General features: G+C 41.6%; 1 protein-coding gene across 2 annotated transcripts; it reads right to left on the reverse strand.

The window, feature by feature from the left end:
* Positions 1-254: 254 nt before the first annotated feature.
* On the reverse strand, positions 255-34280 carry Ccnyl1 (cyclin Y like 1). Of its 2 annotated transcripts, XM_057762704.1 has the most exons (10): positions 33893-34280; positions 22938-23012; positions 21492-21526; positions 16433-16533; positions 13979-14014; positions 12217-12268; positions 10613-10732; positions 6682-6848; positions 3489-3651; positions 255-2420 (listed from the first exon to the last, which is right to left on the reverse strand). In XM_057762704.1, exons 1-10 carry the CDS (start codon positions 34119-34121, stop codon positions 2304-2306), a joined length of 1095 nt encoding a protein of 364 aa, XP_057618687.1. In that variant the 5' UTR covers positions 34122-34280; the 3' UTR covers positions 255-2303. The 2 variants fall into 2 exon arrangements, with proteins under 2 accessions (XP_057618687.1, XP_057618688.1); XM_057762705.1 differs by lacking the exons at positions 12217-12268; positions 16433-16533 and having other exon boundaries at positions 33893-34208.
* Positions 34281-72089: the final 37809 nt, after the last annotated feature.

The raw sequence follows: 72089 nt of genomic DNA on the forward strand, positions 1-72089 counted from the left end.
TGCCAGTGCTGCGCGATGTCACTAGGTACCATGGCTAGACAGACTCCTGGTAGAGTGTCTTCAGGCAGAAAACAGTCTAAGCAGAGACCACCACTAGTCCTGAACTAGACTATGAATCAAAGCAGCTTGGTCAGTTGGAAACAATGTAAAAGTTTTCAGACCAAGGTAAAAAACACAAGTTCTAGAGATATATAATGCCCCGTGGACAGAGTGGTACAAACAACACTAGCCATATTTTAATTAAAATAGAATTTATTAGTTTCTCTTTTAATATAAACATGAGAAAGAAAAACCACATTAAGTTGTAGCATTCTTTTCAAAATAAAACTGCAATCAATACTTGAATCTCTATGCTCTGAACTCCATAAACAATGTTTTTTGAGGTGGTAGATTGTAATATTTCAAACATCTTTTCTTAACATGTATGTCTGTCCTTTCCAAACGAAGAACCTGGCAGCACTGAGCGTGTGAAGCGCTGCGGCCACAAGAGGAAGTATTCTGGCCCACAGAATGCTCGCAGGTAAGATTCCCAAGGTTACACATGAGAATAGAATGCGTGGGGTTGAAAAAACAAATATTTTGTTATTTCAAATTTAGGCGCTGCTGTCATCGTGTTCCTAACCATTTCCTCCCAACCTTTTAAAGCCTTGCTCAGGGCTCCTGGGTGCAGTTTAGAAGATGCTGCACCCAGGCAGGCAAGCGTGCAGGATAGAGGTGGTTTTGTTTATTTATTTTTTTTAATTTCTCATTTTATCTGCTGTTTGAGGATCTGATTCTTTTTCATGTATTATATGTGAGTTATCAGTGTTCTTCATAACCTCCCTTAAATGAATGTAAAGACACTTAGGTGATCAGAGCAGTTAGAACTACCTGAGGGGAGTACTTCCATGGAAATACACAGGAGCCCCCAAATCTCAATGTAGGTTTAAACTTTGATAGTGTAGAGTTATAAACACTACAAAATAATGAAACATTATTTAAAAGTTTTACTTTACCTTTTTTTATTCAACTTAATTCCCCAAATTTGGAATATCAAGCCTTTAGTTTTATTTATTTATTTATTTATTTATTTATTTATTTATTTATTTATTTATTTTTGGTTCATAGTTTGCAATTGCCAAGAGAAACAATAATTAGAAGCTTAATTATTTCAAATTGGTAAAATTAAAACTTTCAAATGATGTTTTTGTGAAAGCTTGTGGTTTTTCTATGTCTGCTGCAGTGTCCCAAGAGCCCAGGCACAGAACACTAAGTGTAAAAAAGCATCACTAATTTTGGGGACACCTTGTCTTTTAGGTATTTGCTCATGATCACTGGACCACTATGTTGTTTGGCATTATGAAAATATCTTTTAATACACTTGTTAACATGAGGAAAACCATGATAATGAGAAGCACCATTAATAGTTTACAGGAAATGCAGCGTGGACCCAACAGAAGCAGTCAACAACTGATACCTTCTCTCCATGGCTCCAAACATAACAAGAAGCTAGTGAGCAGAGCTGACAAGGAATACGAATGGTGACTGTTACCCAGGTAATTGAAACTGATTGCCAATAATGACTAGCAGCTTTGATGACACAGTAGGAAAACTTTTAATACCTAATGATGCTACATTCTGCTCCTAGGTGGCTTCATGAGTGTTAAGTATCCCATGCTTGGGGCTGAGAAGTGTAGCTCAATGGTCAAGTGCTCACCAAGCACATGCTAAGTCCTCAGTTTGATTCCCAGCACCACCAATGGGAAAAATTCTCATGTTTTAATGGTAACACTGAAATCAGCATATGCAGCAGTTGGACAGGGGTAGGGAGCAAGAAAAACAAGAAAAACCAAAGTTATATGGTTAGTGTCTTTAAAGTCTAAAAGTCTGAGCCAGGCATGGGAATCCCAGCATCTGGGAGGTAGAGGCAGGAAGATTAGGAGTTCAAAGCCAGCCTCAGTCATATATTGAGTTTGAGGCCAGCCCAGGCTACATAAGACCCTGTCTCAAATGAAAAGTCTAAAAGTTGAAACAATTTAAAAACCTCACATATTTCACAGCCATCAGCCTACATGGTAAGCAATATCTGTGTGTGGTCAGAGCTTTTGCTTTGGAGTGGTTTTTGTAACTGTTTACATTACAAAGGACAGAGAGTGGTTGCTTTGACAAGGTCCCATTCTTTCCTATGGAGTCAGCATTCACTGTCCAGACTTTGAGTTCTTTCCATTGGCTGGAGTCCCCCTGCCGGTCTCTGGCCAGGAGAGGGGCTCTTTCTACAGTCTTTGTCAATGAGGAGCCTGGTGCTCTCGCTCCTCACGGCTCTCTTACGAGAGGATGGCGTTAGAGCGTCGGATACCAATGAAATTATCAGCGCTTAAAGATCTTCTCACCGCGGCTCTACACAAGTCCTTGTACTTGTCTTCACACAATCTTGAAATGGCCTAGGAAAGGCGATCACACAGAACACAGAGATTTAAAAAAGGAATAGAACCTTAAGAAAAATAAAGCAAAAAAAGTAACACAAACTAGCTCCATGGAGTGGATGGAGACTTAACTGGTATACTCAGCCATCCTTTAGATTCTAACAAATGCAGCCACCTGTGCTCTCTGAGGACAAAGGTCTACAGTGCTATGCCTTGGGGATGCTACTTCCTGTTAGTTTCCTAATCTTTCCAGGGTCATGAAAACTCGGTTCCTTGGGCTCTGAAGGAAAAGTGCTGGCTGAGCATGCATGAGAACTGGAGTTTGGATACCTTGGCACGTGGGAATTACACGCCTATAATTCCCGTGCTCCTAACGAGTGAAAGGAGGAAGCCAGAGCCTCAGCAAGCCATTTAGCAACCTGGTAAGCTCCAGGTTCAACGAGACAGATGCCCTATTTCAAGATGTAAATAGAGAGTGACTGAGGAAGACACACGTCTATGGCAGCCTTTGGCCACCACACACATGCTCACACCACACACATCCAAACTGAGTTTTCAAAGATGTAGACAGGCTTATTACATCAATATCATGTTACTTATATTTGAACTCGGATGCACCCTCGAGAAGTCTCTGAGCCATCTCCCTAGCCCTTGTCACCACTTTTATGAAAACACTATATCCAGTATGAGAAATACACCTGCATTTTGCATCCTAAGCATAGGCCTCTTGTTTTAATCACTAATGTTGTCTAATACACTCATGATATTCTACTGACAAACTGTAACCGAGTGAAATGCAGCAGAGTTGTGATTTGTAGGTAGGAATAATTAAGAATATAATTTCACAAAGCTATCCACATATGATTATGTGGGAATGCAGAGCTTCAATGGGGAAACAATTATAACTACAAGACTGAACTGTGATCACAGGAGGCAAGATCTACCTCTCTATATAATGTAGATACTTGTGGAAACCATAAAAGGCCCAGGAAATATGATGGCAAAGAGATAATAGCATCTCCAATGTGTTAACTTAGAAGCTTCCCGCTGTCCTCACAGGTGCTGGGTGGGCGGCCCCAGCCTTACCTCTAGGTTCTGTGCTCTTTCTTTGCTGAGAGGAGCAAACAGAAAATTCAGGTTGTTGTCATCTGCTAAGGAGCGAAGGTCAAAGTAGTATTTGGCATAAACACTGGCAGGAACGTTAATATTGAACTGGAGTAGCTCCAAGAAATGCCTTTCCATCTCATTCCTGGAGGAGGAGGAACACAGCAAAACTCACACAGGACAATTGTAGTCAACTGGGCTATCTTCAAAATTATCATTCAGAGCTTCTAGAGTAGGTCTAAATTTTGTTTTGGAACACACGAAGGCTACCCAGCTGGCTTAACAGAATAATGCTTAACCAAGGTAGGACTCTCCGTGGTCCTTTCGGCATCCCGGCACTGAGTCTGGAGGGGAAAGGTTACAGCCCTCCTCTCATGCACTTGTGCTGCTGCCTGGCAGGCTCATTCTTCAGAGTTCCATTAGTGCAGCTGGACGACCCGTATTCCACGCTCACTTACAAGGCCCGCTATAGTGAGCAGATGAAAGGAATGATGTATGCTGTTTATTAGCTCTGAAGAACTTGCAGACATTTTCCCTGGGCTGATAACAGGAAGGGGCTTATTGAAGTAGAGAAGCGCCAACAAAAGGAGTGGGTACATCACCACGGCAACAAATGGATCCATCGAGAGCCACGCTATTATCTCTGAGGGGAAAAACTCTTGAGGCAACAAGGATTCATCTCAAATAAATAAATAAATAAATAAGCCGCACTGGACAGGAAAGGAAATCCCTTCCCCCGCCCCAGCACATGAGGCTATCTATGTCAAAGGGCACAATGCAAGTTTCTGCTCACCTTGATATTACGCTAAGGTGACAAACTGTCACTATGACAGTCGCAATACTCATTTTAAACTCTGGAAAGCAGAGAGATCAAAGGCAGATGTCTTGGCTACACTAAGCCCTTTTAGTACACCTCGTCTGGTAGGACACCGTACCAGCAAACCTGGTTCCTGTGCTGGGAACAACACCCCTCAAGATGCTCAGCATTTGCTGCCCTAGCCAGGACAGTGTGCACAGAGGGGTGAGCTCAATACGGTGGGACATGTGTGACCGCACTGACCTTGCTGAAGGTTTAAAAAACACAAAATGAGAGTAAACTTCACCAGTCATAACCCTGAAGAAACTATAACAAATTATAAATACTTAAGCAAACCCAACAGGGGCTTGTCTTAGAACAGATTTTTTTCTTGGTTCTAAATTTTTTTCACTGTCTCATTCTATATGGAAAGTAAGTAAAATAAGGTTTTCTCACTTGTTCAAATTAAAGCTAAACAGTCTACTTCCAAAATTAATTTCCTGTTCACATGGCAATAGGCCTATAGAAATGTAAATCAGATAATGTTTTGATAATCAGGTAATCAAGACTTAATTTGCTACAGGAACAAACGTACTTCACTCTCCTTTTATACTTTCCTCACTAATACATCTTAACTGTGGGGAAATACAGTCCTTCATGGGATTAACATGTCTATTAATAGAGGCTTCATCACTGAAGAAAAGCATTATGCCAACAGAATATGCACCTTCTGGGTTTTTGTTGTTGTTTTTCCCTTACATGGCTGAATACACACCATTTACCGGCACAGCACATTTTCTGAGCAGCAGCTGCCTAGTTAACTTGTTTTTTAAAACAGAAATATATCCTAATAAGACACATATGTGGTGGAAAGTTTTGAGGAAAATCTGATAGATACTGATTTTCAGCTTTTAATTTACACTAAAAAAAATAAAGGCACTACAAATAGCCAGCAGCAAGAGGAGACAAATGCGTATCAACCTCATTGTCTTGCTCTTCGGCTCTCTCGACCTAAACAAAAGGCGACTGTTAGCAGGGAGCTCCTGGTGCTTCTCTGCTCACAGCGTGCTGTGCTGCGTTCACGTCTGGGGAAACCCAAACGTTTGCCCGCATCTTTTCTGGTCTTACAACTGCAGCTAGAGCCCCTGGTAGCGGAGTTTAAGTTTAAGATGTTTTCAGCTCCATTCATAGTACATATTACATAGTACATATTACATAGTTTGCTTCTTCCCAGGGACCAGTTTGTAGACGACTGACACAGTGACTTGGTGACTTCCAAAAGTACGTCCATCTGTTTCAGATTTTGTTGTCACATCTTTTGGTAAAGATACCTACCAGTGCCACAACGAACGTGGCCATTTTCACCAGCTGCTGCCAACAGTGGCCCCTTAGTGACTTGAGTCTGGTAATTCTGAGTGACGCCCTAACTGCAGGAATACGTAACTTCTATCACTCTCAGGATATCCTGATCTTCCTGTGGTGGCCAATGTAATCAAGGAGTTTCTGCATCACTATGCTATTTCTTAAGTACTCCCCACAGAGACATTCTCACTGTCAGAGTTTGCAGGAAACCTCTCTGGTGCTCCTCTTGCTTGCAGACTGCACAGCCTTCCCTTCACTGCATGAGTACTGGACTGGAAGCCCATGGTGCACTCCAGCACCAGGCTAGTGGCCATCACTAAGGCCATGCTCTCAGCAATTCTGGGCCTGCAGAGGGCTGCTCTGACTGGACAAGGGCTGAGGATGCTCATTTTCTGGTGAAGGCCCTGAGCTGCTTCTAGGACTGCTTGCCTGAGAGGAATCCTAGAGCTTCCGAGCCCATCAAGACCAGTTTCTAAAATCAAACACTCCACATGGAGAAGAGGCAGGAGCATCTCCTGAAACTTTTACTTTTGTACCTCATAGTTTCTGTTATAGATGCTCAGATTTAAGAAAAAAAAAATAAGTTAGTGTAGGTCCAGCAGAAGTGACTACACAACGAAAAACTCAGGCTAAAGCTGCAGCCTTGCACAAGTCCAGAGGCTCTGAGACACGAACACTTGCAGACACATTTCAAAAGCTAGGCATGGCCCCCTTAAAATGGGAGAGAATAGTGGATTTTAAAAAAGCAAAAGTGTTATGTTGTCCTTGCAAAGGTCACCAAAGTCACAAGAAAAATACCTCTCAGTTTATCAAACACATTATAAATGCTACATCAGTTAATGAAAGAAAATATGGACTGTTACACAGCTGGACTGAAAGAATAATTTTATGTCTGTTTCCACTGACCGTTTAAAACAACTTTAAAAACATTCTTTAAGTTTTATGTAAAACTTTATGGGAGCAAATTAAGAGTACTAGAAGACGGTTAGGAAGCTCAGCGGAGCCTTGGGAACTCACATGTCCTCCACTGTGATGTCCTTGAGGATCTGGCAGTAGTCCACATTCCATACAGCCTGGTCATCCCACACCTTAGAGGCCAGAAGAATGGCTCCCAAAACAATTCTTTTCCAGTTAGTGGGACAAATGTCGATCTCAGCGTAAGTTAAGAGTCTCTCCAAGTAAACCTGCAAAAGTAGAGCACTGGTCTTCAGTTCAGAGCTGCGTTTATGAGTGATAGGCCTCCTCTGTGTTTTACTAGGCAGGGCTGCATAGACCTCAGCAGGTGGTCAGACTTCTCTGCTGCCTACCCTGTCCCTTAGGAACAGGCATCCTGAAGAGAGCTATAATCTTCATGCTGCAGAGCAGCCAGCAGGCCAGTGCAGACTCAGGCTGTCAGTAACCCCAAGTCTCTCCCATGGAACTGTACACGGTTTTAGCCCAGTCTTCAGTCCATAGTAACCCTGTGTGGAAGGAGGACAAGAGAGCCTCCCAGTGGCTACTGGGCAGACAGCACCACAGGCACAGTGCCTTCATAAGGAATCACCTGCACCCAAGGGCGGTCCTTTACACCTCGGTTCTCCCTCTCCACTATCACTTCCAAGAAGCCATTTTCTCTCTTATGTAATCTGCCGATTCTTGTGGCTTTAAGGTGATAGCGGAGCTGCCAGTTTATCCTCAGAACTCTTAAAGTGGCCAGCAGTTTGTGAACCATTCTCATGAGTGTTCCTAAACATATCTAAAGCCTTTGCTGTAACCAACTGGGTGAAGTTACTTGAGTTTAGTGAAGACTGTGGAGGAAGCTAGGAGTTGTTACTGCAAAAGTCTCTCTGAAAGGCATCAGTTGTTCCTTGGTATCCAAGGGAGATTGGTTTTAGGATCAAAAATGCTTAAGACCCATACATACATACATACATACATACATACATATGTACGTGTCAGTGCGTGTATATGGCATGTGTGTGTGTGTATATATACATACATACACACACACACACACACACACACACATATATGTGGCAGTGTTTGCATATAACACTTCCTTCCTTGCTTTGCGAGGCAGGGTATCACTGGCTCTGAACTTGTGATCCTTCTGCTTCAGTCTCCCAAATGCAACGATTACATACACGAGACACCCTGCTCAGCCCATATATGCTTTAAAAATCACCTTTAGATTGGTGACAATGGTAAAAACACTGTACATGTGTAAATGCTAATGCCAATCTGTTTGGAGAATGACAAAGATTTGTACCCTGCAGTTGGCAGAGACCAGGTGCTGAGCTTTGACGTGGAAGGCACCCCATAAATGGTATGTAAGCACTTTATATCAAGAGGAAAAGGGAAACAAATGTATTTTTAAGAGTCAGTCACTGTCATTAGACTAATGGCTCAGATTTTGGAAGGTTGCCCACCAAACATTGCATGTTCTCAGTGACATTACCTTCCAATCCACACACTCGGCACTGCCAAGCACCCATGGAATGAGTCTTTCTCAGAGCTCCCCGTTCTTCAGAGATAGTCAAGGAGCACTGGAGCACTGCACAGCTTGGCTGCCGTTTCCCAACAGGTATGTTAGGTGCTATCACACAGCTGAACACTTGCCCTCCTGTGTCTTTTCCCCAAACTGAAGCCAGCTCTTCTATGTGAAGGCTCGACTCCATCCCACCGTGAACACTTGCCCCCAAATGGCTTTCTTTTTTGAAGTCTTTCCCCCTGCCAGAGATCTAGTTCAACATAAATGTTTAGATCGCTCTGATGCCACTCACCATACTCCCAAGAGCTGCTTCTCAAGCTCCCCAGATCATGCACATAACAGCTCAGCTCCAGCCCACTACTTAGTGCACACACTTGGGTGTGCCTCTGGCTGTTATCACTATTCTAAAATAGCTCTAGCCATGCTCATCACTCCTTCACTTACAAACAAATATGTTTTTACTCCAACTCTCCAATGTCTAGTTGAAGAAGCCCAAACTATGTTACCCTATCCAATCTGCAAGCAATACGTGTTCTTGCTATCGTCAATGGAAACCTGATAACTTCCTATCCTGGGCCATTTTCCAATGCTAGCCTGTATGCATCCTAACACTCTGTTGGCCTCTATTCTGGCCTCCAATTACAGTCTACCCCTCCAAAAACAGTTAGGAAAGCCTCCTAAATTAAGATCATTTTCCCCCTGCTCAAGACTTACCAAAAGTTACTAGTCAACCTGGAACCGTTTCCCTGTGGAATTGTTCCTGGCATCTCCTCTCCTGATTCCCTTAGTCCACAGGCCCACCACATGGCCATCCTGCTTTCCTTGAGCACATAGAATGTTCTTGCATCAGTTCTGGCAGTGCTCCCAGCCTATCAAATATAAGCTTGCCTTCCTCTTTGCAGTTAGGCCATTGTTCAAATGCCAATTCTCTGAGGAGGTCTTTTACTTATCCTATCTAAACAGAAAGCTCTCTGGTCACCTAGCCTTCACCACGCTCAATTTTGATGGCATACAACAACTATCTGAGACTGCAAAAAACACCTGTGATCTTCCTCATTAGAATATGCACTCTGTTTTTATTTATTTATTTATTTTTTTATTTTATTTTTTTTTCGAGACAGGGTTTCTCTGTGGTTTTGGAGCCTGTCCTGGAACTAGCTCTTGTAAACCAGGCTGGTCTTGAACTCACAGAGATCTGCCTGCCTCTGCCTCCCAAGTGCTGGGATTAAAGGCAAGCGCCACCACCGCCCGGCTTATTTTTTGTTTTTTGAGACAGGGTTTCTCTGTGTAGCTTTGAAGCCTGTCTTGGCACTCACAGAGATCCACCTGCCTCTGCTTCTCAAGTGCTGGGATTAAAGGTGTGCACCACCACCGCCTGCCTAGAATATACACTCTTAGGGCAAGACTTTTGTCCCTTCTGCTCTCTACTCTGCCCCCGTGCTACAACAATAGTGTAGAGCAGCTGTCCAGGGTGCACAGTTCTGCCTCGTAGCATTTGCCATTGTGGGAACATACTTATCTTGGCTTCTGTTATTCATTCCTGGATTTCTTCCTGGTGTGCTTGGCCTCCTCCTTTACAGAATCATCTCCCAAATATTGATGGTAGATCTGTGAGGGCTGGCTGTCCATTTTATTGTAAACATTCTCTGCACTTCAACAAATACTTTAAAGTCTTTACCCCTGACTCAAATTCATTCTGAAGTCCTGTATATTTAAAATTTACAAGGACCCACCCTCCCCTCCCACCAGTCTCCACCCTGCATTCCCTACCTCCATGGCAGAAGTGCCCACTGGGCCTCTACTCAGGCACACATCAGAGTCAAGTGGATGCTAAAGCAGTAGGACCAACCTAAGGACTCTTTCTTCAGGTCCACACATTTGACTTTTCACTATGAATTTACTGCTGGGGCAGTAGAATTCCAACCACTTGAACAGCACCCATTATTCAAAATGATCTCTAGGCCTTCTGGATGGGTGCCACAAAGGTCAGGCCACAGCTGCAGCTCAGCAAGGTCACAAAGTCTCTCTAAGAACTGGTGCTACACACCTGGGAACTTCATAGGCAGACACAAGGAAGCGGAGGTGGGGGAGCACCCATCATCCAAGAACAAAGAACAGGGCATAGATCAATCACAGCACACAACAGAAGCACCTGGGGCTGCAGCCTGGCATGTGCCCTAAACCGCACTGATCCAGTTTCCACGAACCACCTGAGTCTGTGACTGCCCCATTAACGTGTCCCGTGTATGTGTACTGAGGTATGGAAGGGAACTCCCTCTTACTGCCTTTATCAGAAAATGCTTTGTGATAATAAAAGCAATGGCAACTTTTAAAACATAATGAAGGCTAAATTCAGATATGTGTCTTTGCATTCCTTGAGAAGGTTCCTCTTACTGAAGTTCTTATGATAATTCCAGGGATTAAACATGTCTGGGTACAAACTTTCTAATAAAGCTTGATCAGAAGGGAACAGCTTACCAACGTCACTATTGCACATTCCGCTGTCAGCTGTGCAGCGCTAAAAAGTGTACGGACAAATCTGTAAATAAATTTGTGTTCAGGGTCATGCTTAAAGTACTCCTCTGGAACTTTCTCTCTCTGAAAGAAAAACAATATAAATATTGACTGAAGGACATTTTAAGTATTCTTAAGATAGCAGTCTTTACATTGTGCCCACATGTTCTTCAAGATAACGTCAATTGGGTACTACGGCTGCTTTTTAAGCATTTACCATGTATATTTGTATATATGTGTGTGGACAGGCACAGCCATGGGGTCAGACATGTCCTCAGGCTTGGCAGCAAGTGCTTTTACCTGCAGAGCCATCTTGTTGGCCTAGGTGGTTTGACTTAGTATTTTTATTTCATTTTTTGTTGGTATGTTTGCTTTGAGGCAGGGTTCACTTTGTAGCCCTGGCTGTCTTGGAACTCACTATGTAGATTAGGCTGGCCTTGAATTTTAGAGGTCCACCTGCCTCTTCCTCCTGAGTTTGGAGACTGAAAGGTGTGTGTTCATCATGCCCAGTGACTTTCAGTTTTTTTTTTTTTAATATAAACACTGTAGATCTTACAGTCAATTGGCATGAGGACACTTCAGGCAATGACGGATCAAATATATAGTATCAGTTCCATAAAATATCAACAAGTAATACTGTAGCCATCTGAGATAAGTATTCTATGATGTTGGCAGAAGAATGAAATCACGTAACACATATGATGTACCCACAGTTAAGCAATATATGGCTGTACCATAATTATCCACATCCATTCATAATTTATTAAAAAGACACACAAGCATAAGCTCAAAAAATTTATACCCCTCTATTTTCCTCCTTAACTTTTTCAATTCTTTTTATTCTGAAATCTTACTAATCCTAACATGTCACAAGGGTCATACCTGTCTACAATGAACTTTGAAAAAAACCATTTTTTAAAAAGTTTCCTGTAACCATAGGCTCTTAACACTGAATTGTCCATATAACACTCACCAGCCACTCTTAAGTATCAAGAGTGGCCCCATATGCCCGAGGAAGTGATTTCTTAAGTTTTTATAGGTTCTTTGTTTGCTTTCTGATTGATTACTTTGGTTCTTTTTCAAGTCAGGGTCTTACTGTGTTGCACAGGCGATTCTCCAAATCACTGTCCTGCGCAGCCTTCAAGGTATGGAGATTACAGGTATACCCAACCACACCTGACTTATATCATTTTAACTGATTTAAAGTTTCCTAATTTTCTTGAGAGATTGTACATATTTGTTGAATTTATTTACAAATATTTATACTGTTTGATGTTATTGAAGAAGATCTGTTGAAAAGCTGGATTTTCTGATATTTAGACAATCCAGTCTTTCCCTTAGGTCACCACTTGACATAGCAGCAAGCCTGTTGTTCTCTATCACAGTCATGAAACAAGGCTCCTTACTCAATCTAGGAGCAACTTTCTCTTACTTATCAATCGCAAAAAAACAAAACAAAACAAAAACAAAAACAAAACAACAACAACAAAAAAAACCACCAAGCATGGAATAAACACAGCTCTAGGAAAGAAAAATACAACTTAAAATCAAAGCAAACAGGCACTTACTGTGAGTGGATGTGATCGCTCATCAAAAATGTCCAGGGATCTATTTGCATCCCTATAAAGTTCAACAGGTAACACAGGCTGTTAGCGTCTTAGTTAGTAACTGTGAACGTAGGGGGCTGAAATAGAAGCCCAGCCTTTAATAAAGCAGCAGTTTACAATTCCTCCTGATTCCATCTTTAAACCTCTTTCTAGTCAGTCCTGTAGCATCTCCACAGTTAGTGGTGTCAATAACCCAATCAGTCAACAGCTTACAACTTGGATGAAGATGGATGGAGTTTAAATTTCACAAGTTTCTGCATTATGTTTATTTTTAAATTATGCACTTGCTTCTTTAAATAGTTACAAATTAAAACTTAGATGCCCTTTTTATTTTAAAACATCACTTTTTTTTTTAAAGGTTGAACAGACAAATAGCCCATGTATTTAAGCACTGCATCTCTGCAGTTGTGGACTCATGAAGAGTCCCCCGAGCAGGAGGCACACGGCCCCGACTGTCCATCGTATTAAAGCACTGCCTGCTCCTCACTGCCGTGTGCTGTGCTGACTGTGAAAGCAATGTGCACACACTCCTTGTTACCTCTTCTCCACTGCCACTGGACTTGTGTTTTATAAGCCTGCTGCTGAGCTCTCCAGCCTGTGATGAAGCAGGACAACTAATGTCAATCACACGCAGTGTTTGTGATTTACCTGTGAACTCAACCAGCTCCTTATTACAGAATATCATTTTTATGAATAACCACAACTAGATGTAGTGGGCCTGTCACTTTGAGGAAAATATAATTTGTCATGATAAAATTCAAGCTGTCAAGCTTTTGGAAGACAAGACTGGGAACGTGTGCGTTGTGATACATGCCTGACAGCTTTCCAGTGCTCACAAAGGTGAATCATTACTTCCCCATGACAGGACATATCATGGAACTATGTACTAGCTAAAGAGTCAATGAGTGTAATGTGAAAGCTCACCGTGAAATAAACACTACTACCATAGAGCATTCTTATGGAGCTTTAGTGTAGTACTACAGAGTACCAGAAAAATCTGAAAGCTTTAAAAATAACTTCCTCTTAAATGTATGTGAATAAGGACTGGCTTCTAGTTTCTTTAAAACAGATGAAAGGGAAGAGAGAAACATGAAAATATACTTGTCTTTCTACTAAGTTATACGTTAAAGAGATTTGTAAGGATGCAAATGATGTATCTTCTCTCAATATTTTGATGCAGAAAAAGTTTTTTCTTTTTAAAAAAATTATGTTAAGTTCGAGACCAGCCTGGTCTACAGAGCTAGTTCCAGGACAGGCTCCAAAGCCACAGAGAAACCCTGTCTCGAAAAACCAAAAAAAAAAAAAAAAAAAAAAAAATTATGTTAAGGTGGTTCTTTGGTGTGATTTTTGATTGTCACAATGGGAGTGGACAATTTAACATCGTTAAACATCTTACAATGCATTCAGACACAACAAGAAATTGGTTTAAAAAAATTAGTAGGATCAAGCTTGAAAAGTACTGTGCTTGTTACAATGTATGTTTTTAATTTTAATATATATAAACCAGCAAGTATCGATATAAGAAAACCATACTTTTTAGAACCTTCAATAACTAGAGAGCCCTTAAAGGATCTTAAGAACAAGAAACTGTAATAAAAGATTCATTTCAATATTTAATAAAAGCACTCTACAAAGTCTGATATCCACATCACATCTTAGTACTATATTTGGTATTATGTGAGGTAATTAGGTAGACTAGTAAGACAAGTTTTAAGAAGCTCACCTGTTCTTTATGTGGTAATATATTGCTAAGGTCACACTGTGGAAGGAAAGAAAAATTATTTGAAATAACTCATTTTATCATTTTTTAAGCAGGGCTGACCTTCCCAGAAGCCCTGAAATCTTTGTTACAAAAGTACCATGAAGAACTCTTACACAACTGGACAATATGCTGTGAGAAGGCATGCTTCTGTTGATTATGATCGTGTGCACTCCTGTCATCTGTCCTGTACGAGGTGTACTATTTGTACATAGGTTTCAGTTCGTTATCCAGTTAGTCACCACAAATGATCAGCTCCCTACGGTAAGCAATGAAAAGCCCTGCATACGGGATAAGAGCAGTTAAGATCACCTCTGTGTGGTTATTAGTAGATGTGGCCGAGTGCCCAGCTGTGCTGAGATAAGCAGGGCCGACAGTACAGCACAGCAGCCGTAATGGCAGCTATTTCTAACGTAGTTGAAGTGAAATATCAATAGTAGACACACCCTTTAGACATGTATTACTCCTAAGCTTGCCACACATGATGGGGACTAGGGAACAGAGCTGTTTTTTTTTTTTTTCCATCTGCCCTTACCAGCTAAAACAAAACTCAAAATATTTGAGGGAAGGCAAATCTGAATTTTAGAATTATACATATTTTAAATTTAAAAATTTGGATTTTGTAACATTACTGACATCGAAGATGGATACTTCTACAGTGCTTCCGTTTTACCCTCAGACTGATTTTAAAATCACACACAAAATTGGTTCCGAGAAAGACCACTAAGATTTTAGATTTACATGACAGCTCACACAACAACCACGTTTACAGAAAAGGGAGAACTGATGCAGCTAAGGCCCCCGAGCAGACGGCCACAGTCCTGTATTCTCATTAAGCAGTGGCTCCCACGCTGCCTCCCACTGCAGTCCGAGCAATTGGCACGGGGCGAGACCTGGGTATCAACATTACTTCTCAGGTTCCCAGGGTGATTGCCAAGGTGCTATGGTTAAGTTCAAAGGACTTGCCTGGACACTTTTTGACAATGCAATTAGTGCCTCACATGCATCTCCCTCCTTAAAGACGCCTGAAAGGGACTAGGAATTGAGGGAAAGACAAAACGAGAAAAATGCATGTGCTCACAGACATGTATTTTTCTTTTCTTAGAGGCAAGGTCTCATGTAGCCGAGGCTGGCCCTTAGCTTGCTAAGTAGCAGAGGATGAGAGCTGGAACTCCTGAATCCTGCCACCTCAGCCTCCCAATTGCTGGGATTACAGATATGAGCTGCCACGTTCATTTGCAGGCATGTATACTGGAAAAAGTTGTGAGTCAAAATGGTTTCTTAATCTCCTTGAAAGCCATACATTATTGCCTATAATAAAACACTTTTCAAAATCTTTCCTAAAAGTCAATTTGCTCTAATTTTCTTGGTTGACTTCATCATGTAAATGTATCCATTTTTAGAATTTAATTAAAGACGACAAATTAAAACTATCCTTCAAAAGTAGCTTCCTAAAAATTAGATTACATTGGGTTGGGGGAGGGGCATGAAACCAATTAGTTTGACAGGGCTGCTGTTTGAAAATATGTACTGAATTACATATAGAAACAGCAGAATCATTTGAATTCGAAGTGATCTGAGGACTCTAATGAAACTTCAATGATCTTTTTGCTCACAGACTGAGTTTTTTGCAAATACCAACACTCAGTCTTGACTTAACAGAAGACTGAGAACTGGGGCTTGATTTTGCTAACACACAATTTAATCTCAACGGCTGTGGTGAGTATAAAAGGAGAGGCACATGATGATGAAGAACTTGCAGCTTTTAAATGAAGAAATTACTGACAATTGGCCAAAACAAATTTAAAATGCTAGTACATTAGAAACAAAATTAGGTTTATAAGTTGATTACTATTTGAGACTAAGGGGTAAAGGTAGGGAAAAAGGCATTAACACCCCAAACAAGCATTTCCCAAACTACATTAAAAAAAAAATCAAAATTTAACAAACCCAAGAAACATTGCCCGGAAAATTCCAATGCAGTGGAGAAGTTCTGCACTTTTTTTTTGGGGGGGGGGGGTGTTACTGTATCAATCTGAACTCATCTTAGGGTATTTCAAGTTATTTCCAACTATATCCTATATATGAGGCTGCTGTGTCCTGTGGCGCCAGGGAGAGGACAAACTATTCAAAGGACAGCTTTCAAAGCAGTGGGCATTGTGCAGGCCTGTGAGCAGTGAAGAGCTACCTGGTCTAGAACATCTGCTCTGTCCACAGTGCTGTCGTACTGTAGATGCGCCCAACAGCTGCAGACTTTCCCTGGGACTTCTCACTAACGGGCTCTCCTTTCCACCGTGCAGTTTAAATTGACCCCCATTTCTTGGAACGGGGTGCTTAATAGATAATCACCAAAAATGGCTGGGATGCTTTTAGCAGAGGGGTCTGTCGCTCAGTGCTTGGCAGCCTAGTTGTACTCACCATTTTATTGTGGTTCTAAGGTTAGGCTGGCTGACTGTGCTGTCATCTAGAAATATTGTTGAGCATGAGCTATACTTTTTAGTAAGGTGCCCTGGAGATACCTGAAGGGGAAGGGAAATAGAAGAGAATGTCACAGTAAGTTAAACCTATAAAATGTGCTCTTTTTCCTTGGTTAAAAGGTCAAATGATAAAGCATTAATGTATTTTTACAGTATATGAACTGGCTGGTCTAACAGCATGTGTGGCTCTGCAGGGAAACCACTGGAGGCTTTTAATGTCCCCAGATCACGTTTGAGGAATGGGCTGTAAAATGCAGCTCTTGGTATGATACCTATAAAACCAAACCTGCCAAGTATCTATTATCAATTTCCTTTATAAATGGTACAAAAAGTTTTAAGAAAGATTTCAGTGTTTTTTCTTAAACAACAGGCAGCTTTCTACTTCTATACCATCACTTTAATAAAATACAATGCCTTTAAGAGCATCATCATACTATAGTAAATACAAGGTAAACACTAAGTATCTTTGTGGTTGAAAGTGTTCTGAAGTCAGAGTTGGTGTGCCTGGCTGCTCACCTGCCAACAAGCCAGGGGCCACAAGTTTCTCTAAGCCCACTCCCTTAAGCGTTAGCATTTCCTCACATCTGAAAACAGAAGGCTTCATGTCATGTGTAAGCACAGTGCCACCATGGTACTTAACTGCAAACTCAAGTGTTGATTCTCCTCTAGCCATTTAGCACATATCACAACACCTTCCTGCTGTTCTCCGCTGCGGATGCCATTTTCTCCCTCTTTGTCCTTGGATCCCATCTACCTTCTAGCACATCTCTGCCAACAACCACACCACAGAATGTTTCTCTTTGGGTACTCCTAAACTGCCTGCAGGAAAACCCCCCTCATACAAATCTAAGCTTCTCCAGAGAAGGACTCTCAATGCCCCTACCACCAAATGCTGAGCACACAATCTTAACAGCTTCTGGAGTAAAAATATTTGAAGAATTATTAGTTAAGAATTATAGTGCTGGAGCTGTAAGCTTAAGGCCCTGGGTTCAACTCTAGAACTGAAAAATTAACTATAAATTGGGAGATGAACCTTGCCACAGACATAAACTAGTGAAGAACTGTCTACAGTGTCACTGGGAAGAAGGCGGCTCTTTGAGCCCTCTCAACACTTTAAACACTTTACAAGTATCTATTCACCTGCGAGAATACAGCCGTAACAGACAATGGGACAGCCTAAAGTACGCTAAGACCCGTATAGTCCATGGTCAAACAGTGTCACTGAATGAAGATCAACGGCAACATTCTTTAAAACAGAATACCAAAAACTTAGCATTCTTAAAAAAACAACAAAAAACACTAATTCAGATGCGCCTTCCTTTCCCCCTACAATTAATGATTCCTATCATACTATCACTTTGCCCATCAGTACTTTCTCATAAACACATGAAAAACGGGGCAGGCAAAAGGCACAGTTGAAAGCACAGAACATGGAAAACTACCAGAAGCTCACAATCAGTAATACCCACATGGTAGATAAAATGGGTTCTGTTTCTTTCTAAAAGCACTTACTCCCTATCAAAATGCCCCAGGTGTTGTTTTTGAAAAGTACTATTTTAAAGACTTTTTTTTCAAGCTAGAAATGTTTTTCTTTCTTTCATTTTTTTTTCAAGATTTTAAAAATTATATATACAGTGTTCTGCCTACAGGCTAGAAGAGGGCACCAGATCTCATTATAGATGTTTGTGAGCCACCATATGAATGGTGGGAATTGAACTCAGGACCTCTGGAAGAGCAGCCTGTGCTCTGAACCTGAGCCGTATCTCCAGCCCACCAGAAGTGTTTCAATTATACCTAAAGCTGTGATGTTTCTTTAGCTATTCAGCTACTATGTGCACTTTTATTACCTGTGTGTTAAAGTGCATACTTTTATAAGCCCAAAAGGTAAATACAACATGAAAAAGGAAACTGATTTTCACTGAAATGCTTTCATTCCAATGGAAGATACCTTTTAGGGTCACTATTATAGGCTAAAGATCTCAAATCAAAATTCCTTGGGACAGAAAATACTGTGTGTTGGCTAGTGTTTTTCTGTGAAATTGATACAAGCTCGTGTTGTTTTGGAAGAGGAAACCTCAGCTGAAGACTATCCCCATTAGACTGGCCTGTTGGCAAACCTGTGGTGCATTTTCTTGATTGATGATTGATGAGAAAGTGTCTGGCTCACTGTGGGTGGTGCCACATCTGGGCTGACAGTCCTGTGTGCTATAAGAAAGCAGGCTAAGCAAGCCATGGAGAGCTAGCAAGTAAGTAGCACTTCTCCATAGCTTCCTCCAACACTTTCTGCCCCCTGCCCCATTCCTGCCCTGAAGTCCCTTCCACGATGTCGGGCAAAACAATCCCTTTCCTTCCCAGGTTGCTTTTAGTCATAGTATTTCATCACAGCAAAAGAAACCCGAACTAAGATAGTGGGTTTTGGAAGACTGACACATATGTATGTAAATATGTACATATGCATTCACAGACGTGTGTACATATATGTACATATATATGTATGGATTTCCTGCGGATGGGACCCAAGTCTCAGCACAGACACTTCTGTCTGTGATCCTCACACACACAAGCAGTCTAAAGGTAACTTTGTCAGTTTTTGCTCTTTGTCTGCTACTTCATCTCATGAGGTCAGCTGTGGAATTTTCCACTTGAGGTTGGCACTCAAAACATTTCAGATTTCAAATAAGGAAGTGCAACTTGTGTTAAGGAATAACAGCATATACATGGTAACAATTAATTTTGACAAAAAACTTAGATGGGAATAAAAATGAAGTCAAAATAAAATATAGACCTTCTGGTAATGCTTCACCCATCCTCCTCCATACACATGGTTTCTAATCATGCATGTATGCTGGCTTGTCTTTGGAATATGAAAACATTTCATTAGATTCAGTCTAATCCTAGTCTCTTAGGGGCTCACTTAGCAAATCAGCAACTTACTGACTAGAAACACCAAACCTGCCCCCATCAGGTCAGACTCTGAACTCCAGATAAAGACAGACTCCTCTATTCAACTCAGAGCAGCCACTTCTGCTCCCTGCTGCTGCCCTCTTCAGGCCACACTCCCAGCTCCGACCAATACACAGCAAGGGGACATAGCACTCCTCTCCAGCTATTCAAACTTTTCCTTCTGGGAACTAGACAATAGCAGAAGTAAATCTAGGAGCAATGCCTGTAACACCACTGTAAAGGGAACTTTGTCTTGATGGTGACTGGAAACTTAATAATTGTAGTAACTACTTTTGCTGGCTTATAACCGCCATAAACTATACTAATAAATCTAAGCCTACAAAATGTTTTTTTAAAAAAAAAAAAGCAGCAAAAAGTACAACTAATAGGTGGTTCCTAAAATAGAGACAAAGAACAACATGCATTACTCAGTCAGCACACGTATGCATGTGCACATGTGCATGCTTACTGCCTGCAGAGGTCAGAAGAGGCCTCAGATCCCCTGAAACTGAAGTTGTGGATGGTTGTGAGCCACCATATTAGTGCTGGAAACCAAATTCTGGTCCTCAGAAAGAGAAGGAAGCACTCTTAACCAGTGAGCCTTCTCTCCAGCTATATATGGATTCTAAATTCATTTAAACATCATGGACTGACCACAAACTTCTTTATTATATTTCATTTGAATTAAATAAATAAAGGAGTTTCTATCAAGATGCAGGAAACAGAATAGAATTTTTAATATTAAAAGATGAAAATTAAACTGGGTATGGTGGTGTATGCCTGCAATTCCAGCATCCCAGAGAGGAAGACAGGAGGATCAGGAGTCATAAAAATTAAAATATATAAATAAAGCGAAATAACCAGAATCACTATGTTCTTGAAACTCTAACAGAAAAGTATCCTGAGGACGGTGGAAATTAGTTTCAACCTAAACTCCTTCTATAGGAGAGATTCCCAGGCCAGATCACTACAACACTATGTGTTTCTTCCCAAGGAAAGGTATTCCAGTACAGTGTAAGAAGACAAAGGGAAACATAGAATCCAGCCATTGAGGAACCAATACAAGAGAGTAGTTATGTGAGATCCCAGTAATTTAAAAAAAAATCGAGAGCAGGCCTCAGCAACACCCAGCCTCGTTGAAAGAGAATGGCAGAGGCTGTGAAGGTGTGCCCACAGGAGAAAACTACAACACATGCATTCTAGGAGATGGGAAATATTTTTGATAGGCATGTGACAAATATGACAACATTTGGGGTTAAAAAAAAAGATGCCTGTTAGAAATGGGCAAGTGCAATGGTCTGGAAATGAAAGGAAGGAAGAATGTGAAGCCGGGAGACCAGTCAGGGCTGCACACTGAGGTTGGTTGGGTGAGCTAATGTGGACTAGAAAAAAGGAATTCACTGAGAGGAGAGGGCCTGAGAATCCGGATCAAAAGCACGGAAGAGAAAGAATTAAGGTGTGGAAGGAGGGAGGCAGCACAATCACAACACTACAGGGTCAGCAGTTAACAATGTGCACAGTCATAGTGAAAACACTGTTACCTATTATGATGGGAAATCAACAGATGGTTTGTCACTTCAATTACAAATCAGACTAAGGGGCAGAGGAGACGGCTCAGCAGGTCGGAGCTCTCATCTGCTTGCAGAAAACCGCTCAGCTCCCAGCATTCACGGCGGGCAGCTCACAACCACCTTTAACTCCACTTACGGGGGATTTGATTCCCTCTTTGGATCTCTGAAGGCATCTATACCTATAAAGTACACATAAACTCTTGCAGGCACATACACATAAATAATAAGTACATCTTAAAGAAATCAGGATAAAAAATGAAAAAAAAATCAGGCATGTCTCTGTATGATAACCATGTTATGTAACTTTGAGTAAGTAAAATAAAAGTGGTATTAAGTCAGACTTCCCTAGGTAAATTTATTATCTGAGAGGAGATTGTAGAAAATGTACAGAAAGTCTACACTAACAGCACTGCATCCCCACTATATCACTGAAGACATACTTGTAATTCAAATACCAATTTCTTAAGTTTCCAACTATTTACTTACATGGTTTAAATGGTTGCTCTTCCTCTTTTCACGCACTAAGAATAAAAAAAAATTAACCGATCAATTCTGATACAAATGCCACAGAAAAATAAAAGTAGCTGTTATTTATCTGATGGACTACCAACATGCAAAGTCAGATAAAATTCAATTCTACTTAAAAAAAAAATAGTTCTAACAAAATAAATTTGTCAAAATAAACTGCATAAAGTATATCGAAAAACTAAATTTTATTTTTAACCTAGTAGACAATGTAGTAGGCACAAACGAGAATCATATACAAAAGAAAATGACAAACTACATTAGGGCAGGTGAGAGATTCAGCTAATAAAAACATCTGTCATACATCTAGCACGAAGCCTGCCTTAAAAAGCATTTCAAAGGAGTGTGCTAAACTAACCAAGCAGGACATCTACGGCGCACACATTCCAGAAAGAGCTTTGGCCACACTATTTCTCCACAGTCTCCTCTGTGAACACTAGACTGTACTCTAAGACACATACTCCTTCCCACTAATGGGGGGCAGGTACAGACAGCTTTTATTTTAATTTTTTTTTAAGGGGTTTTCTGTGTTGCCCTGGCTGTCCTGAAACTCACAGAGATCTGCCTGTCTCTACCTCCTGAGTTCTGGGACTAAAGGTGTGCATTGCCACCTCTCAGTTAAGATAGCTGAGAGAGATACGGCATCACTAACCAGAATCAATAGCTCAAGACAGGCAGACTTGGCAGGCTATGAAAAGCAGGCTGCAGCACCACCGCCTTCTTCTCACCCGGGCTGCACACTTGCATCATTCCCAGTATTATCGTAGGATCCTCACTTCTCATAGTCAACAGTGGGAGTGAGGTCAACCAAACATTACAGAAAATAGTATGGAAGAATCCCACAGTTCAGACTCTCAACCTAAAGCAAGCAAGATAGAAAATGCACATACCAGCAAACCTTCTAGGAAACATTAGGACATGTTTGCTCTAAGTTCTGCTGCAACAAGACAAAGAGGTTTTAAATAGCCTTAAATTTTTGAGTCACATAAATCTGGGTGTGACACAGGCTTACAGAGGTGTGGCACTATATGAAATGGGTCAAAATGACCATATATAACACATTTGTTTTGGCATTTCACCTAAAAATCTAACAGAACCCTAAACTGTATTATTTGTCTTTAAAACACACTACTGGATTAAGGAAGAGAAGGAAAGAGGCAGACAGCTGTAAATCCATGCCACTTCTAAATCACATATTTGCACTGGCAACAAGGTGGGAGTGTGTCTACAAAATCCGCAGGCTGTCCCTGAAAGAGTGATGTCAGAGCAAAGCATATCATCACATATCAAATATAAGTACATTAAAAGTTTAAGTCAGTGTATAAATTCCAAGAAATATTTCCAATAATGTATCATACTGAACAGAAATGGTTTTCAGGCTTTCCTCGGTGGGGAAAAGTGTCTTACCATCTGTCTGGGATTTGCTGAGGAAAATTGTGCTTGCCCTGGGGTGGTCAGAAGGATTTGATTCCAAAGCTAAATCTACAGAAGGAAAGAGAATGACATGATTATTTGTCTCAGAAGAAGCGAATGTGGTTTTGAAAATCATGATTAACACTTCTAACTTTGAGGAGAAGGGATTTCAGACATGAACATGAGAAAATAAAAGCAATAACAAAAATTCTATAGGAAAACTGCAGAATCTCTCCATTCATGTGAAAACTACTATCTATGTCTTAGACTCTTTAAACGTATATCTAAGTAACCTTATGAAACTTTAATAGAATGATATATCTATATATACCCTTCCCTCCTACTTATCTAACATATGTGCTGATGTTACTAAGTTTCCAAACCAGCCTTAAGTCAACTTACTGTCGATACAGCTCAATATATCAAATATGCGACAACAAAGACATCGCGTTTTTATAAACATTCTTTAACCACTTGACGAATTCTAATTTCATCAGACAAGACAGCTTGTTTAGTTAGCTGTTTATGTGGAAGCAAGCCATCATGCAGATGTAAGGCTGCATAAAAATCAATGGCCTAACCCACCTAACTTTCATGAATTCAAACTGATTTTTAACTTTTGGCCTCAATTTCTTAGGCTGCACTCCCTCACTTCTTGTTGCAATCTACCTTGGGAGCAAGATGAGATCATCTATTTAACCAAGGCCACAAGACAGACTTTCTTCTCTCTCTCTCTCTCTCTCTCTCTCTCTCTCTCTCTCTCTCTGATTCTGGGTGTGTGTGTGTGTTTGCTTTCTGTTTTTCAAGACAGGGTTTTTCTGTTTAGTCTTGGATGTCCCGGGACTCTCTCTGTAGACCTGGCTGTCCTTGAATTCGCAGAGACCTGCCTGCCTCTGCCTCCCAAGTGCTGGTACTAAAGACATGCACTACCATTGCCCAGAAGACAGATTTTAAGCTAACCATAATGAACACTTTGCCATCACATGGAATAAGGAAAGTTGTAATGAGAAAGGAAAAAAACTATGGCATTTCTGAGCAATGCTCATCTCAAGCCATTTAACCGGTCTTGTCAGAAACTGGAACAAGATCCGGGCAGAGAAATGGTACGGCAACACTTCCTGAGTCTTGCCAGCCAACATTCTACTCTCGAAAAAGGGGGTTTAGTGGTGAATCACAGTGTACCTACTACATCCTTGGCTTGTACAGAATACACACTTAACAGTCAGCTCCACTGGGCTGGAAAGTTGGCTCAGCAGTTAGCATACTGTTCTTTGGGGGATCCAAGTTCCATTTCTAGCACCCACATGACGTGGCTCACAACTGCCTATCACTCTAGCTCCAGGGGACCCAATGCTCTCATCCGGCCTCCTTGGGCACGCGCACTTGTTCATACACCCCAAGAATAAATCCTAACTCTAAAAGCCCTACTCAACCAGTACTACTGTCTAGCTCAGCATTTCGCAAATGCATACACTTAGAACCCCCTTCCTTCCTCCAAGCAACAAGCACGGAGTCCTGCATAAACGTAATTCAGGACTTCCTTGTGGAACAGGAATTTGAATCACCTACTGTATTTTATTCTTAAATTATTTATTTAGAGATAATATCGCACTTTGTAGTTTGAGCTGGCTTGAACTCTCGGATCTTTCTGCCTGCCTCAGGTTCAAGAGGGCTAAGATTAAAGCGTGTAGCAGCTGAAGAGAATTATTCTAAAGGATGCCCCACAAAATTACTTGTAAGGTTTTCTGACATCTTTAAGTGCGAAACAAAGTTCACTACGTGGAAAACAAAGCCACATGTGCACGAAGTGACAGGCAGAGATCTAAGCTGTGCTGATCTAAAGCGACAGAGGACGACTTCCTCCTAAAAATCAAACATTGCCATTTGAATTAACATGTAGCTTGCAGATCACACTATTAAAAGTAGTTTTTGAAACAGCTATATCATGTAGCACTCTCTGTGTCACAATAAAAGTTCTTTATAAAATTTCAGTAGATGGGGCTGAAGTCATATATAGCTCAGTCAGTACAGTGTTTCCCTGGGTTTGATTCCCCAGACCTGGGGGAAAAAAATCTAAGGGAATTTCATGAGTACAAGAAAATTAAGTATTAAAATCAAAGAAGACTGTTTAAAACATACATGTAAATCGAGTGGCTACAGAGATGACTCAGCAGTTAAGAGCATTTGTTCTTGTAAAAGACTTTGGTTTGGTTCCCAGCATTCTGTTGGGCAGCTCACAATGGCCTGTGACAACGACTTCGGGAGATTTAACACCCTTTTATGGCCTCCTGGGATACACATATGTGCACACACACAGAGACATACACTCGGGTACACATACATTCACATAAAATACATTTTTAAAAAAGCCAAATGATAATGTACAATTTTGGACCTAAAGACAAAATCTAAGGTTGTGATAAAATCAAGAACATGTCTTGGAGAGAAGGTTTTAGAGTGGGTACATGTGCCAGGGACGGCCAGTCTATCACAACTCTCAAGACTTCTCAAAGTCCAAGACAAATGTGCTGTAGGGGCATTAGCTAGTTAGGAGATGCAGTGGTTTTCAGGAGGAAAGCCTTTTCAGCAGAGATGAACCAAAATGCATTCTGAGATCACATAATTCACAGGTCAAGCTAAACTTAGTTTAGTTCCCTCTGAACTCCTTGTGAGTACACATTGATTTTGAGATAGATTTCCACTGATGCATAATTATAAGTAACATAGTTAATCAGTATTATGGATCACATTAAAAATGAGATGGATAAAAGTCTTCCTTAGCAACAGAAATTAGCAGAAGCTAAAATAACACTTCATTTAAAAAAAACTACCAATAGATATATTCACAATAATGATCTTTCAGCTATGTTTCTTGTAGATTTTTACAAAAAGTTAAAAACAGTGTAGCTCAGTGCTTGGATACCTACCCCTGGGTACTGAACCACAGGAAAACAAAACCTCTTATCAGTTCTAAACAACACAAAATCTCTTTTCAGCTCACAAGTTGTGTTGTATTAAAGAAAATCATTCCCACCCTCAAAGTATTTACTGTTGAATAGTGTATAATGATACAGCAAGTATTACTCCCATTCTACCTTAGCCAGGCCAGTATCGGGGATATAGACACAAAATTCTGTCTTTATGAGTACAAAGTACTTTTTTTTTTAAGTACACTGTATTTTTAAATAATGCTGTTTATCTATTTAAGAAAGACCTTCAATGTGGGCTCATAGTTGAGTAATTTTCATGACTCCAATATACAACACAACACAGCTTTCCAAAGAAGTAAAGGCACCGGCTGAGGTATGACACTAGCAATTATGTCAGTTCTCACCGCTATCTTAGTTTTAGATACTTAAAAAGATTCCTGATGTTTGTGAATGAGGAACATTACTGTGACTCTAGCTTGCATATATTTGATTACAGGTTGGCCACTCTCCCATAGTTAAAATAGTTTCACATTGATCAGCTTTTAAAAAATCACTTATATAAAGCCTATAGGAATTATATACACCAGGGTTTCAATGCTAATTTGCTTAGCGTTTTGAGAAAATACAGATGTTATGTAGCTACCATAGTTTTCCATGTAGTATGTACTTTCCACTTACTATAATCACCACATGCTGCTATTTTATACAGAATGGAAATAAGCCAGTAGACAGTGGCCCTATATACAAACTATATTATTTCTGTACTCCCTTAACTCTATTCCCTAGAGCCCATGGAGACGCTGGGGAGTCATACTTCTCTACTCACTATGTATCAGAGGCAAAATAACCAACTACAAAGCAAAGCATTAGGATCCAAAAACACACATTCTGCACACACACATGGATTTAGGAAGATGAGAACATATCAATTACCATGTATCTTCTATGTAAGCAGAGCTGGTGAGACAGCTCAGCTGATAAAGGTGCTCAATGCACAAGGATGAGGACCAGAGTGTGAGCCCCAGCACTCATGGACAGTCAGCACCTAACACTGCATCTGTGGTTCCAGAAACAGAGAGGTAGAGACAGGCAGACCCTGGATGTCTTAAATAGGTGGAGCAGGAATGAGCAGGAGCACTCTTTCCCTGACTGTCACATATGAACATGTAGTACACACACATACACGGACACATCTTTCACAAACAAACCTCTAAGAAAGCTTTCAACTAGGACAAATAAGTCAAGACAAGGATTATGATTAAGATTATGATAAAATTATGATTAAGATCCACCATTTTTGAATTATCAATTAAAGTTGCAATTCAGTTTGAAAGCAATGGTAGGTAAACTGCTTTTCCTCCAGACCAAGAATCTATACCTTGTATGATCCACCTTAATCACATATCAAAAATACTAAAAAAAAAAAAATCCACTCAACTTAGAATAACTAAATGTAGTGATGAAAGCTAAAATGTTAACATTACACAATCATAATCCATCACAAAATTTCCTTATCAAAATATTAAAGAAGGCAATGACCAAGACATTGGCAGATAGAAATAGCACATTTCAGGTGTGGAGGAAGTTGATTCCAACATAGCAATTTCAATATATCACAGTTAAATAGAGTATGTCAGCAGTTCTTGGGTACTCGTCTAAAGACTTAGTCTACTTACTGACATGCTCCATCATCCCTTAACATGCATGTACTGTACTAGTTTTGTGATTTTGAACACAAACATTACAAAATTCACAACTGCACTGTCAGATGAATCTATCACAGAGTCTACACTTTACATGGCTTACCTCAGCGGAGGGTCCTCAATCTAGAGGTCACTGCTGCCCAGCTTCCCTAGCCTCCAATGAACCAGTCCACTTCTGCGCCTGCCCCTCCACCAGCTCAGTATTTCCCTGCCCTAAATCTCTGCGCCTGCCCCTCCACCAGCTCTCAGTATTTCCCTGCCCTAAATCTCAATCTATGTTTTAATGGCTGTGATCATTCATATATTGAAACTTTTTCCTTAGTCTATTTCTTGAGAGGATTTTATTCACTTAAACTCTGAAGATCATTTCTAGGTTACACAATTACTACCTTCACTTCATTATATGTTCCTCAACATTACTGTTGGAACATCAAAGCTCAGCAGCCTCAAAAGAAAACAGAAGACAGGTGACACCCAAAGAAGCCCATTCTGAGTCCTATTCTCTAAGTTCTAGGCTGATATGTTATACAACTGGAATTACATTCCTGATTGAACATTTCTTAGTAGTCAAAACCTTAGCATACTCAATTTATATTTCCTAGAAGCCGTCTTCTCATCTGTAAACCAGCTACGGTTCCTGTACTAATTCAAAACCCTGAGAGGGTAAAATGAAGTGTACAGGACACACACAACACACTACAAAGTTTTCATACCAATGAAGTGTACAGGACATACACAACACACTACAAAGTTTTCATACCAATGAAGTGTACAGGACACACACAACACACTACAAAGTTTTCATACCAATGAAGTGTACAGGACATACACAACACACCACAAAGTTTTCATACCAATGAAGTGTACAGGACACACACAACACACTGCAAAGTTTTCATACCAATGAAGTGTACAGGACACACACAACACACTACAAAGTTTTCATACCCACAGAAGCAAACAAGTAAATGTTGCCATTTTGTTGGAAAATCTATATCAAAGTAGTTCTTAGGCAAATATGTATGTGCTTTGGCCAATACTAGATAATAGGGTATATACATAATTACACAAGATCAAGAATTCCAGTGTTTTTTATAATTGAATATATATTTTCCTCACTGTTCTCCATACATCACTCCCAATCCCTCTCGTGAAATCTATGCTGAAGATGGCTCTAAACAAATACCTGATTTATTTTATGGTTCTATAGGTCCATACTTACTTTCACAGATACAACTGCATAACCATGTAGCTATGCCGGTTTATCTTACCTGTCTCTTACTGCATATGAGTTGCTGCCTATCATCTTAATGAAAATAATACAGCAAGAACTTTGTCTCACATGACGGTATACACGTCTTTGGCATAAATTCCTTAAAGCAGGGTTTCTAGGTTAAATAAACTAGCAATGTTGTTAGATTTTTGCCAAATTCTCCTTCATGGAGTCAAATCATTCTGCATTTAAAGCAGCAATATATGAATATAACCTTCCTTATAATCTCACCAATATTTGTCAAGTTTTCGGGTTTCCCCATCCCCCAAAGGAGGAGCTGCAGTTTTCATTCACATTTCTCTCATGTGTGAAGTGTAAAGATCACCTGTATTTCTTCTTTGTCACTTGTCCATTCATCTTTGTTACTTTTTTATTTACTTCATTGCCTTTAGCCAGCCTAGTTTATTCCCTAGGCAATAATGCTTTTTTTTGTTCAAGTCACCACTGGTTTTCCCTAAATTCCTGCCCAGACTCCCAGCTGATCTCTTGCATACATCATAGTGCATTCACACAAAGCCACTAATCTGGTCTTTTTCACAAAGAACTTGTTTCCCTGTGTATAACTCTCCAGTGGTTTCCCAATACAACCCAAGTTCACATTGTTGTCAAGGCCAACTTAGCATATAAAGGCCTAATTCACCATCTTTCTTTAGGCATCCCTTTCTCTCTACTGTGTCTCTTCCTTTCTGTCATTTACAGACACCAAGCTTGGTCCCATATAAAAAGCTCTAAGGGACCTGTCTACAGGGAAGTCTCCCCTCGCTCTCTATTGCTTCCTTTCCCTTTTAGGAAAGTTCACACATTACTCAGAGACAACAGTCATCTTTCATCACCTCAGTGTAAAACTGTGCCTTTCCCAATCACTGCTCTCTCTGATTTTCTTCCTAACGCTCACTACTGTCTATTCCCACTTGCCTCAGAGTTAGGAGGGCTTCCTTTTCTACCACTGCCTGTATCTGCAGCACTGCCTAGCCATTCAAGGTGCTCCGTACACACGTCTCAGGGTGCTCAAACCAGCTGGGCATCTTTCACTTTCTCCTACTTCTGGACTTCTCGGTTTGTCATCTGAGATCAGCATTACTGACAGACCTCTCAGAGCAGCGGCTATTCAGAAACAAAGACATGAGATAGTTTCCTAAGAATCATAAATCTAATCAGAGAGTTAATGACTAGTAAAAAATCAGTGTTACCATCAAACTGCCTGGCATAAGAAATAAATGCCTTTAACACCAATGACACATCATAAGGCACTAAACTGTAAGACTAAATATACCACCTGAATTCTATCCAGAGGTAGAACACACCAATCATCAACATCTGTTTTTATCTTATGAGAGTAGGCATAATTTCACTATGAAAGATGTCTAACCATATGAGATGGGTGTATCTGATACTACAGCTGTTCAATTGTATACTAAGAAGTTAATAAAAAGCATGCCATAGGGCACTATGCACTGTCTTCCTGGAGCATGCTCTGGGGATGAAGCATTGTTCTGGGGATAGGAAGCACCACATACAATCTCTCTCTCTTTTTTTTAAGTATTTATTTATTTATTATGTATACAATATTCTGTCTGTGTGTATGTCTGCAGGCCAGAAGAGGGCACCAGACGTCATTACAGATGCTTGTGAGCCACCATGTGGTTGCTGGGAATTGAACTCAGGACCTTTGGAAGAGCAGGCAATGCTCTTAACCGCTGAGCCATCTCTCCAGCCCTACAATCTCTTTTTTATAAAGGGAAATGTTTTATTTACAGGCATATGAAAGGTTCAAGAAGACACAACACCAAAATATTGATTAAAATGGCTTATCTGTGTTTTCTATAGCTCTTACAAACATATTAAAAAAATGGTTAATAGCTACTAGAAAGGGGAAAGAGGTTCAGAGGTTCTCCCACATCGTATTTGCCAGTTCTTTCCAAGGGTGACTTGACAGAGCCTTTTTTTTTTTTTTTTTTTTTTGGTTTGTCAAGACAGGGTTTCTCTTTTTTTTTTTAAATATTTATTTATTTATTATGTATACAATATTCTGTCTGTATGCCTGAAGACCAGAAGAGGGCGCCAGACCTCTTTGCAGATGGTTGTGAGCCACCATGTGGTTGCTGGGAATTGAACTCAGGATCTTTGGAAGAGCAGGCAATGCTCTTAACCACTGAGCCATCTCTCCAGCCCCCAAGACAGGGTTTCTCTGTAGCTTTGGAACTGTCCTGGAACTCACTCTTGTAGACCAGGCTGGCCTCGAACTCACAGAGATCCGCCTCCCTCTGCCTCCCGAGTGCTGGGATTAAAGGCATGTGCCACCACCGCCCGGCAGAGAGCACTTTAAAAAAAAAATGTTTTCTTTATTATTTATTATGTGTACAGTGTTCTGTCTGCATGTACACCTGCAGGCCAGAAGAGGGCATTACAGATGGTGTGAGCCACCAAGTGGTTGTGGGAACTGAACTCAGGACCTCTGAGCCATCTCTCCAGCCTGAGCACTTCTGACCAGTGCAATAAGCATAGTTCCTAAAGTCAGAACACAAAAGTTTCATGAAAGGCTGAGAAAAAAGAAGCCCCAGTACCCTATTTTGTGTTACTGATGTCACCTTCAGTCATCAGACATGCCATTAGAGCCAATGATTAGGAAATACTAATCCACGTACTTTGGAAGTTCTAGAAGTGACTTTGAATGCTCTAAAATGTTTCAAAAGAGAATAAAGCAGATCATTTATTCATGATTTTATCTAAGAAATCAAAAAATTCAATTCTTCTCTATAAATAAAAGCTACTTTTAAAGCTATTTCTCAGTTTCCAAGGAAACTGGTATAAAATTTTCTGAAATATAGAAATTAAAACCAAACTTTCAATGTGTTTATATATATATATATTTGGTATTTTCAGTCAAATGCAGCACTAAGGATCAAGCCAAGGGGTCTGTACTTGTTGGGCAAGTACATATCATACCATAAAGTAGTCCTCCAGACCTAAAAATGTTTAGAAGAAACACTGGGATGTTAATGGGAATATTAATAAACTCAAATTCTATGCTCGCATTTTTTTTCAAAATTTCTGACTTAGCATTCCTTATCATATAGGTCTGTGCTCACACACCTCTCACCAGTCATTCTTAATGTCAGCATCCTCAGCTTCAACCCATGGTTACCAGAACATCCCATTTACATAAGCAGTGAATTCAGGCCACATCCTTACCTCTTCCTTTACTCATTCTCACTGAAAAGAACACGTATGAGATCTCCAGCAAACGCTGCCTTTCCATCAGTTACTTGTATTGTAACTAAGACAGGGAAGGACCGAGCTCTACTATACAAATCCATTCTCAAGAGTCCAACCCAGCACATCTGCCACACCTCCACACTAGTCTTGAGAACAGTTCCACGCAGAAGCAGCTTCAGTCCTATCTTAACTCTGTGTCCTCATCAGCAGTACTGAGAATGCAGACAGACTTCCTTTGTACTGCGGAGGGACAAATGAGCACACATGAAATTGTGTTGTAATCCCTCAAGAATTATAAAAAGGTCCTATTTGGATTCTCACCCAACTCTACCACATTCTAACTGGTTTGTAAACCCAGAGTCTTCCCTTAAAACACAAAAGTTTTCATACACACACACACACACACACACAGAGGCATGCAAGCAGCACACTGTTTAAGGATACAATTATTTTTGCATTTTTTATAATATTTAAATATTACAAAAAGTTACAAAAGTGTATCGATCATGGGCCTTAAGTTTATTTTAACATGAAGACACCAACGGTCCAGCTAAAGTTTAAAGAAGGCTATAAGAGATTCCTCTAAAGAAAGGAAATCATTTGTAGCATTTAAGTGAAACAAACAGGCCAATCTAGCTTAAACACTTGATGATACTTTGTCTTAAAGTCTGTAGCCTTCAAGAACCATCTTGTTATCCAGTATTACTTCTCTCTAGACTCACAGGTTTTCAAGTTCTTAATTATAAAGCTTCAAGCACTTCCGCTTCTCCCTCCTACCCACCCAGCCCACCCTCCAGCGGTTCAGGATGCTGAACTGGTCTTTTACTTCAACATGCTCAGCACTGAATAAATTCTCCAGGCAGGGAGGTAGGGAGGGAAAAGAGCCATGGGAATAAACAGTTCAAGCACCTGAGTGATTCACCCCTCACTCCCAAACCTTTACATTACTAATTTAAGACTAAATTTTAGCTTTTGACTCCTTTGAAACGTCTGACCAACAATCTCTTCCCACCCCTCTTCCTTTGGAAGAGGCAAAGTACATGAAACTTTTAAAGTGGCAATGTATTTATCAAAACGAGAACTTTAAAGTGAGCAGAAGTCCGAGGGTAAATTTGAGCGTGTTGCGGGGGGAGGAGGAACGGACAGGACTTAAACGTAGCCCTGGAAGAAAACATTGGCATCTTTCACAAAAGCCCCTTTCCCAATTTCCTTTCTTTCTGTGCTCCAATTAAAACCACCTATATTGAAGATACTTTTAAAATCCTATTAATATCAAACACATTTCTGTGGCAACCTCTACTTCAACGTAAGTAAGAAATCCTCAAATAGGCTGAGTCTGGACTGCTTTAACATCAGTTACCTAACTGGTTCCAGGGAGGAGGAACCATTAGATTCTTACCTTAGGTACCATGTGGCTAAATAAGGACAGGGAGATAGGATGGCTACGCCGAGGTTAAGGTCCTAGGAGTTTTATTAGGAAAAGGGGCACTTACATACAGGCATATGAAGTCTTGATAAAGTTCCACTGGACAGTGCCCAGCATTACAAAGAGGAAGTGGAGGGGCCTGCAGGGTCCCAGGTCGGGATGAGAACAAGAACTGGGAGTACGGGTGGGAGAGAAACTGGCCAGCCGCGGCCCCAGGAAGAATAAGGGGTGGAGACGCGAGCCACACACAGACTTCATCCCCGGTGCCCAGGCCCGCGCCAGCCTACTCCGGGCAGTGAGGAACCCGAAGCGGCGGCCGCCTCCCACCTCCCTGCGGGACCCCGGGAGAAGGTGGAGGCCAGGGGTGCGCCGCGGCCGGGACGCGCACGCTGCCCCCTCACCTTCGGGCATCTCTCGGTCGCTGATGTGCTGCAGGTGGTGCCCCTCGCCGGCTCCGAAATCCAACTCGGAGGGCTCCACGGCCGCAGCGGACGTCGGCGCTACCGCCACCGCGTCCCCGGCCGCCGCCTCGTAGGTCTCGGACTCGTAGTCGGGCTCCGCCGGCCCCGCACGCCGGCCCAGCTTGGGGCTGGCATTGGGGGACACGCAACAGGTCAGCGTGTTCCCCATGGGGCGCGTCCGCTCCGCTCGGCCGCTGCCTGCGCCTCCGCTCGCCCCGGACTCCGCTCCCGCCCCCTCCCCCAACAATGGCGCGGTCGGCGCCGGCAGCCCCGGGCTGAGCGGGGCTGCGCCCGCCCGCACTCGCCGCCGCACCCGCTGCGCGCCCGCCCGCCCGCCCCGCCGCCCGGCCCGGGGCAGGGCTCCGGCCTCGGCCGCACCCCCGCCGGCTCGCCGCCGCCGCCTCCCCACAGCGGACTAGTCTGCGAGGGCGGCGACCAGCCCGGCTTATTTAAAAGGGGTGGGGACCCGACAAGCGCTGGGAGACGCAGCCACTGCGGGCCGAGAGCGCGGCCGGAGCTCCTCCTCCTTCCGTCGCCGCCTCCAGACTGAAGGCCGCTAGCCGGCTCCTGCCAACCGGAACGCGCCCCGCGGTCACCTGGTGACGGGCAGCCAATCAGACCCAGACTTCCCTCCACGCGCCCGCCTACGGCCCAGGCACGTGACTCGCAAAGCCCCGCCCCGACTCTCAAGCCGCGCCGCGCGGACTCGGGTTTCCATTCATCGTGGGCAGCTTGGAGCCGTGGTCCTGGCCTGAGCTGCGGCAGTTCGCTACTCGAGGCCGAGCTTCGAGGAGGGCTCCGGAGGCCCCGCTTGGTAGAGAGCTGGTTCTGTCAGCAGCGGGGCTTCTCCATGTCTGACAGCTTTCTCTTGCTTACCCAAGTAAGTTGCACCGGACTTGGCCGGTTGTATACAGCTAAATGCTCCCGTCTTCCCAGTGTTACGTTTTCGCTTGCAGCTTAACCATAGCAACTCCGTGGCTCTCGTCTCACTCTCAATAAAGAGTTGTGACTGTGCCTTGCACGAGGCCCGAGGACACGTCACCCTTCAACTTCCTCGTACGTAAAAATAAAGACTAAACTCGTCCCTCCCAGCTCAGAGAACGTGGGAGCCAGCAGCTCACACGTCGCCTGTTTTCTCCCATCTCCAGAGAGGCGTTTCCAGATTTTCTTTCTTTAACTAGCAATGCCGAGAGCAGTTTTCTCCTACAAAATTGAAAACCACGCGGTGGGGTACCTATAGTCCTAATTCGTGGGGATGATAGAGAATAATTAACATTTAGCAAGCGTCATGTACTGGTCACCATGCCAACGGAGTTCCCTAACTCTAAAGCAATCCAATGTTACATCTCCCAGATTTTACCGAGGTTGGGGGAGGTGGGAGTGCGAGATGCGGAAATTAAGTAACTTCCCCAAGGTTACATAACTGCTCAGGCAGGAGCCAAAATAGTCTGGATTCGGGGCGATCTAGATCTTACACACACCTTAATGTGATTGTCTCACAGTACCAGTAGAAGGAAGTCACACTGGGGAAAGGTGAGGGAGACCTGGTATTTGGTGGTGTTTAAGGAAGTGTAATTTCGCGTGCGTTTTTTAAATGCTTTCTCTAATTGAACCTTCAAATTCATTCTCTGTTCCAGGAGTCCAGGCTCCCAGTGCATTGAGGCAAAAGAGAAGCAAAAATTTGGAGAATCTAGCTGTCTGAACTTGGGGTACAAACACATCTCTGTGATGCCAAAGTCAGTGGTGTCAGGAGTTTGAGTTTTATACTGGAAATATTTGTTGAACTCTCACATGAAATTGAAAAGTCACGAGCAGATAGATTCGTGACTAGATCACGCTGGCCAATAAGAAGGAAGGGAATTAAGGACCGTTTAAGGATCATATTCCTTAGGTAAGGGAGCATATTCATTCTGGCAGGAGGGAAAGACAGTTCCAGCCAAGGGCAGTGGTGACTGAATGGGGACAAAGAACTTGTTTATGAGGTGAAGTAGGAGGTACTTAGCTTTTGGATATGGAGGGAGAACAAAAGGAAAAGAAAAAAAAAGATGTCTAAGGTTCTGATTAAGGGGACTCAGCAGATTTTGATTGCGCCCCCTCCCCCCCCAGACAGTTAATGGAGGAAGAATAAGGCTGGAGAAGAAAATAGTTTTTGACCTTAAGCGATGTATGGAAATGAATGTCTGGAAGTTGAATGTGAACCTCTGTAAGTTGCTTTAACTCTTTCAAAAATAGCACTTACACTAAAACAAAAACAGAGTAATTGGGGGAAGTTTTCCTACAGTTTACATTCTAAGACTGCTTCTTTGATTTACTGGTTACTTCCATGGAACCACTTGGAATCTATGGTTTTAGTGAGCGAGTAAGATAAAACTGTTCAGAACACAACAGTGGAAGCTGTATTAAAATCAGAGAGTAGAGGAAGTAATTGAAGTTGTGGTTACCTTAAGATGTCTATTAAAAGGGAGGTCTCGTGCGGGAGTGAAGGAAGGAAACTTGGAGAATAAGGAGTTAAATGGTGGTAAGGAAGGGCTGCTAAGATGAGCTGTAGCTGATTGTGTAGATCTCATCCTAGAGTACCTTCATGGACAGAGTGCACTGCTGCCATTGGCTGAGGAGCGGGGTGGCTGCTGAGGAGTGGGGTGGCTGCTGAGGAGCGGGGTGGCTGCTGTGGAGGGGGTGGCAGCTGGGTGGCTGCTGTGGAGCGGGGTGGCTGCTGAGGAGCGGGGTGGCTGCTGAGGAGCGGGGTGTCTGCTGTGGAGGGGGTGGCAGCTGGGTGGCTGCTGTGGAGCGGGGTGGCTGCTGAGGAGCCGGGTGGCTGCTGAGGAGCCGGGTGGCTGCTGAGGCAGCTGGGTGGCTGCTGAGGAGCGGGGTGGCTGCTGAGGAGCGGGGTGTCTGCTGAGGAGCGGGGTGGCTGCTGAGGAGCGGGGTGGCTGCTGAGGAGCGGGGTGGCTGCTGAGGAGCGGGGTGGCTGCTGAGGAGCGGGGTGTCTGCTGTGGAGCGGGGTGGCTGCTGAGGAGCGGGGTGGCTGCTGTGGAGCAGGGGGGCTGCTGAGGAGCGGGGTGTCTGCTGTGGAGCGGGGTGACTGCTGAGGAGCGGGGTGGCTGCTGAGGCAGCGGGGCGGCTGCTGGGTGGCTGCTGAGGAGCGGGGTGGCTGCTGTGGAGCGCTGTATGTGCAGGTTAGATGGTGACAAGTAGGGCAATGGATAGATGAGAAAGTGTATCACTTGCTTTTCTTGTTACTGACAGAAGTAACTTAAGATTTATTTTGGCTCACACTTTACAGAGTCGTCTGTCAGGGTGGGGAAGGTTTGGTGGCAGGAGCTCACAGTCTGTCAGCGTGGGGAAGGTATGGTGGCAGGAGCTCACAGTCTGTCAGGGTGGGGAAGGTTTGGTGGCAGGAGCTCACAGTCTGTCAGGGTGGGGAAGGTATGGTGGCAGGAGCTCACAGCCTGCCTGTTCTCACATTCTAGTGATCAGGGGCAGAGCATTTCGGGAAACGAGAAGGGTCTCACTTTCAGGGCCCATCCCCAACAAGCTGCATGTTAGCTAGAGGTACACCAAAGGTTCTACCAGCTGGGGACCAAGTGTTTAGACACTGGAGCTTACAAAGAACATTCCACATGGAAACCACACAGAGAATGAGGCGAGGCTGGCCGGGTTATGTAGCCAGACCTTACAGACCTTATCTGGGTTAGGTGAGCTGGGGAAGCCGAAGGGGATGGGGCTTGGGAGACCTGTGTGACCTGGAGACGAAGTTTGGGGAAAGTTCATTTTGTGACTCCTGTCTTCCTGTAGGTTTCAGTTGGGAAATAACTCTGGAAACAAGAAAGTTTGTGTAGATGTCTACAGCTCCCAGAAATCATGTTATACTTAATGAAAACCAAATACCACTTATATGGGCAAATTTTACGTCAACATGACACAAGCTAGAATCATCTGAGAGGAGGGAACGTCAGTTAAGAAAGCGCCTCCATGAGATCAGGCTGTGGGCAGACCTGCAAGGCATTTTTTTAGTGACTGATGGGGGAGGACCCAGCCTATTGTGGGTGGTGCCATCCTGGTTTGATGGTCCTGGCTTCTATAAGAAAGCAGGCTGAGCAAGCCAGAATGAGCAGGTCAGTAAGCAGCACTCCTCCATGGCCTCTCCATCAGCTCCTGCCTCTAAGTTCCTGCCCTGTTTGAGCTCTGTCCTGACTTCCTTCAGTGATGAACAGTGATCTGGAAGTGTAAGCCAAACAAACCCTTCCCTCCCGAGTTGTTTTCATTCATGGTGTTTCAGCACAGCAATAGGAGCCCTAGTTAAGACACCATCGCTCCTCACCTCCCGGTACCACAGTTAGAGGAAGCTGAAGCCCTTGTCTAAGTAGCACAGTATTTGCATATAACCTACTCGTGCATTCAAATACATTCTCTCCTGTGTTTCAGATCGCCTCTAGCACCTGATGTAGTGTCAGTGCCGTATAGATAGGTGCAATATGGTGATATTATAGAGTAATGACAAGAAAAAAATGTATGTGCTTGGGAGAGATGCAAGTTACTTAAAATATTTTCAGTTCACTGCTCATTGAACCCACAGAGGCAGAAGCCACAGATGCTGGAGCACTGATGCCACTTCCCTCAAATGTGGGCGAATTGAAGAGGAGTTGGAGCAAAATCCATAGAGCCCAACTCTAAACAGGTATATCACAAAAGAGGAAGGTGGCATTAGTTACTCTTTCCAAGAAGTTAAAAGAAATAGCAACATTTTAGGAAGAGTAAGCAGAAATTAAGGAAATACAATATATTTGTTATAAAAAAAAAAAGTGTGGGCATTTGCAAACCCTCTAGCCACATGTAAGACCACAAAAAGGACCCAAGGGAGTATTAGTCTTTAAACTGGAAGAAGAGGTTACCTCAAAAGTCAAGAGAGCAGAGGAGATTAATTTTTAATTTAATTCTGTTTAAAGTGTTTAGATAAGTATTGATGACCAAAAAAAAAAAAAGAATAAAATATTAAAACATGAGAAACCACAGTGGAATGTGAGTATTCATAAGGCCTCATTTCCGTAACCAATGTCTAGTTAATCCTGAAGACCTAGTGATTGTGTGAAAATACTGTTGAAAATTCCAGAAATATCCCTGCATACCATTTTATATGTCTTCTGTTGACTTAAGGAAATGTCTAAGATCAGATTACAAGAGAGTGCCTGCACATAACAATAGACTACACAAATAGATATGCAGGATGTGGAAAATTAAATAATTAAAAACATAATCAAAAATATTGTAAACTATTGTTTTGAAAATATTTAACTTTCAAGGAATAGTAGAAAACATGTTTTTAAAAATTATCCATCTTTCTGGAAGGTGATATACAAATAACAAAATAGTAATTCTGTGGTAATTATTAAGTAAGAACTTGAGTCTCTGAGAGAAACTGAGGCTCTGTTTATATTTGAGTCTAGTATATTCAGTGATGGGTCTTCATGGTTTACCTGCTCAGTTGAGGAGAAAGTCTCTAGCCATTGTGTCTTTATTCCACGTTGCTTAAAGAAAGGAAGAAGACAGGAGATTGTTCAGAACACCCATATAGCATAGTATTTCTATATCATTGGTTTAATCTTTCTTCCTGTTAAGGTGTTTGTGTCAAGTGTTTTATCAAAGCAATGAGTATAAGCCCTACTCATAGAGTAGGATTCTGTGGAGGAGTGATATGTGCATATATATTTTTTGAGTAGAGAATCTACAGTTACTGTCATATTCAAAGTCTGTAAACAAAGTTCTAAAGAATTTTTATAACACCTGGCATGATGTACATCAACTTGACTTCTCTTGTTCTTAAATTCAAATAATCATAATCTGGTTTTTCAGTAATTCAGACATTTGCTGGTACTGGTAGGCACATCTTAATAAACCGTCTCTGCATTCCTCAGCCATTCTCCTGGCTTCTTTCCTTTCATAGTACATGGGATGAGACTGCTAATTTATTTGAAACAGTGCTCTGAAAAAGACTGTCAGTACGTCCCATCAGGACAGGACGGCGTCTTTCCCCAAATGTCCTCTGTGATAGAGTTCCTAGTATTGGGTATTTTATGTGGACAGCTCCAGGAAAAACTTGCATTTGGAGAGACACCAAGCGTTTCCTTTTGCTTTTCTAGCTCTCTGCTTTTCCCACCTCATACGGTCTGTGTGTTTCTGTGGGATCTTACCCTCACAGCAGCTGCACCTGAACCTACTGAGATCTTAACTACCTTCTGCAGCTCCCCTGGCCCGCAGTCAGTGCCTCACCACTGCTCAGGCCATGGCCTGGCAGGACGTCCAGTCCACTGGCACCAGCCCTGCCGCTGCTGCAAATGTGCTCTATCATTCATATGTGGGGTGAAAACGTGCTGGCTCAGAGAGACCAAGAAGCAACCAGCTGACCTTCAGTTTGCCCAGAAACACAAGAAGGTGAATCTCCAAGTTCCTCCTTACTCCTTCCTGTGTGTCTTTCTATCCATATTCCTGGCTCTTCCTGCTCTCTATGGCTAATTCCTGCCATATAGTCACTGGCTCACCTCCCTGATCCAAGGTTGATTTTATTAACACAGAATGGGGTTTCACAGTACAGTCAAATATTCCACAACATTCTGGTTTCACTTGGCTAGATGCTGCAGAAATCTAAAATGTCCCTTAGCCCTTAGCTCTTCTCTTCTTAGATATGTCGGGGGAGAGGAGCAATGGTCAGGGTTTTCTAAGTCAGAAAGCAGCTCTGCTCCCTGCCCCAAGGACTTTGATAATATGTGATCGCTCAGGTTTGATGGGAGAGTCCACCTCTATACTTGATCAGGAATAAACACTTGGGCTCTATTTTGGAACAAGACATCTACAGCTGTTCCAGTCACTGTAGGAACAGTTATTTCCTTCGTTCCTGTTGCTATCTCCTCCCTCCATTATCCTGCTTCAGTGTTTATTTCTCTCGTGTGATATCTTAGGACTTTAGAATATATCAACCCCCTTTATATTTATATTTTCAATTTTATTTATGTGCATGGGCATTGTGTCTGCATAGTATAGTGCTCTTGAGGGCCGTGGAAAGGCATTGGATCCCTGGGACTGGAGTTACAGATACTTGTGAGCTGCCTCATGGACATTAGGAATCTGGAAGAGCAGCCAGTACTCTTAACGGATGAACCATCTTTCCATCCCTACTTTTATTTTTTAATTATGTGTGTGTGTGTGTGTGTGTGTGTGTGTGTGTACACGAGTGCAGGTTTCGTGAAGTCTGGAAGAGGGTGTTGGATTCCTGGAACTGGAATTACATGTGGTTGTGGGTTGCTTTACAGGTGCTGGGAACTGAACTTGGGTCCTCTACCAGAACAGTATGTGTTCTTAACTGCTAAGCCATCTCTACAGCCTCTGAATTTCTCTATTAAAGGGAACCTTTGGCCAAGTGAAACAAGTTTCTGTTACATTAGAAACATTTTCTAGCAATGATTTGACATGTTCCCTTCGGTTCTTCCAGAAGTCTTTTTGACAGCAGCCTCTTCAAATGAGCCGACATTAGAAAGACAGTGCTGGAGGGGAAAGAGGAGTGTCATTAAACTTGACAGCAATGAACAATTTAAAGAGGCCTTTTTAGCCAAGTTTGTCTTCTTAGAAATCCAGCTGCGACTTAGGGCATAATCTTTTCCTTATAATGGTTCTATTACCCTGTTGTCAAAATAATCTTTACCATCACGACACAATCTTCCCTGAAGTACCTCTAGAATCATGCTATCAGAAGACATTTGCACAGCAATCTCTGGGGATTCAGGGGCGAGGGAACTGATCTTGGCAGATGCTTGCTATGGAAAACTTATTTTTTAAGAAAAGAAATCCCCAAACCCCAACAGTCCAGGTTGGCTTAGATTTCTCTGTGGCGCGAGCCTACCTATTTTAATAGGCTTTCAAAGGATGCGTGGCCATACTCGACTTCTTGAGGCATAGACTATGACCCCAAATTTAATGACATGGTGTCTTTGGGGTACTACTTAGGTGGAAAAGGGCAACATTCCCCTCTGACCTGTGTCTTCCAATGTCTTTCCCACAGATGGAATAGATTATTCCCTTAAAAAAATGTTCTGTGTGGGAGGACTAGAGAAAGCCTGAAACCATAGGAGCAATAAAAACTCGATTATCCAATCTAGTTCTGTCCTGTTCTTTGCAGCCAAAATCAGGAATCCAGGATAGCAGCTCATCTTGGCCATCTGGTCAACCTGTACTTGTTCTCTGGGATTTATCTGGGGCAGAGTTTGTTCTACAGTGCTTCTCACATTCCCTCAAGACAGGTTCTGTCTCTTTCTTGTAAGGAGTTTGCGATGTCAAACTGTAGAGAGACATGCTCTCACACTGTGCGGTGATTGCTTTCATGTCTGACAACCCTGTGGCAACCAACTTCTGAGAACAGAAGCCTTCTGTTCATTTTACATATCCTTAGCACTAAGCATATACCTAGCTTAGTACATTTTTGAGTGAGTGCATCAATGAGAAAAGAAAATAGCAGGTACCAACATCAGAAGTTGAGAACTATTTAAACCCATTTGTTTTTTTCCACTATCCTCTTTTATGCCTCTGTTTCTAGCTTCTCTTCTTCTGTAGCATCTCTTTAAAACAACCATCATTATATAATAATCTCATAACTAGAAGTCAGGAAATGAGTCAAGATAGATATCATTGCTTAGGAAACAGAGGATACAGCAGGAGTGGACCAATTTAGCAACGGAAATGGCCAAATTGGCTTCCCAGCAGTATCAGTTCCGACTGGAGCTTAGATCTTCCATTCTTCCTCATGCCTTGACTCAGGCTAGAATGTCCATGATGGCTTCTTCATTGCATGTCAGGTACCTGGTTTACAAAGTTTGCAACATCTGGAACTGACTAGACCATCTGGGTTTTCTCAAGCGCAACCAGATTTCTTATGATACAGGTGTTTCATGTTTTCAGTAAAGACATAGGTCTAAAATTACAGAGGAAGAAGAGCTGTGGTCAGCCTCATTTCTTTATGGGGGAAAAACCCTCAAAGCCAGTTCCTGGGCTGTTGTGGGATAGTCCTCTTCTACGCTATAAAGATTTGCCACTGAAATTGGTTAAATAAAACGCTGATTGGCCAGTAGCCAGGCAGAATGTATAGGTGGGGCAACCAAACTAAGAATGATGGGAAGGAGAAGGGTGGAATCCGGAGACACCAGTGACTGAGCAAACAGGACATATAAAAAGTGAGATAATAAGCCATGAGCCACATGGCAAAGCATAAATAGAAATATGGGTTAATTATAAGTATAAGAGTAAGTTAGTAATAAACCTAAGCTATCAGCTGAGCATTTATAAATAATTTTAAGGCTCTGTTTATTTGGGAGTTGCTTATGGGACAGAAACTTCTGCCTACACTGGACTGTTGAACTTATTTATTCACTACTTTAAAATGGATAAGCTAAAGCTATTGGAACCAGATCTCAGTGTAGTATCCAGAGAAACCTTGACCCTGTGGCCCTTAGGGGTTTGTTTGTTTGTTTGTTTGGAGAGAGGGTCTTAGGGTGTAGCCAAACTTGTGATCCTCACTACTCAGCCTTCCTAGTGTTGGAGTTACCTGTATATGCCACCAAGCCCAGCAGCCTTTGGGTTTTTAGTAGATAGAAAGCCCATGGGTTCACAGTTGACTTCAGAAGTAATTACACTCAATTAGTTCTGTATCATAATGTCTCCATACACACTGACTGAAACTGAAAATAGTGACAGAGGAAAAACCTCAGACATACACACTGAGAACCTTGCATTTTCCTGGTAATTCTAGCCATAGAGAAACCTATGATCTGTAGTTTGAGCAGATGAGGACTCCTACAGAGAAAGAAGCCATTACAGAAGACAGTGTCTTAAATGAAATTATCATGCTGCTTTTAACTAGCAACTGCCAAATAGACATATACTGAGTGCAAAACCATATCCATGACAGTCACCTACAATGGTGATAGGTCAGATTATCAGGCAAACCTCCCCTGGGCCAGCGTCATGCTAAACCCATCATATGAAGGTAGTAGAATGACGGAGTCATTCACTGTTGTGTGTTTTTACAACAAAGTATGCAAGGTCTCTGTGCCCTTCTCCAGAAGTGTCAGGAAAAGCCTATAACATCTGTCAACCCTGCATAGTGTTCCTTTGAGTCAAAAAATCATGCTTTGCTGGCATTTTGTTTCTATAGAATAAATGGAAAAATCTGACCCTCAGAGCTCTTAATGAGGTGAGACCCATGATGAGTCAGTGTTGGTGTTGTCTTAGATGGAGCAAAGGAATAAAAGGCATAGTTAGAGAAATATGCATTCTAACTGGTTCCATAGCGGGCTTGACCAAGGCTATGCAGAAAGTAAACAATGCTAGTTCTAAGGCTCAACATCAATTAATTGTATTTAAGAGTAATTTGTAATGATTTAGGTTAGTTATAGGCCCTTACCCTTATGCTCTGGGCTGGAATAATGCGTTTTGGAACCATTAATGCAACCTGAAGCAAAAGATATGTCAACGATACTTAGCTTTATTGAAGTTTTTGTTATCTTACTCATAGTTCCATTTTTAAAAAAAATGATGACTTACACAAAATGAATAGACTTGACTGAAAGATTGTGGGGAAAGGGGTGTTGTGGGATAATCCTTACGCTGTGAATATGTGTTACTCTCATTGGTTAATAAAGCTGATTGGCCTATAGCAAGGCAGGATAAAGTTAGGAGGGACAATCAAACTGAGGACTCGGATGAAGAAGGGTGCACTCTAGAATGGTGTGAGCCAACTGCCCAATAAGCAAGATACTAGAACAGGTAAGACCATGAGCCACCTGGCCGTACATGGATTGATAAAAATGGGTTAATTTAAATGTAAGAACTAGTTAGTAATAAACCTGAGCTATTGACCAAGCAGTTTGTATTCTGTGTGTTAATTTGGACTGGGCATTTGAAACAGGAAGACTCTGCCTCCGTTTATGAAGCGGAGGGTCAGTGGGAACGGGGTGGTGCGAAGAATGTGACACTAAAGAAAACTGACTTCAGCTGTTATCCGGGTTGTTGAGTTTGGACAGTGCATCCCGTTTCATTTCCTTGGGCCTTTCCAGATACCTGCCAGGCTTCTGGATGTTGTCTGGCCTACTCATGAAAGAAAATAAAGTGATAAGCACACCCTGGAATGTTTCTCCCATCCATTGATCAAAAGATCAAATTCCATCTAGGTCAGAGAACAGCACTGCCCTTTGTCCTGCCGTCATCACCCATTGCTGAAGAAGAATCAGGACTCATGACAGGTATGACAAGCAGATCTGACACCACCAAGCTGCACTGTGCCACTGGGCTTCAAGAGATCATCCCCACACTGTCTGCTCACCACTGAAAAAGAAAAGGGAAACAGGTATGTGATAGCCAATTAACAGTGACGACAAGATAACTTCTACTAAAGGTTAATAATACTATATTTTGCTTCTTACAGAAGTAAAATATCAGCTGTAAAAAGTTAAGAAATCACCTAAAGATAGAAATAAAACCCCATCCCAAGAGTTATTAGCGTTTTATGGCATACTTCTCTAAGAGTCAATAAAGTGTTTCAATGATTTAAAAGCAAAACTGTGCTATCTATATAGTTTCTCTGTCTTGCTTTCTTAACAATATGAACATTTTTCCTCTCACTTGTGTGTGTGTGATTTGTGATGACTTCACAGTACGCCTTCATCCATCCGTGAATATTCATCAGGGGCCTGCTAGTCTGCAGGCAATGAGCTCAAAACTGAGATACTTCAGTTAGCAAAATAGAGTCTTTGACCTTCCGGGGTTGATATTTAAGTAGAGAGAAACCTTAAAAAGTAATAAATAAATGAACATGCCAGTTAACAGGGCAGCATTTCCTGAAGAACACCAGAGTCTATTAAGCTATGTGGCTACATTATATCCCTTGACTTCAAATATTTATGTTGAAGGCCTGACACCTGGTTCCTCAGAACATGACTACATTTGGGGATAAAGTATTTCTTGTTGTTGTTTTGGCTTTTGTTTAGAGACAAGGTTTCTCTGTGTCATCCTGGTTAGCCTGGAACTTAACCATTCTTCTGCCTCAGTACTGCCGTCACTGGAATAAGGCGGTTTGCCCACCTTGGAAACGGCCTTTATGGATACAGTGGCTGAAATAAGATCCAGTAAAGGAATGGCGTCCCTATGAGAAAAGGAAGTTGGTCTACTAACACATACCAGGAAGCCCACGTAAAGCTGCAAAGATGCCATCTAGAAGCCAGGGCAGAGACCTGACACTGACCTTTCCTCCACAGCCCTCAATAGAAATAAGTCCTACCCACACCTTGGTCTTGGCCTGCAGCCTCCAGAACTGTTCAAGTTTGTCGAGTTTGTTTGTTTTTTAAGATTTGTTTATTTACTGTGTATACATTATTCTTCCTGCACGTAAGCCTGCAGGCCTGAAGAGGGCACCAGATCTCATTACAGATGGTTGTGAGCCACCATGTGGTTGCTGGGAATTGAACTCAGGGCCTTTGGAAGAGCAGCCAGTGCTCTTAACCACTGAGCCATCTCTCCAGCCTAGCCCCGAGTTTGTTGTCATGGGTTACGGCTGCACACGCAGACTGACAGGCATGAATAAAGAGGCTGCCGGCTGGTGAGTGACTCGGGAGTGCGCTGAAAGGCCAGCAGAGTTTGGTACTTCGCCTTAGGGCAGACGAGGGACCCCTCCGAGATGCCTGGGAGGATGGAAAGAGATGGATTTGGAAGAGGCCGCAGGTTCTAGTAGGAGCCTCAGACTCCAGCTTTCAGAGAGGACTTCAGAATATATTTTTGAGAAATATAAGTTGGTGGAGAGCCAAAGGCATGGCTCTGGTACTTGTGTTGGAGCACAAACTAATGTATCAAAAGGCTGTGACCTTGTTAATCAATTAAAATATCTACCATTTCTAACGAGAGGGAGGAGAGGCTTCTGGAATTTAGTACCCTGGCTCTAGATACCACCATTGTTCCTCTGCACCATCTTTCTCCCCAGTCCAAGAAATCAACAGTCATCATTTTAAGCCAGCCTCAGTCCCTTCTGTGAGCTCTACAGAGAGCCCCCGTGGAGTGTCTCTTTACCTCATTTTAAGGTCAACTGGATGGATCCCCTTTCCCTTCTATCCTTCTTCCTGGGCCGAGTTTGCTCCAGGCTCCCAGTCCTCAGGCCTGCCTAGCTTGCTGGCACCAACTGCCAAGTACTGAGTTTCCATTACTCATTGCTGCTCACTCCTCCCCACACCAAACTCCTGCCTTAGCCTTACAGGGGCTCCCCTGAAATCTGCACATCCGACCAGGGAAGTGGACAGTCTCTCAGCAGTCTAGTTAAGAACAGAGTCACAAGAGACTTCACCTGGCCTGCGAGACTTCCATTAATGAGGAGGCGTGGCTCTGAACCCAGCTTTGACCAACATGTTTCTCTCTCTTGCTAGTCTCTAGCCCCTCTTAGGTTACTGAAGGGCTCTTTGTTTTTCTTTCTATTTTTCATATTTGGTTATTGGGAGTGGGCAGGCATGTGCACTGAAGGACAGATGTGGAGATCAGAAGGTACCTAGTGGGAGTTGGTTCTCTCCTTCTAGCATGTGATTTAAGGGAATCCAACAACTCACGCTATTGGGCTCAGCAAACAAACCTACTGAGTCATCTCTCCATTATACGAGGAGTGATGTATGGAACAGTCCCTCCCCAGTGACTTCCTCTAGCTGTGTAAGTACCTATTCATGTTCCCTTCTAAATCCTTTGTCTTCACTGATTGTGACTTTATTCATTGAAAACAATTGATCAAACTCAAGGTTTGTAGCTTGGAAAAATAAAAAGAGACAATTCAGTCCAGGCTCTTGGGCTGATTCACAGCCGTGGTCCCCAGCAGCTTTATATATGAACTGGACATTTTTTCGAGCAAATACCCTAAAGCACTGGTGATGGTTAATAGAATCATTGAAGAGACAGACCTCTAAGAGCCTTGAGGGAGTGATGTTAGCTGATGTGGAGGACTCACCTTCAATGTGGTGGAACCATTCCATGGGCTGGGGCCCAAGAAAAAGGAAGCTGAGCACAGCATTAATCACCGTCTACTTCCTGACTTTGGACACGTGACCAGCAGCCTCCTGCTCCTGCGCTCATACTTTCCCACCATGATGAATTATGTGCCCCAGACCTGTAAATCACAATGCGGCTTTCCTACCTTCAGTTGCTTGCCCGGCATGTCACAGTAGTGAGACAAGTAAATGAAACCAGCCAGGGTCACAGAGAGCTCAGTACACAGGGTCATTCTAAGAGAGGAGCAGCTTTTTATAAAGAAGACAGCACCATCGACTTGAACTCTGCATCATTGTTAGACCTCATCTGCTGTGACCCATAAGTCAGCTGTGTTTTGTTTTTTAACTCCAGTAAATCCCCTTCATCACCTGGGAAACGCTTTGGACTGAATGTGTATTGGAATTGTTGTTAAATACATTGTCAATAGGCCACAAATTTTATAGCTCTGTTTTGGCTTTCTCTTCTCTTATCCTGGGTTTTTATTGGTATGGAAATGGCCAATGCCTCTCCTGACCTCTGAAAGGCCTAATGAAAACATGAACCACAGCAAGACAACGAAGTCTAGTCATTTAGCACTGAGGGTCTCATCGTGTTACTTAGAAAATGCTATTCTGAAGGACCCGGAGACATGCATGTTCTTCCCAGATCAAGCAGTTTCCAAATTCTACATTTTTAGTTCAAATGAGACAGCAGGGAATTTGCTGGACTAGAAAATTTGAGCAAAAGCAAAAAAGTTTGAAAATGTAAACCACCACCTTGTAGGTTGCACATAATATTCAGACATGTCCCAGGGGTGAAATAAAGAAAGAAAGGGATTTTTTTTTTTACCTCACAGAGTCATCTCAAATTCAGACAACTAGACACACAAAAGATCCACACAGCTTGCTGAATATCTTCCCAGATTCTTACGCTTCTTGTCTTCAGCCGTCCCTGTGCACCTTATTAAGGATGGCTGTAGGCCTGTAGTTTAACCCTGCATTGCTAGCCCAACACCAACACACCACACACTGCATGGAAATGAAAACATTTATGTACTGTCTTAGCAAACACTTGTCTGTAGTAACGGTGTCACCGGAGCCCGGAGGACTGTGACACCTTCTCCTCTGTTGTTTTAAATCCCCGATGATGTCAAATATATTTGTGTCAACAGATATTGTTCCAAAATACCAGCATTCAGTTCAGCTGTATAGCAGACAACTGATCCAACCCACTGTGAAGGAAATAAATACATCTTTAAGTGTCTCAGATGACAAACGGGGAGGACCCAGATACTCTGTATTTCAAAGAGATGGGAAGTTACAAAGTAAGACATTTCTTAAAAGGCTAATCAATTTTGTATTTTTTAAAAATTGTGTTTGTAACCCTTTTCAGTTCAGGTTTTTGTCAGTCATATGTGAAAATCCCTGTTTTAGTCAACTCTTGATCTAATCTAATTATTAAAACTAAATCACTGCTATGAGAAATGCAATCTGGTACAGTGTGACTCACTTTTCTTTTTTGGGGTGGTGCTGTGGGTCAAGCCCAGGGCCTCTCCCATGCATAGTGCATGCACAGCCCCTACCCAGTGCAGTAAGCACTGATAATCATAGTAAGAATAATTAGGGCGGTGGTGGTGCATACCTTTAATCCCAGCACTTGGGAGGCAGAGGCAGGCGGATCTCTGTGAGTTCGAGACCAGCCTGGTCTACAAGAGCTAGTTCCAGGACAGGCTCCAAAACGACAGAGAAACCGTGTCTTGAAAAAAACAAACAAACAAAAAACCCAAAAACAAAATACAACCAAAAAAAAAAAAAAAGAATAATTACTAAACTTGTATTATTATCTAACTAAGTACTTAAGTATTTTTAGAATATATTTTTATTATTTGAGACTTTCATACAAGCATTTAATATATTTTCATTATATTCATCTACAGCTCCTCTCCCTAACAGCTCTGAGATTCCCTCCCAACTCCTTCAACCTTCATCCCTTCCTCCTCAACCCCTCCAACTTTGTGTCCCCACCCCCCTCTCTCCTTTAAATAATCCTCCAAGCCCAGTTTGTGCTGCCCCTGTATCATGGGGTGGGCCTCCCACTGGAGTGTGATTCACCTATCAGGGACCACACCCTTAAAACATCTCTCCCTTCCCTCGAAGCTATTGCTGTCAGAGGCTCCTCTGTTAGAGGTGGGGGCTCTTGTGCTCCTCCCTGCTGTGTGCTCAAAGGTTGATACAGGTCTGGTGTAGGCACACATTTGCCTGGGAGTCCAGTGGGCCCGGGTGTCCAGAAGATACCTTTTCACTCTGACCCTTTCAAACCTCTGGTTTCTGTCCTCTCTTCTACAGTGGTGCCTGAGCCTTGGTGATATATGTCCCATCTATAGCTGAGCATCTACTGACACGTATCTGCACTTTGGCCAGCTGTTAGTTTCTGCATTAATCTCCATCCGTTGTGCAAAACAGCTCATCTGATGAAATCTGACAGCAGCACTAATCTCTGGGAAGAGAGAGAAGAATGTAGAGGCCAGTTTGATGCTACGTCTAGTTAGCAAAATAATAGTAGTAAATTCACCTCTTGGGTCTCCGAGCTCCCCAACCAGGGATCCTTGGCAAGATTTACAGTACCAGGCATGCATTTCTTCCTGCGGGCCTGAAGCTCAACCAGAAAGTTATTGACTGTTACCATTGTGTCTTAGGGCTTCCATTGCTGTGAAGAGACACCAGGACCACGCAACTCTTAGATGGAAAACATTTAACTGGGGTGGCTCGATTACACTTTCAGAGGTTTAGTCCATTATTATCATGATGGGAGTCATGCAGGTGTGCAAGCAGATGTGGTGCTGGAGCTGAGAGTGCTGCATCTTGACCAGAAGGCAGTAGGGAGTCACCTACTTGTCACACACAGGGAAGCTTGAGCAAGAGAGACCTCAAAGCTTGTCCCCACAGTGATAGACTTCCTCCAATAAGGCCACACTTCCAAACAGTGCCACTGCCTTTGGGGACCATTTTCTTTCAAACCACCACACTCCATAACATTCATGCTACTAGTGTGCGCATGGGTATAGCTTGCCGTGGTGATGTTTATTATAGCTCACAGGCTTCAGAGTTGGGTAAGACTGTTGATTACTGTCCCCACCCCAGGAGCTTACACAGCATCTTCCAGTACTATGAAAGCTAACACAGTAGGAAGAAGGCTTTCTTGGTCAGTATCAACTTGACTTCTCCATGTCGTGACCAAAGTGTGTAGTGTCTTCAGCTGCAGGGCCTTACTATCAAGTTCTGCTGGGCACCCGAGAGCAATGGCACTACCTTTTGAGACTGCCGTGTGTAAGCTTCCCAACAGATTCACAGTTGGCCATCACAATGCTGTGATTTGTGCTGAGAACTTGTTTCAAGTTCTTTGTCTATAAATATCTCACTTCTCACAGTTCTTCCAGAAGACAATATTCTCATTAGTCTCATTTTCTAGCCCGGGGTTGAAGCCGGCTGCACAGGGTCACACATCTGTAAGCCTGGAGTCAGTAGTTGTAGACTTGGCCACCTTGGCTCCCTGCTCAGAGCTGGTAAACGACTGGTAAAAGACCTCCCAGTCTTTATTGGAGATTCTGTTGTGCTCCCGGCGCTGCCAGGTGCTCGTCACTCACTGTGAACATCCTTTTTCAGAAGAGGTTTAACATAGAAGTGCCCTAGAGAGCAAATTAAGTCAACATGTCATCCTTTGGTGTCTAACCAGTAAACTTGCTTTGCAATTTTTATAAAGTGCCATTTGCTCAGAACTTAGAGCTGGGATTCAACGCGTGGATTTGCATAGATCCCCAAGTCCATACTCTTTCTACTCTTCAGGAAGTTTCTGTGGCATCTCAGGTTGCACAAAGACTCCATGGGACAAGAACACACGCTGACAAAATCCAGTGAATTCAGAGCAGCCACATACACCATGTGCCACACAGTGGGTCTAGCACTGGGCGTGTCCTCTCAGCACCCTCGGCTTCCATGGTACTGGCCTCAGAAAGGAAGCTAAGGGAGACAGGGGAGATGACTATCATTAAAAACCAGTCCTGATGGCAAGCATCATTCTTGGTGGTAGCAAATCTGACTTTTCAGAGGCTTGCCCAGGCTGGAAGACATGAGGTCAGGGCCTATCTCTGTGGTTTCTCTTATTCTCTACTCATTTGTTTAGCCAATAGTTAGAAAGCTCAAGTGACAGGCAAACTGGAAGCTCCAGGAAAACTGCATGCAATGTGAAAACCAGCCTGTGGGTTTTCCTGTTTTCTTTCTGAGTTTCCTCTTTCTCGCCATTGTTTAGGGAATTACTTGAGTTTTAAGTTGAAGTGATCAAGTTTTCTCAGATTACTTTTTGATCCATGTTCATTGCTTTACTGTTGACAATAAACTTTTACAACCTTGGAGATGGCACCAGCCTTGTCTGGTGCTACGTATGAATGTTTCCCCTCCAAAGAAGTTTTTCTTTTTCCTGAACTGTCCACACGATTACCACTTTTGTTTCTTTAGAAAAGACTTCCTTCATACAATAAGCTATTGTCATTTGTGTTTTCTGAAGTCATTGCTGTCTGTTGCGTTGTTGAATTGAAATGCTTAGTTCACAATCAGGACTCTATGTGAATCGCACCCCCTAGGATTATTCAGGGTGCAAATATACACAACAGATAGTGCCTCAACTTGACACAGCTCTGAGTCTCAACTGAGGGCAGCTATTGCCTCCATCAGATTGGCTTGTGGCTTCATCTGTGGGGGAATTTTCTTGATTGTGGGTTGATGCAAAAGGGTCCAACCCACTTTGGGTGGTGTGCCCTCTGAGCAGGTGGTCCTGCGTTGTGTAAGGAAGCTGACTGAGGATGAGCCCGAGTGAGCAAGCCAGTAAGCAGTGTTTCTACATAGGTCCTCCCTCTGCTCCTCCTTAACTTCCTGCCTTCATCTCTCTCAGTGATGGGTTGAAACCAGGAAGTATAATCCCAATAAACTCTTTCCTCCTCACATTGCTTTTGGTCACTGCATTTGCCATAACAACAAAGATCAAATTAGATCAGTGGCCCTGTAGAGTTCTGCACCAGAGTGAGAACTAAAACCAAGAATTTAATAGGAGGGACTTTTGCTTTCTCTTTCTCCCCTGTTCCACTTGTATCTCTTTCTTTGTTTATAAAATTTAGTACATAAAATTGTTTTACCTGATTTTGCAGAACCTGAACAGATAAGCCATATAATTTTTCTATTGCACAAGACAAATGAGAAGATGGTGTTAATACTGACACAGGCACAACATAATTTAGCTTCAGCTTCTTCAAAGTTGAAAAACCCTTTTGCAAAGGGAAATTTTGCTCGAGTGTACATTTAGTTTCTGTGATCACAGACGACTGTTTTCTTGTTTGAAAATGGAATGAAGAGCTGGTGTTTGTGGAGATGCTGTCTTGGGTGTGTATTCATTGGTTTGATGAGCATTTTGGTAATTCAGTACAACTTTCAAATGTAGGTACTAAATTTTCTCAAATCCAGAATTAGAATTGGAAACAAGTCTAGGAGGTTGTCATTTGGTTCTCCTTACTGGCTTAGCACACATATGTTCTTTCGATCGCACACACTAAACAACACTCTATCACCTTTGCACCTGACTAGCAAACACAGTTCATAAAGATTTTCAGTACCCAGCAAACCTTCATATTGTTGTCTTTATTGTCTTGGTTCCTTTAAGGACAATGTAAGTAATAGTGGAATTCTCTGGTGCTTGTTTTTTTTTTTTTAAATTTTTTGTTTTACTCAAACACTCAAGACACATGTTTGGCATGCATGTACACACACACACACACACACACACACACACACACCAGATTGTCTATAATTCATGTGATGTCTTTGATAATTAGAGAATAAAAGCAAAACTACAAGCACTTGGAGGAAAGCGACCTTGCAAACAATGCATGCTCAGTAAACTTAACTGAATGTAAGTGAAATACAGTTGAATACTAGAATTATAAAGTCTTGTCTCTTGACTTTAAAATGCCATAAATATAGCCTAAGGACATAGAGAAAGAGCACAATTGTTGCAGAGCTATTAGTAATGAAAATGATATGTGACTGGAGACTGCTATATCCCACTCATCATGATACATGCCCTTTTAAAATAATCACACAGTGGCTTAATATTAATTACAAACTGTTTGGCCTATTAGCTCATGTTTATTATTAATTAACTCTTACAACTTAAACCATTTCTATTATTTTATATTTTACCACGAGGCTCAAGGCTTGTTACCTCATATCTTGCTTCCCTGGTGGCTGCTGGGGTTTCCCTCGACCCCCACCTACTTTTATCCTGTTTCTCTTCTTAGATTTCCGACCTGGCTCTATTCTGCCTGGCTATTGGCCAAATCAGCTTCTTTATTAAGCAGTGGTAATAAACATATTTACAGAATACAGAGAGGCATCCCACATCAAATATATGAGCAATCCAATTCACAATAATGAGAATCATTAAATGAATATCATACCCATGAGGAAATACTATGCAACCATTGAGGCATATTTAGTTTTTAGCTTTTATGTTTGTGTGTTTATGTAGGGAGTGTACATGTTCATGTGGGTGTGCAGATGCATGACGTGCTTGTGGAGGCTGGAGTTGGCCCCTAGGGTTGGCCCCTCAGCTGATTTTCACCTGAGACAGGGTCTGTCATTGGACTGGAATTTTGCTTTTCTTTTACAGTGGTAAAAGATCATGACCAAGAGAACTTACTGAAAGAAGGGTTTATTTACGACTTATAGTTTCAGAGGGTTAGAATTTATCACCATCGTGGTGGGGAGCATGGCAGCAGGCAGGAATGGCACTGGAGCAGCAACTAAGAGCCACACCCTGATCCACACACAGGGAGCAGAGAGAGTGTACAGGGATGGCAAGCCTCAAACCCATCCTGCTGACACACCTCCTTCAACAAGGCCATGCCTCCTAATCCTTCCCAAACAGCCCCCAACTGAGGACCAGCTTTTCAAATGCCTGATCTCATTCAAGTCACAGCAAAAATGTTTATGCATTCGCAATCTAATTTAAACTACCAAGTAGCTTTCTAATTATTTTGTTTTATGTGCATGGGTATTTTGCCTGCATGTATGTTTGTGTAATATGTGTGTGGAGTGTGTGGGAGTCAGAAGAGAGCATTGGATGCTTTGGAGTTGGGGTTATGGTTGATTGCAAGCCGCCGTGTGGATGCAGGGAATGAAATCCAGGTCATTTGGAGGAGCAGCAAGTGCTCCTCATTACTGAGCCATCTCCCCAGCTTCCATCAAATGGCTTTCTAATTCAGTGAGATTCACACAAGTAATTCACTCTGGAGTATAACCAGTGAAAAAGGGCTCAAGCCTACCTTCCTGGGTCCATTAAGAAGCAGAGGCTGTGTAGTGCCCTGTACTGTCATATCAAACACTTCTTTCTTCTAATAAGCTATTCCTTCTTTTGCTCTTGTGTTCACTTATTTTGCTGTCTTTTAATTTTATTACACTATTTCTTATTTTCAATTATCTTCAGACCCTTGGGTGCTAATTCTCCTGTCTCTTTCCTCTCCTTCAGTGGATCATTTTCTCTGTTTTTCTTTCTTTTTTTTTTTTTGTAATATCTTCAGCAGGTGCATTGTATTTTAGATGTTCCTTGAGACTTGAGTGGTAAAGGTATCCCCCCAAAGTATTTTTGTGTTAATTTTTTTCACGATTATCATAGCTTCTACCAACTCTTTATCAGTCAGAGTCCTCTAAAGGGATATCAGCAGCAGAATGTAATTTCAAAGGGGATTTATTGGCTTGGACTATATGATTGAAGTCAAATGGCTGTCTACAGGCTAGGAAGACAGAAAATCCAATAGCTGCTCGTCCTAACAACCTGGACACCTCAGAAGAAGGACTGATGCTGAGGCTCCAGGCTGAGGCTGAGGGCTTTTAAGCTTCCTAGAGAGTCACTGGTGTGAGCCCAGGGGAAAGGCTGAAGACATGGTGCCTGAGGTACATGGGTAGTGGCCCCACAGGAATCCAACATTTACATGTTGGTTGGCTTATTTTTCCTTCTTTGTTCCATCTGAGCCCTCAGCCCATTGGATGCTGCTAACTCTGGTGCAGGTCTTCCTCCCCCAGCTGCTGTCTTACATGCTGATGGTCTCTGCGAGATGTTCCCATACACACCCAGAAGTGCTTTATTAATCGAGTCGTCTCTCAGCCCAAATCCAGTCGATGGGTAAAGTTAGCCATCTCCATGTCCAGGATCCATTTTCATACTCCTTTCTAGGCTTGGGGTTTCACATCATGTGAGGAACAAAAGTTCTAACCTATCTTCACATGGGTTTTAATTTCTCAAAGGAGATAGCTTTAAAAGTATCCAGGGTATAAGCTTCTGCTGGGTTTTGGTCCTTTTTTTCGAAGGAGCCATGGCTGATGGCCTTTAATGCCTATAGCCAGGACTGCTTTGATATAAGACTGTACATACATGTTTCTTGTTTCAAGTTTTACTTTGTGTTCTGGTCCTAGGCATTTCCTTTGGAGGGCTGACTATTTTAAAAGTATTAATGGATTTTATCCACCAATATTATTTTCTATGGAAGGGTCCTGGAGAACTTTGGAATTTTGGAATGGGAAGAGTTATCTCAGTTGTATTACAAGTTTTTAAGGAATTATTTAGTTTAATTTAGTGTGTGTGTGTGTGTGTGTGTGTGGTGTGCAAATGCAGCTATACATTGCACAGTGTGCACATGAAGGTCAGGAGATGACTTGCAGTTGGTTCTCTCCTTCATTGGCAGTCAGATTCAGGTCACCAACCTTGGACAGCAATGATTTTACAAGCTGAGCTTTCTTGCTGACCTTCCAGTGTCTTATAATCAGCACCATCATAGACTCTAGAGTCACAGCTGGCATGTTCCTGATCATTCAACAACGTCATAGACTCTAGAGTCACAGCTGGCATGTTCCTGATCATTCAACAACGTCATAGACTCTAGAGTCACAGCTGGCATGCTGGCATGTTCCTGATCATTCAACAACGTCATAGACTCTAGAGTCACAGCTGGCATGTTCCTGATCATTCAACAACGTCATAGACTCTAGAGTCACAGCTGGCATGTTCCTGATCATTCAACAGTGTCATAGACTCTGTCACAGATGGCATGTTCCTGGTCATTTTGAGCACTGCCCCAAGAGACTGGTCACTAACCAGTCATCAATAATTACAATATTTTTCCACATCTTGAAATAAACTCAAGGCTCTTTCTGTATAATACCATGATTCTCACTTCAAATTCTTCACTGGGTAGGAATGATCTGATAATGCATCTTTCACGTGTGTAGATGTTGGCAAAAAATCCTGAGACAATACTCAGGACCATACTCAAGTTCCTCTCAGGCAGCCTCTGAAGATCCTTGGACACCCAGACCACTGTTGGACAGTTCTCTAGAAAGGAAACTGCCTTAGGATGAGAACCAGAAAACTAGATTTGCTTTCTACATCTTTCCAGAGTCTTCTCTTGGTTAGTTCTCGCGTGCGATTTAGTCAAGTAAACCTAATTTATGAAGCATGTGCTTACCTGCCCAGTCAGCAGAGCAATTAAATGATTGGCTTTCCTAAATTCCTATAGTCATGAAACTGAAACCAAAACAAGGAGAGAAAAGTCCTTAATGGGGCGTCCAAAACCTAGGCCTTTTCTCCGTATCAGCAGCTGTTCTTACTTCTGCGTACTCTTGATTTGTGCCCACCTTGCCTTATAGGCGATGGGAATTTTATATGAGTAGATAATACAATGCAAGGCCATTGTTTGGTAGGCACTAATTTTTATCTATACTACCTGAATTTTCTTCAATTACACAATATCTTGAAAAGGCTCATGATAAAAATGATCTTTGATATATTGTATAAATATAATTTTCTTGTTAATTATGTGGGCTAGGTAGTACGTGCATATGAGTTCAGGGTTCTGAGAAAATCAGAGGTGTCTGCTTTCCGGAGCTGGAATTACAGTAGTTGTGAGCCAGCTGATGTGGATGCTGGGAACCGAACTCGGGTCCTCTGTGATCCTATGATGTGGTCAGATCCTATGGTGTGGTGTGTGGGGAGTGTGAGCCATAGACTCTGACACTTAACTGCTAAACCGTCTCTTTAGCCCTGATATGCTCTATTATTGTGTTTAGAACACTACCAAGATTTTGGTAAGTTGTGTTCACCTGCCATTTTACTAACGGTACTTAAGGCGTCCCTTTGTTCCAGAACCTACAGGTTGTCCACTGAGTGAATCTCAGGTAGCTCATAGAACACTGATTGGAAACCTTCTCGACTCTGTTCCCCTTTGGCAACCATAATCTGAATCTACTTGTTCTAAACTTTCCGCCATGCTTCAGCTTTCCCGCTGCTGAAATTCTCACCATCTCACTGCCTCTCCACCGAACTCTTCCCTCTTTTTGTCCTGAAGAAAATCTACATGGACTTTTGCACGAGCCAGTCACATTTATCACGGTGGCTCCTGTTGACCGTAAACTGTAATTCTCTAAGTTATAACCGATGAGCCAGCATGATTCACAAAGGAATGGGGAAAACGGCTGTGACAAATCTTTGGAAAAGTAAACATTACTTTGTACCTCACTTCTGATGGGAAAATGGTCAGTCTTTGCAAAAGGCATCTGAACTCATCAGGCAGATGTAGCTATAATGTAATTACTAATATGTGGAATTTTTCCCACACTCAGATAACAGCTCTACTGCATGCCAGCCCTTATCAAGTATTGCTTTCTAGGACTATAAAAACAGAAAAGAGCAAGTTAGGTTTTCACTGGTAACTCGAATTTGTGATTTATTTGCCTATAAACCTGCCCTTTAACCATAGCACTCTGGTTTATGATCACAGTAAATTAAAACCATAATTAGTAGTCAGCAGAGAGATAATTCCCTAAATTAGAATTTCTAATTCCGTTTTTTATTTTAAGATAAAATGTCGCTTATGTTTTTGTTCTGCAACTTTGTAAATGTTACACAGATGAGGTCATTAAAGGCCGTTGTGGCAGACATTGTTGCTGTGCCGATAAGAAGGTTCTGACGAGGATTGCTATAGAGGCATGAGAACTAGGGAGTAGCAGGCAGAGATGAGGTCATCTTTAGGGAAAATAGCCAGACTAAGAAAGGCCATGAATAAAATGATCAGATCCTATGGTGTGGTGTGTGGAAAGTGTGAGCCATAGACTCTGACATTAGTGGCATTTGGAGGCAGGACTTTGGGGAGCAGTTTGTTAGATGGGATCATGAGGCTGAGCCTCCTAGAATAACACGAGTGTCTTTACAAGAAGAGGAAGAGACGAGCACACACTCCCTCCCTCGTGCCGTTAGATGCCTTCTCTCATGCTACAACAAAGCAAGAAGGCCCCGACTGGATATTAGTGCCTTAATGTTGTCCCACTCAACCTTCATTACTGTGAAGATAGATTTAGTTTCTTCTCTGTAAGGCTCTGTCATCACAATCAATGATTATCCCTAGATTTGGAGAGGCTAAAAAACCAATAAAACATGATACTTGTTTAAATCCAAATTTCAACCACTTTTTAATATAAATATATTAAAGCCAGCTCATGCATGGATTACTTGTTTATCTGAAACACACACACAGGATGTGCTAATGCTGGGTGCTGAGTGTAGGTGGGCTAATGAGGGAATGGGGGACAGGAGAGCATTACCTATGAGGAGGAGGTGGAGCAGAGAACAGAGGCACAGGAGATGGGGAGCAGATGGGTGAGCTTCCTAGGGATGCTCTGTAGCTTACAAGAATAGGAATCCATTCTCTCATGTCTCTGAGGACAGAAGACTGAACCACAAGTGGGTTGTCTGAGCTGTCATCTGAGGCTGGAGGGAGACTCTCGTCTCGTTTCTCTCAGCCTCTGATCACATCAGACATCCCTTGGCTTGTGGCTACAGAACTCTAATCTCTGCTTCTGCACAACCTCGTTTTTCACGGTCATCTCTTACAAGGACACTTAGATTGAGGACCAAATAATTAGAAACCACCTCCTCCCTCTCAAGATCCGTAACCACCTCAGTCCATTTGCTATGTAGAGTAATAAGTCATAGTTCTGAGGGTTGAACACTGGGCAGAGACATCTTTCAGCCTGCCTCCCCCACCCCAAGAATTTCTTACCAACCTAGGTCCCTTTTTTGAGTTTGAGTTCTCTGAGTCCCTTTATCTTTCTAGTACCATCACCCCTTAATTTTGTCCAAATTCCCTGCTTTCATGAGTCTAGATTCTTTGGTAATGTTTTCTGAGGCATTGATCTCAGAGAGCCTCCTAAATCTTATCACGTATAGTGGCTACAGTACCATTTGTTTGGTAGATACCCTGCCTTATGTAGTAGGTGCTGCGTCTGTGTTAAATGAATGCATTGTCAGGTCATAAGTAAATTGAGAGTCATACTTGTGTTACTTTCTTTCTTTCTTTTTTGTTTTGATTTTGTTGTCTCGTCCCCCCTTTTATTAAAAATAGATTCTTTTCTCATACAGTATATCCTGATTACAGTTTCCACTCCCGCTACTCCTCCCAGTTCCTCCCCACCTCCCCTTCTATCTGATCCACTTCCCTTTTGTCTCTCAGTAGAAAATAACAGACTTCCAAGTGATAACAACAAAATGTGACAAATAAAATACATTAAGATAAAATAAAAACCATCACATCGAAGTTGGACAAGGCAAACCAATAGAAGGAGAAGAGTTGCAAGTGAAGGGCACAAGAATCAGACACCCCCTTCTTCACACATTCAGGAGTCCCCTAAAAACACTAAACCAGAAGCTCTAACATATACACAGAGGACCTGGTGCAGACCTGTGCGGATGCTGTGCTTGCTGCTGCAGTCTGTGAGCCCATATGAGCTTTGGTCAGTTCATCTAGAAGGCCTTGTTCTTGTGGTACCCTCCATCCCCTCTGGCTCTTACATTCTTTCTGCTTCCTCTTCTGTGGAATTCATTGGGCTTTGTGGCTGTGGGTCTCTGTATTTGTTCCGTTCTGCTGCAGGAGGAAGCTGCTCTGATGATGGGGAGGAAGGCACAGGTCTGTGAGAGCAGCAGCATATCGTTAGGAGGCCTTTTATCGTTGTTTCTGTTTTAGACCAGCAGTGTTTCCTTTTGGCCTAGGTCTCTAGGCTCTCTGGTCTCTGGATCTTGGTTTCCCACAGTGTTGAGTATGGGTTCCATCTCATGGAGTCAAATCAGATATTGGTTGTTTACTCACACCTTTATGCTACCATTGCCCTGGCATATTTTGCTGGCAGGACAGATTGTAGATGAAAGGGTTTGTGGCTGGGTTGATGTTTGCTTTTCTCTTTTGGAAGCCTGCAGAGTACCTTCCTACACAAAAACCACTAGAATGTGGGGGTGATGGTTCTATGTAGACACTGGCTCACCCTCTCTGCCACCCGAGTGCTGGCATTAAAGTGTGTGCCATTCCCTTCTGAATTCTCATGCTCTTTTTGATGACACACAAGTATATGATCAACCGAGGCTCTTCAGGGATCCCAGCAACACTACAAAGTTCTCTGGCAGTACAGAGTCACCAGCCACCATAGCCCTCCAACTCCTGAGGCCTGAAGAACGTGGGGCAGACTGGAGAAAAACTGCAAACCTTCTTACCAGACTTCACTGTGACATTTCTTAAAAGCTGTGGCCTTCTTTAGGTTAAAATATTGTTTACTAGACAGTCTGTTTTTATTCACTTTTTAGGGTTTTAGGAAGGGCATCAGACACAAAACTTCTCTTACTGCATCCTATACCATAAGATGGACACTGCTAACTTACTGTACAAGTCAGTCTAGTTAAGGATAAACATGTTCCCCCAAACAGATGTTTTTGACTCCCATAATATATGGTCTGTCCCTGGCCATATTCTGTAAATGATTTACTTTTGTGTTACTATTTTGAAAAGGCATCATTACTACAACATTTCTCTTATTAGTGATTAGTAGTCATTGAATAGATCTTCCTGGTCGGGGAAAAGAGCTTGGGAAACTGCTGGGTCACAGTAGACCTTATAATTTTTATCGTAGACCTGAAGTTTACATTAATAGATGTTATAAAATGCTGTCTGTTGTCTCACATTTTTGGCAGATATATTTAAGCTTCTTCATGTAATCTTATGAACTATTTTAATATAGGACTATTTTTCTGGTTTTGGTGAAATAATTAGATGCATAAGAAATAGGTTTGGCCATCCTTGGGCAACAAGGCATGGGCAGAGATAATGTTACAAGAACTATTTCAAGCATTCCTTTCTGACTCACTGCTGGTGATAGATTGGGCCTCACACCAAGAAAATTTAAGCCTAAGATTAAAAATTAAAAAGAAAATACTATTTTCAAATTACTCGGCAAAGGCCTCAAGGTAACTTTCTCAGGTTTTAGATAACTTTAAAAGGAGCTTTTGTGATGAAGAACTTTTCCCTACCACAGTAGAAAACCCTTTTGTGCTTGTAGTTAAAGTGCTTCTGCCATGAGTGAGTCCCACATCTCAGTGTGGACATGGCTTTCTGCTTGTGTCTACTCATGGAGGAGAAACACCTAACTATCCCTGTTCCTTTGGGGAAAATCAGGAAGGAACTTAAATACAAAGCCTTTCCTCCCATTTCCATTCAGGCTCGTTGCACAGGAAATGAACAAACAGTGGTTTTCAAATGCGACATTGTCCTTCTCTGTGCTGAAGTGCCACACGACCTTACAGGAATTCCGTGTATTTCAGGAGATTATAAGGACAAATATGAAACATTCTCATTCTCTGCAGAATAAACAGCAGACAAGTTTGTTCCCAGCTTTGCTTGCCTCCATTCTTCCTCCCTGGCCACAGCTACAAACTGTGAACCTTGTAAAATATTTTTATTTCCATACTTTGATTTTTGTTCAACTGTTAAAATTCTCATGGACATCTTCAAAGAAGACCATACATAATGCTTTCACTTCCAGTTCTCCAAGTTAGGATACTGAAAAGCAGAAAACAAGATTTGGTGGCACATACCTGCAATGCCAGCAATTGCTACTATAACCAGAAATGAAACTAAAAATGATTCAATAGTTTGCTAGATAATATAAACATGTTTTATGAAAAGGGAAACAAATTTCTTCAGAACCAAAAAGATGTAACACACACACACACACAGAGAGAGAGAGAGAGAGAGAGAGAGAGAGAGAGAGAGAGAGAGAGAGAGAAAGAGGAGAAAGAGACAGACAGAGTACACCGAAATTCTAACCAAAGCAAGAGTTGCTAACAGAACAGATGAAGTTGCAATATTGACTATAAATAATTTTTAAACGATGGAAATGAGACAAGCATAGAAATCTTAAACTACCTTAATAAAAAGGATGACCTTAAAAAGGGAACTATGTTTAAAGAGAGATTTTTAAATTTCAAATTAACATATGCCATATTCCTATCAGTTTTTCTCAAGTCAATGAACTTATTAAGTCAATGAATTTAATACAAATACTAAGCAATTCCAGTATGACTTTTAAACAAAAAATGGTTCATTTAGGAAAGCTGAACAAGGTTTAAAATACATTTTGAGAAGAGAATGCATCAGGATAAGCTCTCCCTAGTTTTAGGAACTACAAGAGCTGTGGTAACTAAAGCTGCTGTCATAGAGAGAAAGCATAGGACAGAGGACATAGTCCACGAGTGAGTCCTACTACACACGGGCCTTCGGTAAATGATGATGAGAAATGAAAGCTCTTTCAATAAATGCCACTGAGATGCTTTAACTGTTTAGAATGAAGTACTTAACTTAAAATATGTTCTAAGTAGGAAGTTAAATTTTCAAAGCAGAAGAAGTGACTCTCAAGCATTAGAAAATTCTTCAAGGTTACAAGTGTGCTGAACCAAAAGTAATGTAAAATTTGGCCAACTGGAACCCCAAACTTTAAATATACATATGTATATATACATACACACATATACATATATTTATATATATGCACACATTTGTATATATGTATCACACATATGTGTGTATATATATGTTTATTTGTGATTTTGGGCATTGGACCCATGGTGTTGCACATGCTAGGCAAGAGTTCTATCATTGAGCTACATCGCCAGGTCAATCAAGCCCCAAACATTTACATTATAGTTTCTTCCTCTCAAAAAACTCTTCCCTCCTTGTCTTAGTTAGGGCTTCTGTTGCAGTGGTGAAACACCATGATCAAAAGCAAGTTGGGGAGGAAAGGGTTTTGTTTTTTTTTGTCTTACACTTCCATCACTGTTCATCATCAAAGGAAGTCAGGACAGGAACTCAAACTGAGCAGGAACCTGGAGGCAGGAGCTGATGCAGAGGCCATGGAGGAGTGCTGCTTACTGGCTTGCTCCTCAGGATTTGTTCAACCTGCCATTTGATGGAAATAAGGACTACCAGCCCAGGGATGACCCCACCCACAATAGACTGGGCCCTCCATCATCAATCACTAATTAATACCTTACAGTTGGATTGTATGGAGGCATTTTCTCAGTTAATATTTCCTCCTTTCAAGTAACTCTAGTTTGTGCGTCAAGTTGACATAAGACCAGCCAGCACACTCCTCATCCTCAGGCCCTATTCATTCCAGATACAAGACCAGCACAGCAATTTTAAATGTTTGGGATAGGATTCAGGAACTAGGAAAGAGAATTTGATTATGTATCAAAGTTAAATAGGGCCAGAGAGAAGCCTTTAGTGACTTTTTACAAAGATTAACAAAGGTTGTACAAGTTAGAGTAACAGACCCAGAAGCTAGATGTGTACTTATTGAAACTGTGGCTTTTGAAAATGCCAACTTAGAATGCAAAAAGATACTTGGGCATTTAAAGATTAGACCAGCACCAATGGATGAACGGGTCCTGAATACAATGAATGCTGAGACATTTGATGATAATACTGAGGCTTGGGTAGGAGAAGCAATTTCCAAAGGTATGAGGAAACAAATGTTTTAATTGTGGTGGGATAGGACATCTGAAAAGGAATTATAGACAAGGAATTCCTAGGTATAATGTCTCCTCTGGGAATGGCAAGAATAGACAGTCTCAGCCTTCTGGATTACGTAGGAAGTCTGGCAAAGGTGGACATTGGACCAATAAATGTAGATCAACAAAAGACAGACAAGTCAACCCATTACTATTGGGAAATTCCATGGGGGGTGCTTCTCACAGGCCCCCATGTCAAACTTGGTCCAGTCATTCCCAGTCACTGTGGAGAACATGTCTCATCAGGAAAATTGAATAATCCAGTACATACTGTACAAAACCACACTGTTCTGGATAATGGAATAGACATGGAGGATGAATCAAAAACTCCAGTAGGAAATAAGAAATGTATATTTTGGCAGACTTCTATAAATGATCAAGGACCAAAGCTAAGAGTGCATATAAATAACATTGTGATTGAGGGATTATTAGACACAGCTACAGAAGTGAGTATCATTACTCCAGAATCTTGGCATCCAAAATGGCCTCTTCAAGAGGCAGATGTTCAATTCCTAGGAACTGGAACTTCATCTCAAGTGAAACAAAGCAGGATATGGGTTGAATGCATGGGGCCAGACAGACAGAAAGGAAGGCTGAAGCTTTATGTGGCTAATATTGCAGTGAATGTATGGGGTCATGACCTATTGCAGCAACGAAATACCCAGATTAACATTCCTACAGTCCCCAAAAGTCATATTTCTGGGAAGGATATTATAAGGCATAATAAACAAAGGTCACCAGCCATTCAAGCTATATAAGAACACAAAGCAACTAGCAAGCCTTCAGGGGTATTAATGGCCCTGCCTTTAAAATGGTTAACTGATAAACCAATATGTGTTAAATAACAGCCTTTAACAGAAGACAAACTGCAAGCTTTAGAACAGCTGGTACAGGAGCAACTGGATGTTCACCATATTGAAGAATTGACCAGCCCTTGGAATTCTCCTGTATTTGTTGAAAAGAAATGTGGAAAATGGAGAATGGTGACAGATCTAAGAGCTGTCAACAAAGTTATCTAACCTATTGGCCCTCTACAATCTGGAGTTCCTCTGTCTTCTCTATTATGAAAAGAATGGCCTCTTATAGTTATTGATTTAAAAGATTTTTTCTTCACTATACCTTTACAAGAAAAGGACAGAGAAAAATTTACCTTCACAGTTCCTACTTTTAATAATTCTTGCCCTACTAGGAGATACCAGTTGACCATCCTCCCCCAGGGAATGATCAGTAGCCCTACCCTATGCCAATACTTTGTCAGTCAGCCATTGTAAATAATATGTAAACAATTTCCTAAATCTATAATTTACATTTTGTTATCTGATTCAAATGCAAATACTTTAGAAAGAATGTTTGAAGAAGTAATGAAGTTTTGCCTAAATAAGGATTACAAATTGCACCTGAAAAAATACAGATAGGAGATTCTATCAATTAGGTTATAAAATATGTTTACAGAAAATTAGAACACAAAGGCACAAATTAAGAGAGACTCTTAATGACTTTCAAAGATTGTTAGGAGGCATTTCCAGTCTATAACCAGCTGTTGGGATAAAACCTGATCTAATAATTCATTTAAACAAAACCTTAGATGGTGACAAAGACTTAAATAGTCCCAGGAAATCAACAGTTGGAAGTTGAGAATGAATTAACTGTGGTTGAAGGGAAATTACAGGAGGCACATGTGGATAGAGCGAATCCAAATATAAATTGCATTCTAGTCATATTGCCTTCCAGAATTTCCACTATAGGAATTTTAATGGAGAGGGAAGATATTATCTTAGTATGAATATTTTTACCACATAAACCAAGTAAAGAATTAAAAATCTATGTGGAAAAAGTCTCTGAATTAATTCTAAAAGGAAAATTGAGACTTTGTTAACTAGCAGGTATAGACCCAACAGAAATTATACTGATGAAATTAAAAAAATTATGGGAAGACAATGAACCATGGCAAAGAGCTTGTGCAATATTACTTAATTATAAGGTGTAAGCACTGATAATTATGTCTAAAAGGCTGAAATATATGCTATTTTCATGGTCCTAAGGGTTTTTTAAAAAACTCTCAATATAGTAACTGATTCACAATATGAAGAACGAGTTGTCTTGCATGTTGAAACCACTGAATTTATACCAGATGATACAGAATTGACTTCATTATTCATTCAGGTTCAAGATATAATCAGGAATAGGCTCTATTCCATATACATAGCACACATCCAACCCCATACAGGTCTTCCAGGTCCTCTGGCTCAAGGTAATGAGCTTGACTGATTATTGATTAGGAGTGTGCTGAAGGTCTCTGAATTTCATAAGAAACATCATGTCAATAGCAAAGGTTTAAAGAAAGAGTTTTCAATTACATGGCAGCAAGCTAAAGCGATTATAAAGAGATGTTCTACTTGTTTGTGCTATAACCAAAATACTGTTACCTGCAGGGAGTAACCCAAAGGGTACTCAAAGGAATAAAATCTGGCAGATGGATATGTTTCACTTTACAGAATTTGAAAAATTAAAATATGTACATCACACCATTGACATTTATTCAGGTTTTCAATGGGCAACTGACTTGAGTTCAGAAAAGGCTGATTCAGTAAACGTGCATTTATTATAAGTTATGGCCATCAAGGGTAAACCTGCATAAATAAAGACAGACAATGGTTCAGTATATGTGTCTAAGAAAATGAAACAGTTTTTTGCTTATTATAATATAAAGCATAGTATAGGTATACCAAACAATCCTACATATTAGGCAGTTATAGAAAAATCAAATTTAACTATAAATGACATGTTAAACAAACAGAAAGGGATGAAAAATATTCCCAGAAATTGGTTGCATAATGCTTTATTGACTTTGAATTTTCTTAACACTAATGAGAAAGGAACAATGGCAGCAGAGAAACATTGGATAGTAGAAGACTTCTGAATTAAATCAGTCAGTGTATTTCAAGGATGTGTTGACCTCAGAATGGAAACCAGGAGATGTGCTACATTGGGGAAGGGATTTTGCTCTTGTTTCCAAAGGAGAAGAAAAGCTATGGATACCATAAAAAGTAATAAAAATTTGGTTTAAAAAAGAGAAACCTCTTGAGAGAGAGAAATGACACCTCATACAGGTAGTAAAGAAACCTCATAAGGGTTGGGGCAGGGTTCTGTTCTTGTCTTTGCAGAAAAATACTCATCTTCAAAAAGTCAAGAGACTGCTGTTGGAAGTTCTATAGCCAGTAGCCCTTAAGTTACCACCTTCTTGGGCGTGGCCTCTTATACTATAAATGCTGATGTAAGCCTCGCTTTCCCTCTCTCTTTCTGTTCCCTGTTCATGCTGAAGACTGTGCTCTGTGAGTCTACCTGTAAATAAATAACTTGTTATTATACTCAGTTCTGAGCTAGTGTGAGATTTCTTTTTAGCATCCATTTTTAAGAGACCCTAGATGTTTGGATGCCTAAAGAGAAAAAGATAACCATCCAAAAAGGATTACCAAACAAAGAGGAATATGACTTATGAGAACAGGTTATCTGAAGGGTAAAATTTCATATGTATATTCTCTATACATACATACATACATATATACATATATATATATATATTACCCCAAAGAAATATAAATTCACTTAAAAATCAAAGCTGACTGTGAAGTTGGACAATGAATGTCCTTCTCTAATTCCAAGCATGTTGTTAAAAGAAAAATTCAGAGTTTCTGTCTTATGTCAGGAGCCATCTAATATGAGACAGAAAGAAGAAAGATCTTAGGAAAATTTTACTTTTCTCCATACCTATTTTGTCTATATTGTATCTTTCTTGAATATATGTCTATATAAATAATGTTTAAGTTTTCCACAATGAACGATACATTTTCTTGCAGTAATCTTTGAAGTTTCCAGGAAGAAGATAGGGCCCCACAACAATGACTCCACCTGTTGATATGGTGTCATGATGCTGATAGATCGGTTTTGGGTACCAGCTGCTCAAGATGGTTCCAACTTTGTTAGCTGAAGAAGTGCACCTTCTTACAATGTTCTGGCCGGAATTTCAAATAGGAACCTCAGAAAAATCCTATTGACTATTCAGAGACTGTTTACAGTTATACCAGACAGTAATCTTGAAACTTAGTTATCATTTTACTTTTACAGGATCCCATAAAAAGAACATCACCCCCATGACAACTGGAAGTTAGGGGAGGGAAGACGACGTCCCTTCTCCTAACAAAATTTGTCCTCAGGGTTAGGGACATCATTTAGGGTGTGATTACAACTGGTATGGGGTTGGGGGCTGGGTAGAAATTATGTAGGCTCAGGATCTCTTTGAAAAAAAAAGGAAATTGGATGAGATAATAGGTAGTTTAGTGTGAGTTTACTCATACTAATAACAATAGTGAGTAATAGAGTGAATGTGGGCTATTATTTATAGGCAATTTATATTGGTATAGATTCTTGTATATTGACACAAATTCAAATTATATTTGTCATATTGAATATGCTTCTATTTGTTTACAATATTTGTACACCTATGCAAAGTTATTTTGTCATATTGTGTGCATGCTTCTACCTCTGCTTACGACATTTTGTATATTGATGCAATTTTATGATATATTTATCATATTGCATTATATATTTCTACCTCTGATCAAGATACTTGTACATTGTTTACATTTTGAGGTCATTGTACTCAATTTCTGCACAGTTGTTTAAAGATTGTTTAATATTCTAATATGAAGTCTTAGTCTTTAAGTTATATAGGTATTGAGTATTACAGGTCGATAGTCATTCATGTTTGTCATACTTATAGTTAAACTAATCAGGTTCTTTAGATACATAGAGATTGTATTCTGCATAGATAGGTAATCTTCAACCACTTCAAAGAACTGTAAAATAAGGCATTTAAATAACTTAGGGTTCTGTTGACGTGAGACACAATTGCTCCTGGCAGCACTGATCTATTCCCGAGAGAATGCTGAGCACTGAAGACACTCCACTTGGAACTTGTTTTCTTCTTGGCAAAACTGGCCTTTGCACAATGAACTGCCCATGCCTTGACCACTGACAAAATGCAGGATGTCCAGACAGGACAAAAAGGATACAAGAAAAAAGACTGCCAAACCTTGACAAGACAGGGTAAGATGGTTCTGAAAATTCTCCTGCCTCGGAAAATGGTCTGTCAGTTACTCTAGGCCTTAGCCAAAGTTGGTTGCTTCAACATTGCAAATGCAATAGGTAGCCAGTTTCTCGTCAGTTATTGCACATTTTGGAAACTGCTTTATCGCTCTTCCTTCCTGCCTACTCAAATAATATTGTCTCCCTTCTCAGGACTTTGATGGGGTTGGAGATTAGATAGTTGTAGTTACTTTCCTCTTATGATTTAGCAATGACATTTCTAATACAAGACTTAGGATAGAATATTATTGAAACATTTAGTATATATTCTTTGCTTAATGTTGTTTATACTGGTTGTAATTCTAATTTTTATGCTTGATATTTGTTCTTACAAATAGTTTTGTATTAGGCTTAGAACTCTTTTATTTAAACAAAAGGGGGTGCTGTAGGAAATCCTTCAGGCAGTAGCATTTAAGATACCATCTCACTTGGGCATGGCCTCTTAAACTATAAATGCCTATGTAAAGCACGCTCACTCTTTCTCTCCAGGCTTCTGGATTTGGTCCTATTCCCTGTTAGTGCAGAAGCCTGTGATCTGTGAGTCCACCCCTAAATACATTATCCTTTATTATATGCAACTATGAGCTAGAGTGGGATGATTTTGTAACTTCCATCTTCAGTGGGAGACTGAAAGAGCTGTCTAACCCATTCCTAAAGCCATGGATTCATTAGAAGCTATGCATAGGGGAACATAGATTCAGAGGAACGTCCTGACAAAGGGGACGGCTCTATGATGTCTGCAATATCCCCTTAGGACATCAAGCAATGCCAGGGGGGTTAAAAACAAAAACAAAAACACAAAGGGAATACAAATTCAAAAAAAGTAAAAGCAACATACATACAAACCCTTCGCACAGAACATGTATTCTCCAGACCTCTCCTCTGATTCCAAAAAGCAGTAGTTCCCGTGGCAGTGCTTGGCAGGCCAAGGCTAGTATCAGTGGCTGCATCAAAGAGGAGTCTCACAGAGCCTCCAGTGCTCAGGTCAGAGAGGAAAGGGAAAGCGCTATCAGGGACATGAATGGAATACTAGAATCCCAGAGGCAGGGACTGCTTTCAGTTCCTCAGCCCTCTGTTTTTATCTGGCACTGACTCTATGGTTGAAAGACACCGGACAGTTCTCCTGTTCCTTTCTGCCATATGTGATCTTCCGTAAGGCAAACCTGGATAACTCAGAAGCTGTTACCCATAGACTTCCACACGCCTGCCCCCAAAGAAGAGACTGCCAATCAGATATTATCTGAGTGAAGCCTGTAGACCTTCACTACCTCACTACTTAAGATGACGTGCATTAAGCATGGTGGGAAATGGCAGGTGATAAAGACTGACTCCCCTAATGCTATCTTTTGTGTACCTTTACCCTGATAGGAGGACATATCTTTCTGTTGGTGACTCCTGCTTCCAATTACTGACATTTCATTTGGATGTGTTCTTTACCTTTGACTATGTAGAAGTGCCAAATAAAGGCAAATGAGAAACAGCAATGCCCACCTGGAGTGTGGGTATCATCACACCACGGTCTCAGATGTCCTGTAAATGCCGTCACATACTTTGGCGTGGGGCATCCCTACATCAGCCTCCTTATTCTGTGCACACCATCAGAATGTTGCCTTTTGTAACGGCTTCTAGGGCTTTCTGAAAAAAGAATACTATGTTTCCCTTTTTTGTTTCTTATTTTTAAATGACAGATGGTTTGGAAATATCTTCTTCACTCTTATAATTATTTCCCCCAGTTTTTCTCCATCAAACAGCAATTACTCTCAGTCATAGCCTCCCTAAGTAGTTATTTTCTAGCTCCTAAAGAGAGTAATCACAGTGAATATATCCATCTTATGCACCTTGTGGCTTTTCTCAAACTTCCACTGAATATAATTTGTCCCCAGTAGCTAACATCGACACTTTAAGCATGCTCCACAGGCTTTTAAAGTAGACCACATTTTCTGATGAAGTAGTCATCTGTTTCACAAAGACTAGA

Source organism: Chionomys nivalis, chromosome 2 (assembly GCF_950005125.1).
Source record: "Chionomys nivalis chromosome 2, mChiNiv1.1, whole genome shotgun sequence".
Taxonomy (NCBI): Eukaryota; Metazoa; Chordata; class Mammalia; order Rodentia; family Cricetidae; genus Chionomys; species Chionomys nivalis.

Bases quoted from the DNA above. Each gene is read 5' to 3' on its own strand.
- Ccnyl1 (XM_057762704.1), bottom strand. From the start codon at position 34,121: ATGGGGAACACGCTGACCTGTTGCGTGTCCCCCAATGCCAGCCCCAAG. The intron at 23,013-33,892 runs GTGAGGGGGCAG...TTCCTTCTGTAG, and splicing joins CGACCGAGAGATGCCCGAAG to ATTTAGCTTTGGAATCAAAT. The intron at 12,269-13,978 runs GTGAGCTTCTTA...TGAACTTTATAG, and splicing joins TATTACCACATAAAGAACAG to GGATGCAAATAGATCCCTGG.